This window comes from Pleurodeles waltl, chromosome 6 (genome assembly GCF_031143425.1).
Source record: "Pleurodeles waltl isolate 20211129_DDA chromosome 6, aPleWal1.hap1.20221129, whole genome shotgun sequence".
NCBI lineage: Eukaryota > Metazoa > Chordata > Amphibia > Caudata > Salamandridae > Pleurodeles > Pleurodeles waltl.
The window spans coordinates 489456576-489528664 of NC_090445.1; positions in this window are offsets into that span (position 1 = coordinate 489456576).

Sequence of the window (72089 nt, forward strand, 5' to 3'; positions counted from 1 at the left end):
TGGTTTTCCATTGATGAAAGGGCACTTCATGGAAATTGCAGAACAATAAAGGTTTACAGTACGATATGTCTTACCTGCGTTTGCCTGGGAAGCTAGGAAGTTGGTGATAAAAGGGACATCCATTGAAAAGAGATTAACAGTTTTTCCCATGCACAGCTAGCCCAAAGAGATCAGGCTGATTTGTAAACCTTGGTAGTCCCAGGGGCTTATGATTTATTGATATAGTTTGTAGCTTCTGTGGAAATGCCTGGATAAGATTGTGAGCACCTGAGACCCTCCATGCTGTTAGGAAGAGGGTATTGTCAGAATTAAGGGATGGCTGAGAGGAGGATACAATACCTGAGACTGCCAGAAAAGAGCGATAAGGACTATCGTGGCGTTTTGGCAGTGGATCTGACCCAAGACCCTGTTGCTCATGATGAAGGGAGGAAAGGCATAATTGAAGGCTTGGGACCAGTTCCAGAGAGAAGCGTCTGTAGCTAATGCTAAGGGATCTGGACACCAACTGAAAAATCAGGAGAAAATGGGAGTTCGATCGGGATGCAAAGGGATCTATTTGGAAAGGACCTCATTTGTGAAGCAGCATGTGTGAAGGGTGTAGTCTCTAATCACTAATTGTGGCAATAATGAGAATGCAAATTTGCTACAGAATTCAGGTTGCCTAGTAAGTATTCTGCACAAAAGGAAAGTTTGTGAAGAAGGCAAAATTCCCAGAAGCATTTGCCAGATCCATAAGGGGCTTGGATTTAGTGCCACCCAGAAGATTTATGTAACGGACCTCTGAATGATTGTCCATCCTAGCGGGATGGAACACTGAACTCTATTGTTTGTAAAACTCTTTATTGCAAAGGAGCCAACTAGCATCTTTAAACAATTGATGTGCAAAGATGACTCTTGTGGAGACCGTATACCTCCAGTCGGTATTTTACCACACTGGGCACCCCAACCTGCCAGGCTTCCATCAGATTCTAATACAAGATCTGGGGCCGAAGCAAAGATGGTTCTGCCATTCCAGGCATCTAAATGGTCTAGCCACCAATGAAGTCTACTCTGGACTCCTGATCTAAAGGAAAGGAGTCGGAATAAGCAAGATCTTTGCAGAGATGTCGAATTTATAGTGGCATATTTATACTTTTTGGTGCAAAACTGCACTAATGCAGTTTTGCACCAAAAAGTTTAGCACCAGCTTGCGCCATTCCTGAGCATCAGCCGGGCACCATATTTATGGAATCGCACAAGCTGGTGTAAAGGGTGGGCTAGCGTAAAAAAAAAACAATGACATTAGCCTGGTGGGGCAGGCGGTATGGGAGAAGGGGGCTTTGCACCCAAAAATGACGTTAGGCTGGTTAGAGTAAAAAAAGATGACTCTAACCAGCCTAGCATCATTTTCTGATGCAAAACTATCCATACTACATGACTCCTGTCTTAGAGAAGACAGGAGTCATGCCCACCACCCCAATGGCCAGCACAGGGGATCAGTGTCCCCTGGGCATGGCCTTGCACCCTGTGCCATGCATGGGGCCCCAAGTTGGGACCCGGATGGCACTTTAATTTAAAAAAATTAATTACTTACCTATACTTACCCTACTTACATAGGATGTGGTCCCTCATCCTCCGGTGTACCTCTGGTGTGGGTGGGGGTGGTCCTGGGGCTTGAGGAGGACATCTGTGGACCCATTCCATGGTGTTTCACCATGGAAATGGGTCCACAGGTCCCTTAATCCCTGGCCTGGCCCAGGCGTTAAATAATGGCCCCTCCTTCCACCCGTGTGTCATTTTAGCATGGGGGGATAAATATGGGGCTATGGGGTTAGTACCTTTTTTTAGATGGGAACACCTTCCTTGCATCTCATTGACACAAGGTAGGTTCATGCATCTGAAAAATGGTGCAAACTCCAATATTTTTACGTCAAAATATAAATATGGAGTTTGTTTTGCGCCAAATTTGCGTAAAAAAATGATGCAAATTTGGTGGAAATGGGGTATAAATATGCCCCTTAGTCTCTAGAGAGCTCGATAATGTAACGGTCCGGGAATATGGCCTGAAACTATGAGGAACGCAGACCGACAATCCTTGCATGATACCTGAGGGAAATGAAAGAGAGACTCAGAGTGTGATGAATTTCTGATTTTATTGTATGAACTTTGGTTTGGGGTAAGCGAAGAGTTGCATCAATAGAATTTATGAAGAAACCAAGAAACTCCATGTGTTCGGCCAGATCTAGGTCTGACTTCTGTTTGTTGATAAGGAAACCTAGACCTGAGAGGTGAGAGCATGTGTTTTGAATTTGAGAATGAAGTGTTTGCAGATTTTGACACATAATAAGAATGTTGTCTAGACAGATATTTAATCTCATACCTTGGGACCTGAGAAAGGACACAACAGGTTTCATCAGTTTGGTAAAACACCATGGGGCGGAGGAGAGTCCAGAGGAGAGGGATGAAAACTGATAAGCTTTTCCCTGCCAATGAAATTGAAGAAACCTTCTGTGATCGGGATGAATAGGTAAGGTAAGACAGGCATCTTGAAGGTCCAAATGAACCATCCAATCAAATTTAAGTAAAGCATCTCGGAGATGAAGAATGGCTTCCATTTTAAAGTGCCGATAAACGACAAACTGATTGAAGTGTTTCAGGTTTATGACCGGTCTCATCTTTTTGTCCTTCTTTTGGACCAGAAATAGTGTGCTTATGAAGCCTGATGGGTGCAGATGAGTGAGATGTACAACTGGTTTTTGTAAGAGATTCATAATTTCCTGGGAAATCAACACGGGCATTTCGGTTGATAAGTGGAAAGAAAACGTCAGGGCAGATCAAATTTGGCATTTTGGGATCAAGTTTTTTTTTAAATTGCGCCGTTCGTGGGTAACAGCTGAATTAGCATTTCCCAAAAGAGAGAAAGCTCTTTGTATCCACATGGATAATTCTTCAGGGTCAGTGGCAGCTTTATTAAACCTGGCCGTTTTGGCAATGTCAAAAATACGTACCAAAGGACCAACAATATCCAACAACTTCTCTTGATAAGTGGACCAGGCTTTATCCACACCTTTTTGCGGATCCTTGCCACACTTAGAGAAAAAAGTTAATAGATTCAATAGAAGGTGTAGAGGTGATATGGAAAGATAAAGAAGGTCTCAGGCATTCAGAACATAATTTTGCCCTAGTTTGTTTATCCAAAGATAAATTAAGTTTGGCAGAAATGTATTCAACCACATGATTTGAAGTAAACCATTCAGTAGAATTAGGGTGGTGGATGGGTTTGGTATCAAACATGGGATGGCCCGAAGCATCTAAAATAGATTTGGAATGAAACAGGGCATGAGTAAATGATGTTGTTAACTTTTCTTTTTTTTGTATGAGGGCAAAACCAAAAGTCTCAGTCATCACCCACATCGGGATCATTGTCGGTATCCAGATCCCCCATATCATCATCTGTATCCTGTATATTAGAGACAATCATTTTTTTGTATTGTTGTTCTCTAAATTCGTTTAGTTATTTGCTTAGTGCTAGAAGAATTCCCCCATTAACAGAACACGCAGGAAGAACCTTGTCCTCAAACCCATGTGAGGATGCTCATCATTTGGTAGCGCAGAAATATTTTTTAAATCGTTTTTAAAAGACTGAGTTGAAGTTTGGGCCGCCATGACCTTGCGCTGCTGTCTGCTTTCCCCAGCAGATAGGGCAAAATTGGATTGAGACATCCATTTGAGAACAGTATTTTCACATTTTTTGGTGACTTTAATCATGGGCACTGAAACAGCTTGTGCCACAGAGGATTGAATACAATTCTTTAAATTGAAATCCTCCTCATTATCATTATTTTCTTCAAAATCGAATTAATTGTTACATTTCAGGAGTCTGTGGGGATTGAACGCCCCCGTAGGTGGAAACAACAACAAAAAACCCCAGGGGCAAGCAGAACAGAAAAGCAGTGAGAGGAGGAGCAGGAAAGTAGGCCTCACCCACAGGGTGTGTTTTTGGGAACAAATGCTCAGGATAGTCCGAGGTAGCTGGAAACGAGTTAAAAAGGCTCTGAAAAGGTCAGGGGAAAATGTGGAACCCATCTCAGCAAAATAGGAGGAACATTTGTGGTGCACCACAAACAATGGCGGGCGCTACCATGAGAGCAGGGAGAAAAGAAGAGACGTGCACAAGCGCACAAAGGGAGGCAAACAAGGTTAAAACCACAGGAGGTTCAATTTAATGTGAAGCTGATTTACTAAATCTGTTAAATCTCTAAACAAAGACCAAATAACATATTATTTATACAAGCTAATGAAAATATACATATCGTCACTGTGAGCAGCAAGAAAAAAGGGCTGCTTTCAGTTAAGTTAGGTATAATAGGCTGTTCCTCGTTACTGATTGGTACATTGCACTCTGCTGTTCTGTGTTCTATTGGCCGGCGGTTCATGGGCCTCATCGGGTATGTAGTTATTTAATCTTTTCTTGACTGTTGCTATTTAATAAAGCAAGTTAAAATACAGCATAATGCCAGCCTCCAGTCTTGCCATAAAATTATGAGCTGTGGCCCAGGTCAAGGAGTGGTGGCTCATTGACGACTTGCCCCTCCCAACCCAGATAAGTTTCTTTATGCGTGCTTTCATTTAAACCATTTCAGCTGTGACCTCTAGGTGGCACTCGCAGCATTGCGGATCCAACTTCACACGTTTAAAAAAACATAAATAGGTACCGGTCCAAGCCTTAAGTGGGTAAAGCATCTTTTGTCAGACCTGCTCCTGCTTGCGCTGCAGCACAAGAAGGAGCTCTGCTACCCGCCACGTCCCTGATAGCAGCGTAAGTGAAACTAGTCCAAGATTCTTGTTTGTGAGCAGTAGAGGTCTGGTAGTTTTCAACAATCTCTGGCTAGTGAAGTTCCAAAGTAAGCAGTCTGAAAACATGTTCATCGTTATTAGCCGCATTTAGGTGCATTTTGCTGTTGGACCTGACAACACTAAAAGATTCAACAGACTAGATTATAGTGGTTTTCCTAATAAAAATGGTATTTACAGGACCTGCGTTTTTCAAAAGAGTATAGTTTGCAATATTTGAAATTCTGTTTGAGTGCATGTGTGTTTGTGTTCTCATGCATGGGTGCATGAAGGAAAAGGGACAAGCCTTGACACGATATAGTTACCAAGTCTTCCTCCTTGAATGACTGAAATCCTTAGTATGTTCTTGCTTTCACAGAAGATCACTTTGATTTCTGGTCTGGCTTAAGGCAATTTCTAAAACAGATGTGCAAAGTGAGAGTTTCCCAATATTTATCTTGTTTCATGGATAATGATAGCTTTATTCAATTACCGATCGAATATATGGCCTTAAAATGTCACACATAAGGGAACCCAATCAGTGGAAATGTCACACGTAAGCAGACTGAAAACTTGCCAGCTGTGCCTCAAACACATGAAAGGTCAGATCGAGACAAGGGTAAATAGACTAATTCATCGGTATATTCGGAATTCCATTGTATAAAAAACACATCCAAGTCCTCTTACCAAAGCCCCATTCAGATCTTCTTTGAAAAGCACCATTCTGGCCTGTACTTACAACGTTATAACCTGAAAGCCCTGCAAAGTCACTCCCAAACTCATTAGTTCTCAACCAGACGTACTCTAGAAAGCCCACTATGAACCTCCTCTGCTAAGCCCTACCTCGACATTCTCTAAAAAACACTACACAGATCCCTCCTACAAAGGAGTACCGATGCCCCATTCTACAAAGCACAGTTCAAGCATCCTTTATAAAGCCACATCCAGACCCCACTTTTTTTTCTCAAACTGTTTTTAGGTCTAGTGCAAGCATACGACCTCTTGTATACTTTTAAGTATACTTCTTCTGGGGACTTCCAGCTATTTAATTTGTTAGTTTCAGTGTCATTTAAAAATTCTTGCTTGGTAGTGGTCAGTCATGCCTCTTTGTCCCTCCTACTTCTGTGTGGGATCAGAGACCAACTACTGTATAATTATGCTTCATCCCGTTTATCTGGTCTTAAGGGGATTTGTTTTTACTTTGTTTCCTGCTACTGTCCAGGGAAGCTTCCCTTTTCTTTTGCAGAGCATTCTTTCTCTGAGCTTAACTGTAAACAAGGCTATAAATCAGGCTTTTATCTTGGTCACATTTGGTCTATGTGGACTCTCTGCACGCTCTCTTAGCTGCCTGGCCCCTGCCCTTCCTTGGCTTGGATTTTCTTTACCAAGTGTGCCTGCCTGCGTGCTGAGAGCAAGAGTAGAGAATCGCTTGTAATTGCTTATAACCTAAGCACCCAGCTCTACCAGGGCTCCGCAATCCATAGAGACAGTGCCTACTTCTGCTTCATACTGGGATCTCATTCGCACCACCATCAGCACACCTCAGTTCACACACTCCAAGCCCTAAGCCGTGCCAGGAACCTCACACACACTGTCTGCCAGAGCACCTCAGTTCTCGCAGTCAGTACACTCTGCTGCTCCAGTACTGGAACCTCGGGCACAGCTCCATCAGTGCACTGCAGTTCACACACTCCAAGCCCTCAGCCGTGCCAGGAATCCCACACACGCTGTCTGCTAGACCACCTCAGTTCTTACAGTCAGTACACTCTGCTGCTCCAGTACTGGGACCTTGGGGCGCAGCTTCATCAGCACACCACAGTTCACACACTCGAAGCCCTCAGCCGTGCCAGTGCCAGGAACCCCACACATGCTGTCTGCCAGAGCACCTCAGTTCTTACAGCGAGTACACTTTGCTGCACTAGTACTGGGACCTCAAGCACAGCTCCTTCAGTGCACCGTAGTTCACACACTCCAAGCCCTCAGCTGTACAAGTGCCAGGTACCCCATACAGGCTGTCTGCCAGAGCACCTCAGTTCTTTCAGTCAGTAGACTCTGCTGCTCCAGTACTGGGATCTCGGGCACAGCTCCATCAGTGCACCGCACTTCACACACTCCAAGCCCTAAGCCGTGCCAGGAACCCCACACATGCTGTCTGCCAGAGCACCTCAGTTCTCGCAGTCAGTACGCTCTGCTGCTCCAGTACTGGGACCTCTGGCGCGGCTTCATCAGTGCACCACAGTTCACACACTCCAAGCCTCTTAGCTGTGCCCTTGCCAGAACCCCACACACGCTGCCCACCAGAGCACCTCTGTTCTTACATTCAGTACACTCTGCTGTTACAGAACTAGGACCTTGAGCGCAGATCCATCAGTGCATCTCAGTTCTACCCCGGCGAGGTCACTTCCTTTCCTATACTGGGACCCTGCTCACATACAGTTCCCTCCTTGGTCCACTTTTGTTACCGCCATGGCCATCAATCCTGTTACATGGATAATTGCTCTTTTGCCAATACGTTTGACTGCGAGCGAACATCTTTTTCCTTTTGTGTCTCTCCTTCGCGCTCATGCTCATGGCGGTTGTGGCGCTTTGAATTGGCATGGTTATGTCAACTGTTTTACTTTTCATTTTCAATTTATGTGGCAAGAAAAGTCCAGTTCGGAATTTACAACGCTAAGAGCTCTAACGCAAGCAAATGCCAGACCCATTGCATTGCAAATGCTTGTTATTATTTTGGCACATACATTAAGCAGTGCTGTGCCATTCCAAGCAGGCCCCAGCCAGGGTCTCGCTATTTTACAAATCAGTATCGAACAAGGATTTCACATGTTAATAATGGACTAATTACTCATTAAACACATTGCAATGGCATATCATACAACAAGATAAGCATGAGCTTCAAAATAACCCCCCAATCGCCAACAAGTAAACAAGAAAGAAAAAAGAGAAAAAAATAATCTATACATCCCAATGCATTGATCAACAGAAAAAGGTGCATGTCTAAGGTGTACAGGTATACACTGGTATTCTTTGGTTAGGATTGGGGTTGTGATATGAATATGGTGAGCTAGCTGCAGCTGTGGACTGTAGGGATATCAGTAAGAAGGGGTCTCATATCTGGAACAGATGGAGGGCTCTTGTGTGTGTGGGGCAGGAAAATAGGGGAAGAACAATAGAGATGTAATATACCAGAGGGCCTCATATTTATTCAAAACCTTCATGAGCGTCCGTGAGTTTGTCTGTTAAGTGCTACATGGTAAAAATCTGCCAGAGGCGAGCATGCCATTGAGGGGGCTGTCGGCTTCTTCCAGGCAGAGGCCATAGCCATCTTGGCAGCCCTTAGACAGAGCCACATGATAGATCTATCTTTAACTGTTTTGTGCTTAAGGAATGGATCACACAAACCTAGTAGTGTAAACTTGGGTGTCTGTAATAGGGGATAGCCTAAGATGTCTTTCCTCTGGGCTAGTACTTCAGCCCAGTAAGGTCGGATTGTGGGGCAATCCCACCATATATGGCAAAAGTCGCCTAGTAGGCCACAACCTCTACAGCATCTGTCTGATGTGTCAGGACATATCTTGTGTAGCTTGGTGTAAGTACCAATTGTAAAGCACTTTATAATGGGCTTCTGTTAGGCCTAGCGATTGGTTGAATCTTGGGATCTCCCTCTATAGTTTCTGCCATTGCTGTATGGGGATAGGTTCCCCTAGGATCTGATCCCAGAGGAGTCTGTGTCTCGGAATGGGGAGATAGCCCCCTTAGATCCTTCCTATTTACACACAAATTTCTCTATTGGCAATAACTCCCTTTTGGCTGATTGTCAAATCACGGGAAGTGTTAGCCAATGTTTGAGTTGATTCTAGTGGTACATCTTAGTGGCTGGCAAGTTGAAGTCCCGGTGGCAGTTGTCAAAGATGAGGACGTCCCAGGCATGGAACAAGTCAGAGATGGTGAGGCATCCTCCTTCACTCCATGCATCAAAGGGGCCTGGAGTTAGAGCAGGCGGAAAGTCTCTATTAAAGTGGATAGGGGTGTGTGGAGAAGGGATAGTCAGTCCATGTCAGCGGGTAACCCCACTTCATGTTTTCAGTGTGGTATTACTTGCCGTGCTCAGGTGAGGGTTAGTGGGGCAATTGGCTTTAGACTTCCAGTGGAGGACCCATATTGTTCTCCTCGCAATTGCTCTAACCATATGGAACCAGTGTTTGTCTGACTCTTTCAAAGATCACTCTGTGATTGCTCGGAGTTGTGCTGCTTTGTAATAAAAGGGGAAGTTTTATTGTTTTAATCCCCCTGCCAGCTTAAGTAGAAATAGAAATGTATTTTTGAGATGGGCTCTGCCCTTCTGCCATATCAAGGCTGTGAGCATTGATCGCAGAGATGTAAAGAGCTGTCTGTGGACTTCCACCGGAAGACCTTGAAAGAGGTATAAAGAACATGGCAGGACTGTTATTTTAATAGCATTTATTCAGCCTAGCCAGGTTAAATAAAGGGTAGTCCATTTCCTCAGATCTTGCTGTGGTTGGTGCAAGAGTGGGGGTAGTTGGCCTTATATAGGTCTTCTACCCCAGGTGTGAGCTTAACACCTTAATATGTGATCTCTCTTTTTGCAGTAAGGAAAGGAGCATTGAATCTCTCTAATTCCCTGATTGTACCATCAGGTTGAGTAAGAAGGATTTGATGAGGTTAACTTTAAATCCTGCCACTAGTTCAAACTACTGAAGATCTGTTTGCAGGGCTTTCAATGTGATCTGTGGGGAGGCTAAAGTAAGCAAGACATCGCCCGCAAATAGGGACATTTTATGATTGAACAACTTAAAAGGGATTCCTTGGATGAATTGGGACTCCCGAATTCTAGCTTCCAGGGGCTCAATACTGAGAGAAAACAGTAGGGAAGAAAGAGGGTAGCCCTGTCCTGTACATCAAGTCACACAAGCTTTATTCGGTCTAATTAAACCATCAAAGCAATAACTTACAACAGTAAAACCATGATCTATACACAATAAATATATAATAACAAGATTAAAAAGTAAATAATGAGGATAAGATAAAGATAAAATGAGAGATCTGCGAATGTACAAAGGAGAAAAAATAGATATAAATCTTCACATGTGTCTCCCATCCTATATATGAGGGGGAAACAACAGAATTCCTTTTTGTTGGCTGCCTCGACATCCTCATCAATAATTTTATAAAAAATTAAATGAGTAAAACTGTTGGATTAAATAAATTAGAAACAAGTTTCAATTAATAACAAATCACTATGATCTTTTAAAAAATGTGTACGTATATGCCAAGCGGACGCAAGGAACTTGCTGACCGCACAAGTTAGGAAAGAGGAGCAATCTCTCAACATCAACCTTAGGGCATCTTTGCACGTTCTCAACCCCATATTCCTGTAAGTGGGGCGGAGCCATTTCTGCCGGGCAGTGCCATAGGCAGGACAAATAAACATAAAGTGCACTACGGTTTCCACAGAACCGGTACAACTTGGACATTGATTAGATAGCGGGGTAGGGCACCATGAACTGGAAAAGGACTTCAGAGGGAGGCGTCCATACCTGAACCGAACATACAAGCTTCTACTTAGTTGATCAGTAATTAAATCCAAGAAGGGTTCGAAGTGGGGAAACCACTTATAATCAAGAAATTGAGACGTCAGCCTACCATGTGAAGTACATAACAGATATTTTTCCCTAACATGGGACCAATAAACTGATTTTAAGTGGTCCTTGTGAACCCTCCTTAGATTATTAGGCTGGCTCCAGAAATCACTGAGTCCCAAGGTATGGAACCATTCCGAAATGTACTTGAACCAAGGGATAGAAAGTACGTTTGGCCTATCCAATAAGTCTTGCAAAGACTCCTTGTATATGACTAATTCAGGGGTAGTCCAGATGCGAACCCAGAAAGTTAAAGGCCTTAAAGCTATTACATCAAAAATGTGGGGGAACCCTAGGTCCAAAAACACTGGAACCAAGGGCGTGCTACGAGGACATGCCAAGAGCGATCTTACAAAATTATTTCCCCCCCACAGATAACTTGCTAGTTTTGGAACAACCCCAGACCTCAGCGCCATAGACTGCGGCACTCTGAGCCTTGGCTAGATACATTTTAATAGCTGGGGAAACAACTTTCACGGTATTATACATTTGGAAACGCAAAATTGCCCCTGGCCTGTGTGCTAAGAGAGCTAGGCTTTTTCCTACCTGGGCCTGCCAGTTCATATCATTGCTGATTCTCACCCCTAAATAATCAGTGGAGCATACCTTGCTCAGAGGAACCTCGTTATATAAGATGTTACATCGTTTTGTGCAACCAAGTCCGAAGATCATAAGTTTTGTTTTACTAGAATTAAGTTCCAATCCATGGTCTGCACAAAACACACCGAACCTATCCAGGAGGACCTGGAGGCCCATAGGTGTTTTAGAGATCAGGAGGGAGTCATCAGCAAATAAAAGAATAAGAACTTTTGAATTGTTCAATGAAGGGGCATCGTTTTGACAATCTGTTACAACTTGCACCACTTCATTAATGAACAGCGAAAAAAGAGTAGGTGCCAGGGCACAGCCCTGGCGTACCCCCCGCCTGATATTAATGCGATCAGTAAGTTCCCCCTGACTACCCCATCTTACTCGAGCATAGGTGTTCTTGTGCAATCTTTGAATTAGGTGCACCAAATTCATCTGGACGCCAATTTTCTTTAGGACTTCCCACAATTTCTGTCTTGGAACAAGATCGAAAGCGGACTTTAGGTCAACAAAAGCAACATACAAGTTTTGTTTGGCCAAAGTAATGTATTTCCAGTGTAACAGAAAAAATCTAAAAACTTGGTCCATAGTACTAATTCTTGAACGAAAACCAGCCTGGAGGGGAGATAGGACCTGATTGGCTTGGACCCAGTCCATTAGCCAGTCTAGGACTTGCTTAGAGAAAATCTTTTGAAGATTATCAATGAGGCCAATTGGGCGGTAATTGACAAGCAGTCCCACATCTCCTTTTTTATAAATAGGGATAATTTCGGCCCGAGCCACGAGTCCGGAATGAGGCCACCTGCTTGATAAAGTATTAATATACCACGCCCAAATAACGGGTTCTGACTTAAACAGGTCCCCCGGTATCTTATCAGGACCAGGAGCCTTAGCGGGTTTCAGCAATTGTAAAAACGATGTCCTCCGTAGGACCTTCGATAAGAGGTCTGCGTTCGACACCCCTATGGTCCTCATGGTCCTGTTGCATGGATGAAACATACATTTCGGAAAAATGAGCCACCCATCTTTCAGGCTGATATGAAGATTTGGAGTAGCATTACCCTCTCTATGCCTGTGGGTCAACAACCTCCAAAAAGAGCCCTCGTCTCGATTTTCGACTGCCTCCAGCAGCTTCTGCCAGATCTCGAATCCCCAATTATTCTTCGCTATGTCCAGGGCCTTAGTATAGCTAGATCTAGCGGCCCTGATCTCCTCCTGTGAGTGCTTATGGAGGGCCAATTTAAGATTGAGCCTAGCAAGGTAACAATCTTTATTGAACCATTCTTGGATAGTATCAGGAGTATGCTTAACAGTGGTTTCTTTATAAAATAAATTCTGTAGAATGTTTATCAATTTAGCATGGATTTTCAGGATTGGAAGACTATCGACCTCTTGCTTTTCAAGACCGGAGAACAGCTGTAAAAAGGAAGAATAAATTTGTTTGACCAAGAGTGGATTAGATGTAACCTTTGGCCAACTAACACGAGTTTGCCTGGAGTTCAGAGAAGGGATCGGAACATCGGTGGTCTCTAGGTGTTGTGTTCTCCCAAAAGCTTTGTTTGATAAAGTAAGACATAGGGGGGTGGTGATCGCTATCATGGCGGGGTTCCACCTTCACGTCCAGCGTGTTTGACCAAAGCCTGTTGTCGACAAAAAAATAATCAATAGTGCTGGAAGAACACCCCCGCTTAAAAGTGGGGGCACAATTTAGATCAGATCTAGTCCGACCGTTGCATTCCCTAAGTCCACAGCGTAGGCAAAGGGAGGCCATCTGTGTAGCATCTGTGTAGCAGCACAAGAACCGATGCTAAGAAAATCGTTCTTCACTTGGGGAATACCCCAAGATTCATCTTCTTCAGTTGTTAGATTACCTACAAGGTTCTTGGATACAAAGGAACAATTTATATCACCCCCTATCACCAGATGGTTAGGAGAATGCAAAAGTTCCATATGCTCAGCTAGCTGAGCAAGTACCCTTGATTCCATACTGGGGGGGACGGACCTCGCGTACACATTGACCAGAGTCACTATAAAACCAGGCTGAAATGTGAGTCTAACACCCAATAAATCTAACGAATTAAGGGATAGTGCAGAGTGGTCGCATTGCAGTTTCTTATTCACTAAAATCATGAGCCCACCCATAGGCCTACCAAAGCCTCCAGAGGCAGGCTGAGCTGCAACAAAATAAGTTATGAACCCCTCAACATGTATTATCTCTTCCGCCCAGGTTTCCTGAAAGAGGCATAAATCTTGCTTAGAGATAAGGTCGGCCCATCCAGGATCTCCCATCTTTTTCTTTATTCCAGCCACATTCTAAGACATAATGTTAAGTACAGAGGGCACAAGTGTGGGCCTAACTCTCGGGGGTGCGATGGGATTCAGAGCCCTTGGTCGTTTGCCTCTGTGAGTCGTAGCAACTTTAATGGGGAACACTAAGGGAGGAACATCATTTAGTCAGTCCTGTACATCATTCTAAGGAGAAGTATTCAGAGGCTATCCCATTAGTAAGGACTCTTGAGCGGGATAAGCATAAATGGCCTGGATCTGTGTCACAAATCTGTCCCCAAACCCAAAGTGTTGAAGTGTTTGAAAGAGGAATTACCGTTCAACCCGATCAACGTCTTTTTTGGCGTCTAAGGTCAAAAGCATTGCAGGAATCTTTTTCTTGGTGGATTTTTCACTGAGGTGGATCACTCTCCAGAGATTGTAAAGAGTCTGTCTTCCCTTGATAAAGCCTGATTGATCTGGGTGGATCAAGTCTGGCCTGATGTCTTCAAGCCTATTAGCTAGTATTTTTGTATATAGTTTGCGTCTAGGTTTAACAAAGCAATTGATGTTTATGAGGAACATGTGCTCAGATCTTTTCCCGGATTTGGGTCACTGTTATGAGGGCTTCTCCCATGGACGGGGTGACAGCTCTGCAATAGAATTGAAGAGGGTGGTCATGATGGGGGTCAAGTCAGCTCCGAATGTTTGATAGAACTGGGCTGTAAGCCCTTCCAGGCCTGGAGATTTGTGGAGCTTAAGAGAGCTTAAGAGAGTCAATTGGGTCTTAAACATCGTCTGGCCGAATGGGTTCATCGAGCTGTTCCTGTTGGGCTGTTGAGAGTTTAGGAAGCGTGGTGGTGCCAGTTAATCAAGTTGTGTATGTGTGGCCCCTAGTTCTCTCACGTATAATGCGTTACAAAAGTCTTGAAAGGACCTTGCCTTCCCCTCTTCTATGTAAGTCAATTCCCTGGATGGAGTTCTAATTGGGCCTATATAGTCTTTTTCTTGCTTCGTTCTCAGCTGTCGGGACACATGGGCTCCTAATTTGTTCTCATTCTTGTATGTGATCTTCCTGAGACAGAGAAGAGTAAGTTATGCTTTACTGGTGTATACAGCTGCATTTTCCACTGTAGAGCGAGGGTAGGGGAGTCCTTATGGGCTCTTTCTACTTGAAGGAGTTCTTCCTCCAGTGCCAACGCTCCTTGGTTTTGTCACATAAGAGAAGTCATAATTGAAATGGATTTTCCACGTATTACCGCTTTGAAGGCATTCCAAGTTGTGGCTAAATTAGTATCCTGAGGGTTGATTGTTTAAAAATATTCTCTAATGTTGTTCTAAGTTTATTTCGTAGGAGGCGATCTCATGTCAAGGAAGCTGGAAAGACCCACATGCGAAAGGAGGGCCTTGGACCTGACCAGTCCAGGGTTATCTCATAGCATGATCATAAATCATTATAGAGTGGATTCTAGCCGACCGAATATCCTGTTGTAATGTTTGGTTGTCAAAGATGTGATTAAGCCAGGACTAGGTCCTATGTGAGTGTGTGAAGAAAGTGTATTCTTTGGTAGTAGGGTGTGACAAATGCCAGGCATCCAGGGCCCCTTGTTGTATGAATTTGTGCTTCAGAGGATGAAAGAAGATACCTGTCTACAATGTGTGCTTGTGGGTACAGTCTGGGTACCACACAAGATTAAAGTCTACTAGGAGCATGATCTCTCCTTCAGAAAATCCCACCAATTGGTTGAGAAAGGAGGAAATGAATTCAGTCTGATTGGAGTTTGGGGCATAAATCATGGCTTTTGTGCATTTACGTCCATGTGCGAGGCCCTTTACCATCAGCGCCCTACCCTCCTTATGGGTTTTAACAGAAGATGTTTTAAATTTGAGAGAGGAATGAAATAGCAGGGCCACTCCATTGTGTTTAGAAGCGGCTGATGATCTACAAATCAGGGGGTAGGATTTGTGCTTTAACCTGTGGTCTTCAGTGTGTTTTAAGTGGGTTTCCTGCAGTACCACTATCTCAAACCTATGGTCTAAAATGTATTTCTAGAACTTGGATCGCTTATGCGGGAACTGAGGCCTTTAATATTCCAGGTACCAACAGTAACTGTCATGGACAAGGGACCATGTGATAGTCTACATAATGGGGTACCCTAGAAAAGGAGGTGGTTGAATATCTCTGCACGATTCCCCCTCCATTGCACCCAGTCTAACCCCTCTCCTTTCCTAGACATGCATTCATTAACATAACATAACTCAATAACAATATAAAACGTAGAAGCCAAGGCTCCTCACTATCGAAACAACTTGTCCAATGGATCATGGACTCATAGTGGTCAAGGTCTGTCAATTTGACTGTTTTGGTGGAAGTGGTAATTCAACTAGCCCTTCAGGTCTAGGGGACCACCATTTAGGACCACAGAAGTGGAGGACTGGAGGGATGGCCCAGTCTCCCCATCCCCATCATGGCAAATAGGATTAACACTCCTTGTAGGTTCCCCCCCTACAGACAACTTTGAAGTTTCTAGAGTGATAATCATTGTCCCCTCATTTGCCTGATCGCGTCCCTTGCGTTGCTGCCTGCCCCTTCTTTAGTGGCACGGATGCTACCGGTCCTAGGAGCTTCCAAAATAAGCAGGAGAGTCCTTAAGAGCAATAATGAATTTTACTTTCTGGAAAAGTCACTGCAGAGTGGGAGAGGCTTTGGAGGAGATGTGGTATTCCTAGTGGGTAAATATATATTAAGGGCTGAGCAGTCTGGGGTTGGGAATGCACAGTTCAATGACTTGACATGGCAGGAGGGCCAGCAACAAGGGGGGGTCCTCTCAGCATCTTCCCCATTCAAAACTCTCAATGATGACCCTTATAAGGGAGAGCACATTCATGAGGCCTGCCATAGGTGAGTGTGGTGAAGGGCTGAGGTGTCGAGCCTCTGGGGTGAGAGCTGTGGGCTCTGGCTGTGCAGGAGATCTCTTAGGGGCCCCTCAAGAGAGGACCACAGAGGTCCAAGCCTTCAGAATTTACAGGACTTACTTTGTCGGGTCACTCTGTCCTAAGTGCCTGGCCCAGGCGAGTCTCAAGGTTAAGGGTGCAGCTCCAAGTAGAGGCCTGGGCAGGGTGTGTCCCCTCCTTCTGCAGCATAGTGGTACAGCCACTGATGGGGCTGCTTAGTTGAAGGAACACACGTAAGGATTCTCCCGGAGCTCTGCTAACCTCTTATTAATGCTGCATAGGTGCACCGTTCGGGTCAGGAGACCTTGCCCGTCTCCTCAAACACCTCAGGGCAGGCACCATGTTGAAGTCAGGCAGGAGTGCGGCGAGTTGTTTTCTCTGGAGTGCTTCGGGCTCAACAACCTGGAGGTGCTTTTCCTGTGTGGTCCCGAGCCTTGGAGAGGTACACCTCTCCAGCGGCCATCATCTCCTCGCGTCGCTCCAGCTTAGAAATTACAGTGTGGCGTCTGCCATGTTGCTGCTGCTTCTTCTGGCTGCAATGGTAAATTCTTTCGGATGGCTTTTTGATGGTGACTAAGGTCAGTCAGGACCTCCCCAGTTCCTCTGCTCACATTTTTCATTCAATGGCGTCCAGTATGGGGTGCAAAAAGGGAGCATTTATCTACCTAAATAGCAGTGAAATGCAGAGCTGCTGTGGGTTATGTCTATGTTGCTATGACGATTACCACGCCTCCCTGCTCCAGACCCCACTCTTCAAGACATCATGTAGGACCCTCTGTAGAAACCCAATCTAAAACTCCTCTTCAAATGCCCATCCAAAACATTTCTGCAAACTACCACTGTGGGGTCTTTTTAAAAACCTCAACTAGCACCGATCTTCAAACTCCCATCAAGACTCCTGTACAAAGCCACTTTAGAAAGCTATATTGTCCCAACTCCACAAATATCTCACCATCTGGGTTACTGGACTCATGCAATTTTGTGCCTTCCACATTTTCTACATAATTATAAATTTGCTGCATTTGCCACACAATCCATCATCTGCTGCATAATATGTAGATTTGAACAAAAATGGATCAAAAGTTATTAAAAACACAAGACATGTTGCTATGCAGTGGATGGCTCCTTGAAATGGCTGACCGGTTACCTTTCAGTTGTTTATTACTGGATTTGGGTGTTAAACTGGTACTAATGTGGTGAAACCTTTGCCCATACAATTTGAGCATGGGTATTAATAGCAAAAAAATCATATAATACTATCACAAACTGTGCCACATTAAGCTGCATAACTTGTCTTTTATTTCTGCATAATTTAGTGGACCCTGCTGCTGTTGCAGAGGAGAAGGTGTCATGTCTTTACCAAATCTGGTAAGTCGCACTTCCACGTCGAATTTTACTTATGTGGCTTGTGTTGAGGAAGTTTCGCGCATGATAGCAATGCTTTGAGATGGAAATTACTTTGTCTCACTTTAGCCTTTCTGAGAAAGGAACTTTACTATTACTGTTTTATTTCTGTTTTATGTTTATTATTAGTATTATTATTATTTTTGTAGTATGGTAGAAAGCACACTTATAGATGAGGACGTGTGTCTTCTTCTTATCAGGTGTATGACACATGATAATCCAGTTGTTGATGCGAAGTCACACAGATGAGCACTTGAATATATGCATATGATTGCATGATTAAAAAAGGAATTCTTGCGCATGCACGTAAACTGTCCGGTTATTCTGTGCATTTTCAGATTATATGCACATTCTTCTTGTAATAAAATAGATGTTCTTTTAGAGTCTGGTTACTTTGTGGTGGAGCGCTGAGCCGAATTGACATTATGTGGATTCATGCCAAGTAAATTATCACTACATTAAGGTTCTCTCTTGTAGTTCTTCTTGCCCCATAGAAAAATCGCTAAGGGCCTGTTGAACTATTCTCAGATGATTTTGAAACCAGTATTGTGAATTGTTGGAAACCTTAGTGTTAAATCTCCTCTAAATGTAAATTCGGATGTGTTAGCGCACCTGACCTTAATAAGTATACTTACAAGGAGACGCAAATAGGTCGATGAACCTTTTGACTTGCAATTATGATGTTCTCACCATAGATCCAATACGTAATCAATAATCAATACACAATAATCAATAATCAGTAATCAGTAATCAATAAATCAATAATCAATTGGAGTCAGTAATTATCACGCACCATGGCCTTTCAGTCATGAATAACCACACCTTTAGTAAAATTTAGAATGTTTATTTCCCTATATTAACAATGCTAAGGTCATGTAGATTAATCTCAAAATCCAATTAAACATATACAGAAACAACACTGGTTGTCCAAAGTGGTGGAATAAACACAATCTAATCAAAGCTTGAACTACAACACATTCTAAGGTTATGGTGCAAATCAATAGCAAAGTCAACTGTGTCAATGTTATAACATATATGGAATTCAGCATAGAAATTCATCAAGCATTAGTCCCTGTTATCGTAATCATTAGTGAGAAACCTTAACTAATGTCAGATTAGCATCAGCATGTTGCGCTTCATGCAAAACAATTTAGTAAAACAAATTTGGAAAAACATCTAACTATGGTTCTATCAAAACAGCGCAGTTGGTACCTAGAAAGAAAAGCAAATATGCTTTTCTTTCTAGGTACCTATGCATGATAATCACAATTCGGAATATACCTATCCTCAGGGTGGATCAGCAAAGCAGAACCAGTCTTTGTCCTAAGGACATCAGTCGATCAGCAAAGTTTCAGGCTTCAGCATCAGAATTATAAAAGGGCAAAGTCATTAAGCATTAAAGATAAGCACGTCTCTAGTAAAGACGCATAAGAAAGTAATAACCTTTCGGTCAGGTAAAAATATGGGCCGTAAGCTGTCTTCTCTCAGAATGAGTGTATGAAGGCAAGGGCAGAATGTCTATCTTCTCACTGTGCAGTGTCATTAAGACAAAATTGTTAAAACTATCCCCTAATTCCCTAATCGTATGTTCACACTCTGTCCAATAAACTAAAATCCCAAATCTATGAATTCTAATATTTCTAATATTTCTCCGTTCCCATATTGTTGATTTGTTCGTCTCGTGATGTCTTCATCATACGGCTTGTCAAGTAACAATATTGTTGCAGCTTCTACTCTAGTCAGTATCTTCATTGTTCTTGTCCTGGGAAAGTCAGTCTCACACACATTACACATAAAATGTTGCATTAGCAGAAACATCACCTCCTAGCAGTCGGTTCACACGAAAAGCTTTTGTTTTGAGCACAGTTAAACAATACAATAGACATTTCACCGTTTAATTCACTTGATCAGCATTTTTATTAAACGTTAAGAAATACAGCCCTTACATGAGGCCTGGCAAGTAGGCCAAGACACTTGCTAAGTTAAGGCCTACAATTAATAAATCGGAAGCTTAATTCATAACCCTCAATATGATATATTACTGCATTAGTCTAACATATATTCAATAATTCATAAGTATTAATCATTGATTAGTACATTTTGTTAACATTGGTAGCCATTCTTTGTAATCACATTTTCAAATGTGTGTATTATTTTTCTACGTTATTTTATTTTATACATAAACTTATTATTCAAAATACATAAAAACTCATTATTAATCTTTATTGAAACACCTGCACCATCAGTTGCAATATGACATCACATCTTCTGGGCCTGTTTCAAGGGAAGAGTAGATAGAAATTCCGACGTGATATAGTTAAAAGGCATTATTGCCAGAGAGTGTAAGCACAGTATGTCGTAATATGGAATCTCCTCCAGAGGAATTGCCTTCCACCTCATCAGAGCCTCTGAGACCATTTCAGAGTACCCTTTCTCCCCAGTTACTCATTCATCAACATGTCTAAGATGTAATTATGCAAGAAAAGGAGCCTGATAAAATGAGGACCTTGCTAAAATCACTGTGCCGAGATTTATGGTCTGTGGCTGTGGACCCTTTGGTTGCTAGCCTGGTGGTCAACAATCTATAAAGGACGTAAGCATTCTCTAGAATCGGACTGGCAAAAGGATTGCCTCTGCATTAAAGAAAGGTTAGGCTGGTGCATACTTGTCAATGAGTGCTGTGTCTATACCATTCAATCTTCAATTTCTGACTTCAAGGCTTTATTATCTATCACAATAGGCAAATAGTATCTTAACTATTTATCTAAAAGCATTTCACTATTGAAATATTGAGGAACGGTGAAATAATGTTTTAAAAGTACACAAATACATTAAATTCAAAGACAGTAACTCTTGAAAGCCTGTGTTTATACAATACAACTTTAAATCTAAATATATTATTCCTTATACATCTATTCCCTTGATTATATAATCATGTATCTGTACATTTACTATTCGAATCCTACTGTTCAAGTGAAAAAAAATGTTACTCTCTCAAAAGCTCTACTCTGTCTGGCCATCACCCTATATCTTTATCAATCTATCCTCTATCTCCACTCTGACTCATCCCACACCCATTCTGCTACCATGATCTCCAAAATAACCCTTCCTCGGTCCTTCCTGGCTCACCCCAAACCTCAGTTTACGACTATGATCTCCCAAACAACCCTTCTAAGTTCTCCCTCATTTATCTCTCCTTTGTCCCGAACCCAATTTAACTACTGTGATCTCCTTAATCCCTTTCTACAGAAACTTCCACCCTCCACCTCTCCTTTACTAACACCAAACCTCATCTTCCTACTATGATCTCCCAATTAACACTTCTGGATTTTTCCATCTATCCCTTCATTAATCTGTTCAAACCAACTAACAGACTCACATGTCCTCCGCTCAACTTAACTCATACCTCCCCATACAAATATTGTACTCATATTTCCCTATACTAATCCACCACCAATCCTTTTGGGTTCCGGATAGTGTGCTACTTACCAAAAAGTTCTTCAATGCCTTGTCAGTGGTTGTAAGTGATATATAAATAAAATTACAGGACAATACAATTCAATACAATAATTTGGTTCTTCTCTCCTGCTTAGTTCCAGTGGTCCTGCTCACAATACATCATATCCAAAGTCCAATTGAAACATTCTATATAAATGCTCTTCCATATTCTTTCTGCAAACCCCCAGTCTGACAAGGAGGTTGTGCCCCTAGCCAGATGCATGAGTGCTTTACCTCACCAAAAGGGTCAATAGTACCAAATGTGTCCTTAAATATAGCGATGCTCCTGAGATGGGTTTACCAAGAGCTACCTGAACCAATGTGAGAACGAGTAGGCAGGAGCAGCAGGGAGTAGCACATATGAAAATGGGCACTATTGACACAAAATTATTAAAAAGTGCAATATAAATCCATTAATTTACAAAATGTAAGACAACACTGTACTTTTTTCCAAGAGTGATATTTGAGCTTAGCAAGCATTAGAGCAGTTTTACTAAGGGGAATACATAGTCCTCAAAAGACTTCAAAAAGAAATACCAATGTTTAATTTGTTTCAACAGTGTGCACATATTTTGCCTATATTGTCATAATCAACATTAGGGGGCTTCTGCAGTATTAATGCAGGATTTCAAAACCAATGCATCCATAAACCTGGAAAATATTAGTAAATTTGGAATACTGGTATAAAATGCCAACTTGCAATGTGAGTTTACTGCCAAACAAACTGAAAAGACTGCAGACAGTTGAGAAACGAATTGTAAAGTGCACAATGCTCAGCCTCCTTGTCCACCCTTTCCTATCTTACAGTTTTCCAAGTTATTCAATACCAAGCCTTTTTCAGTACAAGCCCATCTGCCTTTAAAAAAAAACTCAAAATCGCACAATGACTGGAACAGGCTACAAAATGCACTTATGAAAACCACAAGTGAATGCGTTCTGGGGCTTGCCCGTGCCCCTTCAGTTAACTCCACTCCCCCCCACCTCCAGGAAGGGCACAACACCACAATTTGAAGACTACTACTCCAAGATATTGTGGCATGAATAAAGGTGGTTGGAGCGCACTATTGCGTTGTTTCTGAATTCTTTATGACACTCTTGTTACATCTTGAGTGTTACTTAGGAACTTGATAAATATACACTAGGGGAGTCATTACAACCCTGGCGGACGGTGTTAAAGGTGCGGTAATACCGCAAACAGGCCGAAGGCCAAAAAAAGGGAATCATGACCCTGGCGGAAACCGCCAACAAAGACAGCCACTTTAACACACCGCCCGCCACGGCGGTACAGACAAGAGCGCGTCGGTCACTGCCAACAGACAGACGGAAGACAATGTACCGCCCATAGTATCACAACCCGCCAATCCGACAACTTTTCCGGGGCGGATTCACCGTGGATAAAAACACGGCGGAAACAGCCATTTCAATGGGAAAACGCTCACCTGAACACATCCCACGAGGAAGGAGGACACCATGGAGCCGGAATTACAAATCCTACCGGCCCTTGTATTCCTACTCATCTACGAAGACCAACGCCGGTGCCGGCGAAGACAACGGTGAGTACTGCACCTACGACATAGGGGAGGGGGGAGGCAAAAGTCAGGGGGACACACACGCAACACCCCCACCCCCACCCTTGCATATAACAACACACACACCAATGCATTTAGAAACGTCACAGTAACAACCCACAACCCCCCCGGAAGAATGCAAAGACAAAACGAAATCAGTTCAAACATTGTAATGTATCAATATACATGTCTCAAATATATACAGATATATTATAAAATCATTCAAAAGTATATACATATCGAGAAGTAGTGCAGATATGCACATATCAATGTCCGTGCACCATCTCTGGACTATTCAGCTGTGCTTTGCCATGGTGGTTCTGGACTGTTCAGCGGTGCTTTGCCATGGCAGTTCTGGACTGTTCAGCGGTGCTTTGCCATGGCGGTCTCTGGACTGTTCAGCGGTGCTTTGCCATGGCGGTTCTGGACTGTTCAGCGGTGCTTTGCCATGGCGGTCTCTGGACTGTTCAGCGGTGCTTTGCCATGGCGGTTCTGGACTCTTCAGCAGTGCTTTGCCATGGCGGTCTCTGGACTGTTCAGCAGTGCTTTGCCATGGCAGTCTCTGGACTGTTCAGCGGTGCTTTGCCATGGCGGTTCTGGACTTTTCAGCGGTGCTTTGCCATGGCGGTCTCTGGACTGTTCAGCAGTGCTTTGCCATGGCGGTCTCTGGACTGTTCAGCTGTGCTTTGCCATGGCGGTCTCTGGACTATTCAGCTGTGCTTTGCTATGGCGGTCTCTGGACTGTTCAGCGGTGCTTTGCCATGGCGGTTCTGGACTGTTCAGAGGTGCTTTGCCATGGCGGTCTCTGGACTGTTCAGCGGTGCTTTGCCATGGCGGTTCTGGACTGTTCAGCGGTGCTTTGCCATGGCGGTCTCTGGACTGTTCAGCGGTGCTTTGCCATGGCGGTCTCTGGACTGGGCATTGGTGTGTGGCATGACGTTCTCTGGACTGGGCATTGGTGTGTGGCATGACGTTCTCTGGCCTGGGCATTGGTGTGTGGCATGACGGTCCCTCATTGCCCAGCGGGGCTGTGGCTGCCGGGGCCCTCCTGGGCAATGACTCTGGCGGTGGTCTCCTGACCAGTGACGATACTTGGGCCCTCCTGGGCAATGACTCCGGCGGTGGTCTCCTGACCAGTGACGATGCTTGGGCCCTCCTGGGCAATGACTCCGGCGGTGGCGGTGGTCTCCTGACCAGTGACAATACATGGGCCCTCCTGGGCAATGACTCCACGGTGGTTGTGGTCTCCTAACCAGTGACGATACTTGGGCCCTCCTGGGCAATGACTCTGGCGGTGGTCTCCTGACTAGTGACGATACTTGGGCCCTCCTGGGCAATGACTCTGGCGCTGGTCTCCTGACCAGTGATGATACTTCGGCCGTCCTGGGCACTGACTCTGGCGGTGGTCTCCTGACCAGTGACGACAATGCTGGCGGTGGCGTCCCGGCCGCCGGGAAGGATGCCGCCCTTCTCCGCCGTGATGCTCACACCAGGCTGTGCAGACTTCTTCTGGCCCTTCCCCACCTTTGGAGGAGTCACAGCTGACTCTGCAATCCCCCTGGGACCCCTGTGAGTTGTTTTGCCTCCAGGAGTCTTCACACCGTCCCGTCGTCCACTTTCCAACTTCAGAGCCTTTACAGGGGGTGGACTGGCAGTGCCTTAGCTACGTGTCACACTACCTGCCCTGGTGGCCGGTGCACTCCACACACCTTGAACACGCACCACTGGTACTGGAGGCTTTTTGGCTGAGGCGCTACGACGGGACTGATGAATTGGAGGGGTGGGGGTTAGTGGCAAAAAGGTCAACTTTGCAGAGGGACAGTTTCTGACAAACACTGGGATGGGTAGTTGGAGGGGGTCTGGGAGTGGAGGAAGAGGAGGTGGTTGTAGGAGGTGTCACTTTAGGTGTTTTGGGTGCAGGTGCAGGTACTGGAGGCTGTCGTGAGGTGGATGAATGTTGGGTGTGTGGGTGCCCGCGTTTGTGTACTTTGGGAGGGGGCATCACAGACACACTGGGAGAGGACACAGGGGACGTGTAAATGGGAGTGGAGGTGGTGATTGCAGGTGAGTGGGGCGTGGTGCTGGGTGTTCTGGTGTGAGTCCTGGTGCCTGTAGATGTAGTGCATGCAGGTGAGAGTGTAGACGACACTGGGAGGGAGGAGGGAGACGATGAGGAGGGGGACACAGTGGAGGCAGTGGATGTTGCTGTGTCTGTATGTGTGTGATGCTTGTGTGAGTTCCTGTGGGATGTGTGGTGTCTATGTTTGCCTAAGCTACTTTTGTGTGTTGATGTGTGTGCATGCTGGTCTGATGGTGTGCTTGGGATGGGCTGGGGTACAGGGGATTGGGTCTGGGTGGAGGAGGTTGGAGGGGGGAGGCTAGACACAGGGACAATGGCTGCCATCAGTGGTGAGGCCAGAGATTGCAGGGTTTTCTGAAGGGCAGCCTGACCAGAATGAATGCCCTCCAGGAATGCATTACCGTGTTGCAACTCCCTTTCTACACCCTGGATGGTATTCACAATGGTAGACTGCCCAACAGTAAGTGACCTGAGGAGGTCAATGGCCTCCTCACTCAGGGCAGCAGGGGTGACTGGGGCAGGGCCTGAGGTGCCTGGGGCAAAGGTGATGCCCACCCTCCTGGGTGAGCGGGCACGGGGCGAACGCTGAGGGACTGCTGGGAGGGCGGTGCTGGTAGGGGAGGTGGCGGCTGTACCTGTAGAAGTGGGGGGTACAGATGGTGCCGCCACCACAAGGGAGCTCCCATTGGCGGACCAGTCCGTGTCGCTGGTTGGTGATCCGGTGGCCGACGTGAATCTCCCCTCGCCCTCCGTCCCACTGGTGCATTCAGAGTCCGTGGTGTGGCCCTCCATGGCCATGTGGGTTGCAGCTCCCTCCTGCTCCGGTGCCACTGTACCTCCGCCTGATGATGCTGATGCACAAAAGAACAGGGAGAGCACAAAAAGGGGGGGGCGACAGTAGAAAGACAGGTTGAGTGCATGGCATACCGCTACCGTTGGCGGACAATACAGACACAGCAGCCCCCTGCACTACGCCGTGCTCCTGGCCTCTACAGATGCAATTTCACGGATCTGGCCTACCTGGCTATGGTGGACATGTGCACACATGGATGCCACAGGGGCATGTATACCTGTACTTGGCACTCTACTGCGGTGGGGTGGAGTGCCACATGGCCTGCATTACGGAGGGGCCTAGCCTACGTATTTCTGCCTGGCCTAGGTACACCCACAGCCCTCCTCCCTCAGCCAGCCCCTCAACTGCGCGCCAAGTACCCAGAATGAGGTTGTACTCACCCCCTTGTGTCTGCTGTGATGCCCTCAAGCGCCCATCCAACTCAGGGTAGGCCAACGCCAGGATCCGGAACATCAAGGGGGTCATGGTGCGACGGGCACCCCTACCACATTGGGAGACCATCCCCAGCTGAGCTTCCGCCGTCTTCTTGCTCCAGCGGTGAATGTCCTCCCATCTTTTACGGCAGTGGGTGCCCCGTCTCTGGTGGACCCCCAGGGTCCGGACGTCCTTGGCGATGGCACGCCAAATGTCCTTCTTCTGGTGGCCGCTGACCTACATGACATGCACAAGGGAAGAAGAGAAGTCATTACCAAATGCACCGTTGATGTGAGTGTCCCCCCTCCCTACCCTAGCCATGTGGCACATTCATACACATGCATTAATGTTCCCTGTACTCTGCCCCCTTCCCTCTTACAACCAGCCCTCTCCACCCGGGCCTAGCCCATACAATGTGCTCTCTGTGTACTTACCTGTTGGTCTGGAGGACCGTAGAGTAGCGTGTACTGGGGGAGGACCCCGTCCACGAGCTTCTCCAACTCCTGAGCAGTGAAGGCAGGGGCCCTTTCCCCAGACGCAGCAGCCATCGTCGCTTCCAGACCGAGGTCACAGCAGCACTTGCAGTGTAGGTCCTCTCCTGTCGAAGATCAGGTATCTAGTGATTGAACAGATAGAAAATGGCGGTCACGTCCGCGGCGGTGACGTCCGCGGCGGTGCGTATCATCACCGGCGGTGCACTTGTTCATTGGCTCCTGGGACCCATAGGGTCCAATGTTAACCAATGCAGCATTGCGCCGCAGTCTACGACCGCCTACCGCGACGGTGTGCAACAGCAGCGCAGTTACCCCACAATCCCATTGTCCCAGTTTAGAGGTCAGGCAGCTGCCATTTCAGGGGCCCACATGGCTTCATTTACTTCTGCGTCACACATAGCTAGGCCTACACTCAACACACATACAGGAAGGGTTTTGTGTTTGGTGTCGTGTTCTGTATAACTGTGGGTACATACCTGAAAAAAAGTTGACTCTGTGGTCGCTGTTGTCCTTCCTAGGCACCGTCATTTGGGACAATTGAGAAGATGGCGGAATCCTCCGGTGTACCGACCGCTGGTGGACCTGTTGACAATGGAGGAGCGACATTTAATCGTCACCTACAGGTTTGACCGTGCCACTATCCAGGAACTATGTACCCAGTTGGAGCCAGACCTGATGTCACTAATCCGCCATCCCACTGGAATCCCGCCTGACGTGCAGGTGCTGTCAGTGCTCCATTTCCTTGCAAGTGGGTCTTTTCAGACAACAGCGGCCATGGCATCAGGGATGTCCCAGCCTATGTTTTCCAACATGCTGTCCAGAGTGTTGTCTGCCCTGCTGAAACACGTAAGGAGATACATAATTTTCCCTGAGGTGGAAGATTTGGCTACAGTGAAAGGTGACTTCTATGCCCTTGGACATATCCCCAACATCATAGGTGCTATTGATTGGACCCATGTAGCTCTGGTCCCCCCCACAGGAGTGAACAGGTGTACAGGAACCGGAAGAGTTATCATTCCATGAATGTACAGATGGTATGTTTGCTAGACCAGTGCATCTCTCATGGAAATGCTATGTTTCCTGGCTCAGTGCATGACGTCTACATCCTGCGGAATAGCAGCATCCCTGATATGATGGGTCAACTCCAGAGGCACGTGTGTGGCTATTAGGAGACTCTGGTTACCCCAACCTGTCCTGGCTATTGACCCCAGTGAGGAATCCCAGGACCAGGGCAGAGGAACGCTAGAATGAGGCCCATGGGTGGACTAGGAGGGTGATCGAACGCACCTTCGGCCTCCTGAGGGCCAGGTTCAGGTGCCTCCATATGACAGGTGGTTCCCTATTCTACTCACCGAAGGTGTGCCAGATCATCATCTCCTGCTCCATGCTTCACAATCTTGCTTTGCGACGCCAGGTGCCTTTTCTGCAGGAGGATGGTCCAGATGACGGTGTTGTGGCAGCTGTGGAGCCTGTGGACAGTGATGAGGAGGAAGCTGAGGAAGAAGACAACGACAACAGGGAGTCAGTCATACAGCAATATTTCCAGTGACACACAGGTGAGAACATTTTCATTTTTACCATTACATTCACTGTCACACGTCTTCCACTATCCTGTGTGTAATTTCATAGCATTATTTGGTAACTGAGTTGTACCTTTCCATTACGGCTTCACAGGTGTGCTTACCAACGTGTGTCATCTGCATGCATCCTTCAAGGACTTGTGATGTGTGACATAGGTATGTTGCCTTTACAACTAGAAATGCATTTTGACACTGTCATTGATAATACATTTTACCAAATCATAGACTGACTCAACATTGTTTTGTGGTTCAACGGTGTTTATTTAAGTGCTCAAAAATGGAGGGGGGTTGTAAAATGGTGAGGGGTGATGGTGGAGGAATGTCCATGGCAGAGTCCAGTCCATTAGTCTCACAGGTGCACTGCCCATATGGGCATAGGAAGTGGAGCTGGGGCAGTTAAAGTATGGACAGGGTAACAAAGTGGGACAGTGGGAGGACAATCAGGGTGGTCTCATTTCCTGGTGACGGTCTTGCCTTCTTGCTCTGTCCTGTTCCTGGATCTCAGGGACCGCTTGCGTGGTGGTTCTCCATCTGCAGGGGGTGGGGTGCTGGTGTGGTGGTCCTGTGGCGTGGCGTTCTGTCCACTAGCGTCGGCGGAGGTGGTGGGCAGTTCATCGTCCATGCTAGTGTCAGGGGCCCCTTGGAGTGCCACGGTGTCCCTCAAGGTCAGCTGTATGTCCTTCAGCACCCCTACGATGGTGCCCAAGGTGGAGCTGATGGTCCTGAGCTCCTCCCTGAACCCCAAATACTGGTCCTCCTGCAGGCGCTGGGTCTCCTGAAACTTGACCAGGACCGTCACCATCGTCTCCTGGGAGTGGTGGTATGCTCCCATGATGGAGGAGAGGGCCTTGTGGAGAGTGGGTTCCCTTGGCCTGTCCGACCCCTGTCGCACAGCAGCCCTCCCAGTTCCCCTGTGTTCCTGTGCCTCCGTCCCCTGGACCGTGTGCCCACTACCACTGCCCCCAGGTCCCTGTTGTTGTTGGGGTGGTGGGTTATCCTGGGTTTCCTGTAGTGGTGGACACACAGCTGATTGACCTGTCCTGGGTACAGAGGTTTGGGGCCGCTGGGTGGGTGCTGTGCTGGTGTTACCAGAGGGTGGAAGGTCAGTGTTGGGCTGTGCCTGTGCAAGGGGAACCGACTGTCCCGAGGCCCACGATGGTCCGGGCTGGTCATCAGGATCCAGTAGGGCAGAGCTGCTATCGTCACTGTGGGCCTCTTCTGTGGGTGGAGTGGAGTTGTCTGGACCCTCGGGTGTGGTGACGGTCCTTCGTGATCCTGCAGGGGCATAAGAGCATGATTATTGCATGAGTGTGTGTCATGGTGTGCAATGGGTGGGTGTGCGTGTACCCCAGTGCAAGCATTCTTGTGTGGGGGCTTGTGTGATGATGGTTGGGGGGTGTTCTGGGTATGTGCAGTGAGCATGCTTTAGTGATGGGTGTACATGCTTAGTTGTGTCATGCAGGGCTTGGTGTTGGGATGTGTGGTTTGTGTTCTTAGTACATTAGTGAGGAGTTGGAGTGCTAGGGGAGGGGGTGAGAGTGGGGGTGTGTGATAGCATGCAGGTAGGGTGGGGGATATGATAGTTAGGATTTGACTTACCAGTTGCCATTCCTCCTCCGACTCCTCCGAGGCCCTCTGGATGCATGATGGTCAAGACTTGCTCCTCCCATGTTGTTAGTTGTGAGGGAAGAGGTGGGGGTCTGCCGCCAGTCCGCTGAACCGCAATGTTGTGCCTGGAGACCGCTGAATGCACCTTCCCCCGTAGGTCGTTCCACCTCTTCCTGATGTCCTCCCGATTTCTTGGATGCTGTCCCACAGCGTTGACCCTGTCGACTATTCTGCGCCATAGCTCCATCTTCCTGGCTATGGATGTGTGCTGCACCTGTGAGCCAAATAGCTGTGGCTCTACCCGCAGGATTTCCTCCACCATGACCCGGAGCTCCTCCTTGGAAAACCGGGGGTGTCTTTGCCGTGACATGGGGTTGTGTGTGTGATGTGTGGGGCGGTGTAAGTGTTGATGTGTGTGGTGATGTGTAGTGGTGTGTGTTGTTTTGTGCGTGGATGTTGTGTGGGTGATGGTGTTGTGTGCCTCTGTGTGGTGGGATTGTCTATTCTGTGCTGTCTCTCTGGCCTTCGTGACTAATTTTTGGTTGTAGGTGTTTGTGGGTGATGTGGGTGTGTGTTTTATATTGTGTTGGGTGTGTGGGGGTGGTGTGTGTATGTGTATCAGGTGTGTGTATTTGGAATTGTCCAATGTGGCGGTGTTTTGGAGATGTGTGTGTATTTTGAGCGTGGCGGTGTGTACCGCCAATGGAATACCGCGGTTGAAAGACCGCCGCGTGGATTCGTGTGTCGTAATAGCATGGGCGTGTTTCTGTTGGCGTGGAGGTGGAGGTTTTGTTTTCGCCAGTTTAACACTGACCTTTGGTGTGGCGGACTTGTGTGGGTGTCTGAATTTCGGCAGTTTCCGAGATGTGTGTCATAATAGCTGTGGTGGAATTCCACGGCGGTGTATTGGCGGTCTTCTGCACGGCGGTAAGCGGCTTTTACCGCCAATGTTGTAATGACCCCCTATGTATTTTTTGTTATTACCTTTGTAAAGCTTGCTGCTTTTGTGCACACATGGGTATTTATATAGAAGTATTTTCTCCAGCTAATATAACCTTACAAAGTGTCATCTGCATATGTGTATGTATAAATTAATCTCAGATTTTGTATATATAAAAAAAACCTCCTCTCAACCTTTTTCCATCCCTCCTCTCTCTGACTCATCCCAAAATCTTTGGACTACTATGAATCCTCAAACATCCTTCTCAAAATTTCTCTTCCTCTTTAGGTCTTGGCTAGACAGCTCAGTTGCTGTCTCCAAGAGACATGTTGTTTTCATTCTGTGGGCTTCAGCCCGCCCATAGGCTTACTATTTGTTTGCTCCATCATCACTCTCATATTCTTTGTCGCCATTTATCCATGGCAAGCATACTTCATGCCTACTTTTGTGTTTAGCCCTCCCCCACATCATGGACCAAATACTTGTGCCCTTTCAAAGAGTCCATTTTAGGTGCTGCTTTTTTATGTCTGTTTGAACACTTCACAGGAGTGCTTGTGTTTTTACAAGCTCCTTCCCACCCGTCACAGGGTTCTCTCCCTGTAGCTTCCAGCCTGTTGCGCCCTCCATGCCCGTCCTCCTCCCATTCCCATTTCCTCTGCCAGCTACTTGCAGCTTGTTTCAACCTACGATAGTGCTCCTGCTCCTCCATGACATCTACTGCTCCTGGTCTCGGGCAGTCCGTCATCTCAGCCCTCATGTCAAGACAAATCAAAATAATGCTTCTATTATTTCAATCAATAGTGCATCTCTTTGCAGAGCACCTGATCTTCTTTCAGTGCCACGTGTGTAAGGGAAGGTGCACCTGTGGGTGGGCAGAGCAATAGTGCACTCTTTTGTCTTTATATCACAGCCAATGGTAAAGGATGCCCTCTGGGGCGTGCACACAAACTATGCTCCGTGAAGTGTGCTTGAGTCACACCTTTTGGTGCAGGAGGCCAGTGGTGCGTAACACACTCCGGGCATACTTTTTGTATTCACGTCATATCCAGTGGTACAGACGCCCTGTGGTGCGTGAACACAGTACATGAGCCATGGACTATGTTCCTGTCACAGCCACTGCTACACATAAAAAGGTTCACAGGGAGAGAGAGACATGCCATGATAACGTGTAACCGATGGGCATTTTTCATCCAGCTGCTCAAGTCTCATTGCTTAAATTAAACAGATGCCTGCTTCACCCAGTCACAGAGACTTGGCTTACAAGAACATCTGTGATTGCTTGCACAAGTCAAACTTCACTGGCTAACAGTTTGTGAAGAATCACGTTCGAAACACTTATTTTAGCATAATGAGCTCCGCATAATTCTTACCCTATCTACCTAAATAAAAGAATTAAAGAGTACCAGCCAAGAAGAAATCTACGGTCTATTAAGGCCCACTTCATATCCACCCCGTTAAAAAAAACTATACATGGCGGTACCTATTTCTAGTATGCATAGCTAAAATTTGGAACTCACAAAAGACCTATCTCTTTAGTCTGTGCTAGCGCGTCACTCCTTTAAAAGTAAACTTAAAAGGAGGGACGCGTATAGGTCGATGAACCTTTTGACTCGCTTAGAATAATCCTGCCAGAGTTGTAGCATAATACACAATAATCAGTACTAAAAAAAATCAATAATCATCAGTCAAATCAATAATCAACAATCAATTTAGTCAGTAATCTTCACTCACCACAACTTCTCTGCCATGAATAACCACACCTTTAGTAAAGTTTAGTAATTTTATTTCCCTTTGGTTACAATACTAAGTCATATGGATTAATACTCAAACTTAATTTCATATGCATATAAGAACAATGTTAATTAGCCAGAAGACCCCAAAAACACAATCCAATTAGGGCTCATAACACAATACATTGTAGAGCATTAGCAAAAAACAATAATAGAATCAGCATCAAGGTATCAGCTTTATCCATAAAGTTCAGCAAAACAGCTCGTCATAATAATTGTCTCTGTATCTGTCAATCGTCAGGTGGAACACCCTCATCTAACCCAAATTAGCATCACCATGTGGGGCTTCATACAAAATGATTTAGAGCAAGAATTTAGAAAACATCTAGCTAAAGAAACTCGCTAAGATAGTGCAGTTGGTACCTAAAAAAAAAGGCACAAAAATACATTTAGTCATATTGTCACATCTACCTATCCTCTTTATGGGTCAGCAAATAGAATCAGTCTTCATCTCCAAGTCATCAGTCGATCAACAGCACATCAGGCTCTCAGTCAGAGAGTATGAGCCCAATGACAGAATCTCGTGTCTCTTCAATATCGCATCTCATAATGGGGTAAGATCTAATCTCTTCTCTTGCAATCTGTTTTAGTTCCCTCTGTTGCGCTGTTATATCAAAGTTACCCAAACTATCCCCCAATTTCCAATTGGTCAATCAATCGTATGTTATTACTCTATCCAATAGTGTCCATGTACCAAATCTATGAATTTTAATATTTCACACTTCACATGTTGTTGATTGGTTCACTTTACGATGTTCTCATCATCCAGTACGTCAGGTCTCAAAATTGTTGCATCTTCTTCTCCAGTCAGTGTCTTCATTGTTGGCGTCTTGGGAAAATACATCTAGAGCATATTACACACAAATCGCTACTTTGCGAGAAACCTCATTTCCTGTCCGTTGGTTCTCATGGACAGCCTCTGCTAAGCATTTTAGTAAAACAATGAGCACTTCACAGTTAGTTCACTCTGTCAGCATTTTCCATTAAACATTAAGAAATACAGCTTTTGCATGAGGCCTGGCAAACTAGGCCAAGACACTTGCAAAGTTAAGACCTACAATTTATAAGCAGGAACATAGATTATAACTCTCAATATAACATATTACTACATTAATCTAATACATTTTCAATATTTCTTATGTGTTAATCATTCATTTAGTACATTTCATGAACACTGATGCCCATTCTCCAAGGTCACAATTTCAAACGTGCACATTATTTTCTACGTTATATTATTTTCTACAAATTCATAATTCAAAAATACATTGACATTCATTAATATTTTCAAATTAAGACATTTGCTTTAGCAATCCCTCCTCTGATGACTAAATATGTCATCACATAACTTTCTTCCACCACAATTTTATAATTCTATCTCTTCTACATTTTGTGTCCTCCTTGAGTTTTCCCTATAGATTCCTTCCCTATTTCTTTCTTCCCTTCTCTGATTATTTTTAGACCTTCTCAATTTAAATATTTTGCACAATTTACATAAGCCCTATATTCCTAATAGACAACAGATTACAATTAGTATTCCCTGTATAATTTCCAATAATACCCCATTCCAAATATTACTGAGCCAATTTCCCATTGAAGCAAACCCTTTGCCAACCTTTTTCCAAACACCTGGTTCTTTCAATTCCTTCAAACCACTACTTGCGTTAGTCAGGTTAGTAGGTTAGGGCCAGATGTAGGTAAGTTGGGTTTTGCGACTCGCAAATTGCGAGTCAGAGTGACTTGCAATTTGCGACTTGCAAAACCTTATGCACAACAGTGTCCCTGACACTGTTTACGACTCGCAAGGGGGGTCACAAATGCCCACCTCTTGAATATTCATGAGGTGGGTCGCAATTTGCGACCCCATTGAGGCTCGCCGCACTCACAGGGATGGTGGCCTGCTGGAGACAGCAGACCACCATGTCTGTGACTGCTTTTAAATAAAGCAGTTTTTTTTCTTTTGTAATGCAGCCCGTTTTCCTTAAAGGAAAATGAGAGGCATTACAAAACTAAAAAATGAAACGTTTTCGTTTAAAAAATGAAACGTTTTTGTTTCATTTTTTCAGAGCAGGCAGTGTTCCATAGGACCACTGCCTGCTCTGGAAAAATGTTTTTAATGCCATTCACAAAGGGGAAGGAGTCCCACGGGGACCCCTTCCCTTTTGGGAATGAGTTAGCACCCATTTGATGCTTGCTAACTGCAATTGGTTTGTGACCGTGTTCGCGGTCACAAAGCAATCCTGCATTGTACTGCGATTCGCAATTAGGAAGGGGACACCCCTTCCTAATTGCGACTCGTAAACCCATTTTGCGGTTCGGTAACCAGGTTATCAAATCGCAAAACGGGTTTTGTGCATTGCAAAGTGCAGTTTGCATGTCGCAAACAGCGAAATTTGCTGTTTGCAACGTGCAAACTGCTTCCTACATCTGGCCCATAGCCTCTTATTTCTTTACTGTTGTTAGGAATGTACAAGCAACAATGCCTAGAGCTAATCATTTTACAGACTCCGCCATCCTTTGCTAAAAGAATGTCTAAAGCACGACGATTTTGAGGAGTCATAGCTCTATCCGCAGCCAATTCAGTATCTATCAGGAGTATTGGCCCTGTAAAATTTGTCAGCATGTTATCCACAATAGTAGAAAACTTTCGAATTTTGATTGATTTATGGATGACTCCCACTGAAGGAATCACCGCACCAAGTATATCTCTCACTACTGCAGAAGAGGACTCCCTCCTCTGTCTCTTGTGATGTAATTCAGTCAATTTAGGAAACTTTTTCAAATCCTCTATCTGATAAATCTTTGGGAACACTATTCCCAAATAACATGTCCCATACCATCCTCTTGGAAGATGATAAGAAGCATTTAGTCCACAAATGGAATAAATTCCCCTGAATTGCAGGGTCGTGACCACTCAACATAAAAGTCATTTACTCTGAAACAAAAACACATGCCTACATTCACTCGTACCCACAAATAAAGTGTCAGTGCGTGACTTTGGCCTATATATATATAAAACTTCCCTATGTGTAGTGCATCTAAAGCTAATTTCCCTTGCGTCTTAATGGCAGTGTAAGCATAATCATTCTTGTAAGTCCATTTCTCTGAGCCTTTTTCTAATTTCTCCTTCAGCGCCTTCCTCCTGTCATCAGTATGATCTAAGAAGCTTTTCTCTAATGATGTAAGCAAGCATGTAGGATTATTTTTATGAGCATAAGCTGTACCAAACATTAGAGTACGCTCGAAGAATCCTCTAACCAATTCTATGTTATTATACTTAGCTACTCTACTCAGATACCTAATAATAGGAACAAACGAAAACACGTCATTATTAGAGTAAAAATATTGAATGTATTCCTGGTTATAAAACCTTGTTAGTAACAGACTACAACTTATGCCGTACGTTAGTGGAAGACTGTGGTATGTGACTCCTTCCTTGACTGATGAAGGAATCTGTGTACACACAAGACAATCCCTTGCATCCATCGTTTCAACATACTTACTCTATAAGCAATAGAAAACATTAGAAGAAAGTTGTCCTTGAGCATTATTATAATCATACAAATACTTCTCATCTAACTTAAACTTCTCTAAAGCAGTTAGTGTAGTAGTCTCAGAAGCAGAAGTATGGTTGGTTCCTCTTGCATCAAGAACAGACATACCCACACTCAATATTATAAACAAAATCCCACACATAATTGCCAAACCAATGCTCATGTATTTACAGCGCCTAGCATCTCTAACCTGTTTGTCAAAATCAGCCATGACCTGTAAAGAATCAGAAAGCAGACTTAACTTAGAAAATGTGCAGCAAAAAATCAAAAATAGACAACTCTTCTTTCAGCAGTTCAATTTCACTTCCAGTAACCCTTCTCCATGTCAAAGTCAGTTAGCAGCTTGTCACATCAGGTTTCAAAAAGTCAAATCAGGTTATCAATGTCTTTTCCAGTCTCTTTCTCAAACTTTTTATCAGATTGTTTCAACAGTTCAGCTTCCGAATTTTTTTAGGTCACCTCAAAATATTGACTCGGAACTTCCCTATCAAAACAAAAAGACATAAACTCTTGCTGCCATTCGTTTGTAGTTGCATACGCCCATTCAGGACCTGCATATCTTTGACTTGCTATTCTCTTTCTTTCCAACTTTTGATCCCCACTCAGCTCTCCTTCACTTAGTTCTTCTCTTCTCGTTGTATCTACTTCTTCCTTGCTCTTGCTTTATTGTTTGATCGACAACCACTTCTTTTCTTTTCTCTACTTACGATTTAGGCCACTTGTCTCCCTTTCTTGAACCTTCTGTCAGTATTCTTTTCAAGATCGAATTTGAATCCTTTTCTTTCTCTACGGTGTTTTCTCTTGAAGGACCTGCAACAGGATGAGGAGAGTCAGATCACTCTGACTTTGATCCAACTCAACTCCTTCCCCTTCTTGGTCTGGCACTTGCTCTGTTTGCCTCTCAGAATCGTCTACTTCTGGGAGAACCCTCCCTGAACTAGGTTCTCCTGCTGCGTCAGTCGAGATAGGTTCCCCAGCACCCTCCTGGAGGTCTTCACCCTCGTCTCTCATAGGAGTGATGGAACCGTCCTCAACGAGTTCGGGTTCAGCTTCAGTTCCTCCTTGCTCCTTTTCCGGTGCTGTAATTTGTCTCACAGTTGTTGGTGCTCTCAACAACGCTTCTTCATGATCCAGTGGACAGGCCACTTTCTTCGTGTGACTTGCGTGAATCCAGTTTGGAATTCCTGCACACTTCACAGCTGTCGTAATCATTAGGATCACCTGGTATGGTCCCTGCCAACGAGGCTCCAAACACATCTTGCGCACGTGCTTGCGGACAACAACCCAATCACCGGCTCTCAGGTTGTGTCCTAGATTGTGGATTGGCGGCAGTGTGGTGGCCTCCACATGCTGAGAGAAAGAGCGAACCACATCAGCCAGACCCTTGCAGTAATCCAACACCATATCATCTGTTATGTTGACAAGTGCATTGGCTAGAACTGCTGGCAACATCATTGCTCTGCCCATGAGGAACTCATGGGGTGACAATCCTGTTTACCTGTCAGGTGTATTTCTCATTGACATCAACACCAAAGGCAATGCATCAGGCCATTTCAAATTTGTGGCTGCACACATTTTTGCAATTCTTGACTTCAAGGTACCATTCATTTGCTCCACTAGTTTTGAGGCTTCAGGGCGGTAACTACAATGCAACTTTTGCTCGATGTTCAATGCTGCACACAACAGTTTAATCACCTCATTATTGAAGTGTGTTCTCCTATCTGATTCTAAAGAGATAGGAAATCCAAAACGTGGTATCAATTCCCTAAGCAACAGTTTTTCTACAGTGAGGCTATCATTTCTCCTGGTAGGGTACGCTTCAATCCAATGACTAAAGATGCACACAATCACCAACACATATCTCAAACCTCCACACACAGGCATCTCAATGAAATCCAATTGCATTCTGCTGAGTGGACCTCCTGCTCTTCCAATGTGGCACGGTCCCTTTCCCCACATTTGATTGCTGACAAATGACACAGCGATGGCAAACTGCTTCAGCTGCTTGTCTAAACTTAGGGTTTAAACCAATCAATTTTGAACAAACAAACCATGGCATCCCTCCCAAAATGTGCCTGACCATGATAGTATTTTGCCATCTGGGACAGCAAGCTATTTGGCAAAACCATTTGACCCTCCTCAGATACCCACAACTCATCTTGTATTTGAACACATTTCCTTTTGCTCCATGATCGTTTCTCCTCTTTATCCACATTGTTCTGCAAAGTTTTTAACTCTTCTAATGTGTCGATCACTTTTAATGCAAAACTTGTACATGTAGTATCTTCTTCAGATAACAATTCCCACTTATCTTTGAACGATATACAGTTCAATGCGCAAAACCTTGTGATTTGATCCGCAAATCCATTCCCCAGTGACACGTAGTCATGTGTCTTCCGATGTGCACTACGTTCCACCACGGCAATTTCTTAAAGCAATTGTATTGCATACAACAACTCTTTTATCCTCTCCCCATTTCTCACTGGTGAGCCAGTAGAGGTTAGGAAACCTGTCTGTGACCACAATTGACCAAAATCATTAACTATTCCGAATCCGTACTGGCTATCCATGTAGATAGTAACTCTCAGTCGAGCAGAAACATGGCACGCCCTAGTAAGAGCAACCAACTCCGCTACTTGGGCAGAATATACTCCTCGAAGCCAGGAAGCTTCTTAGGTACCTGTAATCGTGCACACTGCATATCCTGCTCTCAGTGTCCCTGTGCTGTCTCTCAGCCAAGAACCATCAACAAAAACAATTTAGTCATTTTCTTCCAATCGGGTATCTCTAATGTCAGGTCTCGGTTTTGTGCACAACTCAGTTACTTTGAGACAATCATATTCCACATCCTCCTCTTGTTCAATTTCAGTAGTATCACTTTGAAAGAAACTTGCCAGGTTCAGCACTGTACATCTTTTCAGTGTTACTTTAGGAGCACCTAGGATACTCGTCTCATATCTTGTCAATCTAGCACCAGTCAAGTATTGTGTTTTCGTCCTTGTCAGTAAAATCTCAATCGAGTGAGGGACCATTATAGTCAGGGGATTTCCCATCACTACTCCTTTACACTGTGAAAGGCTCTGATCAACTGCGGCAACTGCTCACAAACAACCCGGTAAGGCTGCTGCAACTGGGTCCAAGATAGCTGAAAAATATGCTACTGGGCGATGAGCTCCTCCATGGACCTGAGTCAAGACAGACAATGAACATGCATCACGCTCATGACAAAACAATGTGAATGGTTTTGTGTAATCAGGCATACCCAACGCTGGAGCCCTGCACAAACTCTCTCTCAACTCAGTGAACGCTTTCATCTGTTCCTGATCCAGGACTATGGGATCAGTGACATCCTTTATGAGTCAGCTTCTGCAAAGGCTTTAAAATCTCTGCAAAATTCAGGATCTATTGGCGACAATAACCCACCAGCAATGTTCCCTCTAATTTTTTTCCAGTGTGCGGCAATGTGCGGTCTCTGTGCGCTGCAGCCAAGGATACGTGCGCCAAGAAATTGATCATTCACGCGCGCGCAGCGCATAACTAGCCAAGATCTTTGGCATTAGCCTCTCCATACCACTAAAGCAAAAAAGGGATATCATTGCTCCATGCAATAGGGCATCAAGGCAGTTTTGTGACCTGGTTGCACACCCCAAGGACATGACCTGTTAGGGGAGCATGTATATTGCTCAAAAAGGCTTATTTAGGCTTAGAAAGTGATAACGCATATAAACTACCACAAAGTATAGGAATGGTGGAACATTTGATAACAGCACATTTTCTACTATTCTGAAGCATTTCCTAGCTCATGAACCATTGATTTTCAAGACAAATATCACTTGCTCGCTTGTATGCTAAAGTACGCCAAATGATGTTTAAAACACTCCCGCAGCATTTAAACGCTGTTTTCATTGACTTCAATCCAGATTCAAATATGAGCATTATCTGCCTTAGGGGAGCACGTATATCGCTCTAAAAGGCTTATTTAAACTCAGAAAGTGATAACGCATATAAACTACCACAAAGTATAGGAATGGTGGAACATTCGGTAACAGCACATTTTCTACTGTTCTGAAGCATTTCCTAGCTCATTAACCATTAATTTCCAAGACAAATATCACTTGCTCGCTTGTATGCTAAAGTACGCCAAATGATGTTTAAAACACTCCACGCGGCATTTAAATGCTGTTTTCACAACGTGCGCGCTTGCCAAAGGGGCCTGCACGATGGGGGAAGGAAAGGTGCGTGCGCGCTCACGCGCGCGCCTTACAGGGAACATTGCCTACCATACCCAGAAACATCCTGAGATCTCTCTGTGAAGTCGGGGGGCTCATCTGCAATATCACTGTGATCCTTTCTCTGGATATTTTCCTCGACCCTTTCTCAATTTGGTGACCCAAATATTTCACTACCATCTGACAGTACTGCAACTTTAGTGGTGACATTTTATGACCACACTTTCCCAAATGATTCAGCAAGGCAATTGAGTCATACTTACACTCGTCCCTTGTCCTGGATGCAATCAACAAATCATCATCAATGTACTGCACCAGAGTCAATCGAAAACGTAACTCTAATGACTCCAAACTCTTTTTCAAGATTTGATTGAACAAGGATGGGGACTTAGTGTACCCTTGAGGAAGTCTAGACCAGCAGTAGACATGATCTAGGAATTTGAAACTAAAGAGAAACTGACAATCCTCATGAAGAGGCACAGAAAAGAACGCTTGTGAACCACTGTGAACCATTCTGCATCGCATGGAATCTGGAACATTATTACCACTGGGTTAGGCACTATGGGACAACACTTGACCACAATATCATTTATTTTTCTGAAATCCTGGACAATTCGAACTTTTCCACATGGCTTCTTCAAACCCATTATCAGTGAATTACATGGGCTGCTCAACACTTCTTTCAACACTCCCTGCTTCACAAAATCTGCAATTATCTGAGCCACTTTCATCAGAACATCTTGTGCCATGTTATACTGTGGAAGCTGCAGAAACACTGCATTCGGCTTCAAGGAAACCTTAATCAGCTCAACTCCTTTGACCTACTTCTTTCCATGTCAAATCCCAAACATTCTCTTGAACTGTTCCCTGCAAATCAGAATGAAGCTCTCTCACTGTGAACATTGGGAAAAACTCAATCAAAGGATACTCCTCATTTGTAGTTTCACACTCAGTGTCTGGAGCTGGATCTTCCTCATCATCGCTATTTGTCTGGATCTCAATTCCATTGGTTGAACAAGTAATCGAACACCTGGTTTTACAGAAGTCCATTCCCAGTAGAGATACTGGACTCGAACCACAGACTACGAACTTATGCAAATATTGGTTTGCTACACCCACAACTTGAACTGTTTTTCCTGAAAGGGCAAATTCAGGACCTCTGCACTTCTTACTGTGGAGTGAGTAGCTCCCGTGTCCACCAAAAATGAGACTTTGTGACCCATCACCTTCCCTCTCACATAGGGTCCTCTCTGATCCATTTCTAAGGAAGCAGTAAGCACACATGGCTCCTCATCCGAAATATCATTCATCCAGTCACCAATTATTTCATTCTCACTTTGTAATGGGAACTGGGCCACTGCGTTACTACTTCTGTCTTATCTCTGACCTGTGATCTGTTGAGTAAGCTTAGGATTAACAGCTGCTCCATCGGGGTTTGAGGTATCTGCATTTGCAGTTTAGGTACCATGGGGACCTGCTGCTGCATTGGTTGCAACTGTGGCATTTGTGCACGGGGCATTTGCACCTGCTGTACGGGTTGAAAATTTTGCATCTGACTCATATTATTAGGAAAATTTGGATTAGGACCCCTCACCCTCGGTCCCCTCATATTTTGGAATGTCTTTATATCAATGTTTTCTACTTAAATTATGATACTTAATGCAAGAATATCTTTTATACTATTTGTTGAAGTGATTATCTTATACTACTTGGCACTCACCTGTTGACCGCCTATTCTTAATCTGTCCTTATGCAAATTTGTTTGTTCAGTTCCTTCTGGCACCTGCGTGTACTATACTGCATGATATATGTTGTTCTATCTCTTACCAAATACAAATAGTTTTGGACATGTACACAGTAATACATTATTTATTGTAAACGTATCTCTCTTGATAATTGTCACAGACCCCTTCGGCCTTCTGCATTTTCTGGTTAAATTTCCGCACTTACTGGGCCTACCTCTGCATTTGACTTTACTTCTGCATAACCTATCTTACTAAATATGGCCGCCATTTTGCACACTTACATTCGGGCACTCCAGTGTTCTAGCATCCATGGCCCTGTCCGCTTAAGTCCTTTCTTTATGTTTAACCACCGCACCCACTACTTAATCACCACCAGTAGGTAAACTACCGGCGTCAACTTAGAGCGCACACGCTCTTAAAGCGGAGAGGTAAGCACTTTTTCTCCTTCGCTACAAGGGGGGCATCCTTGGAGGCTTCGACACCTCTTTCCTTACTATAATTTCACATATTTACTGTGCTGCGATATTTTGTTTTCAAGAGCCACTACCGGGACCGGTACTGCTCTTTTGTAAAGGGGCACGAACACAAGGCTTTGTCGCCTTCCTTGACAACTTGGCTCACTTGTTACGCGCTCTTTTTTCGACTATTTGGTTAATACTACAGTCGTTAACGTATATTTTTTTTTTGCACAATAAGTCCTTCCCCTTATTCGGTAAATACAGAGGTGTGCCAACGAGGATCTCAGCCACCGGTTTTGGCGAGACCCATTTGGCTCAGTTTCTCGGTCTACTGACCGAGCATCCCTACCCCTAGAAATGCATAACTTTCCATGCCTGACTAGGCGCTTTTTGTCTTACGACCCAGTATCCATTTGTCCACAATTCGTGGTGACATACTGCTCGCCTGGGCAATAGAAGGCCACTTCAAGCTCTTTCCCTATCTTTCACAGGACTTACCAAGGTCCTCCGGATTTCTACCCTCACACATTGGGCACTAATGAACTTCTGGATGCCCATTACCTGGCCACATCCGGACTAGTAACTATCTCTACGAAGGTCTTGGAAATACAGGTACCTTATGTATTTTAACTACTCCACACTGCGCCTTACGTGCCTTATTTTTCTATTACTTCTTATTTTATGACATTTCCCAACCCTTGTTGCTCATTGACCAAAAATACCCTTTTGTCTTTTCCCTCTTTTTCCTCTTATTTCTCTCCTATGTCCCCTCTACAGCTCAAAATTACTTTTGCTCTCATTTGGATCTTAACGACCTTCTGGTTTACAAGCTTAGGTAGGTTGCGTCACATATAGTAGACTTTACTTATTAACTCACGCGTGTTGTTCACCTCAAACACACGGAGCCATGCATATAGGTTAACTTTCACATATGGACCGGCTTAACTTTTTGGCACAACACTTGTTTTGGTGTCTTCTTTTTAACCGTGACTGGTTGCCTTGGTAATCTATCCTAATCTAGGTTGCACTGGATGCTTACCAACACCTCCACCACAATTACAATATTAATTACTTATTCGATTCATGTCTGTATTTTTCCATTAGATATGTTTAACTTTTATTCCTTTATGATACTTTCTCACTTCTATGCCGATTACTTGTATATATTCCTCGCGGTATAAACAAACCTCCTCACTATTTGTTGTTTGTATGTTTAATGAATTAGGAACAAACCTGTGTACCTCATGTTCCTTACAGCCTTGAAAAAGTCACTGTGTGATGAAACACGTGTTGGATGTCTTACTTCACTGTGCCTGTTGACACACGAACGTTTCACACAAATAAACATCCCTCTGAAAAACGAAGAGGATTACTGTACCATCAACCGATTGTGCTCTTTACCCAATAAAGTCGTTTACGTGTATTCCATCACTGTTTATGCTTTTTGTGTGCTGTGGTCACATCTTTCTACATATTTTGGATTGTACTGACATTGTTATTTTTCTGAACAACACCCTCCTGCACCATCATTGAACACTCCCACTTCCAGTGTCCCACCGCTCCGCAAATGTGACATGGCAACATCGTTTCCATCCCTTGCATATCATTCTGAACCACAACAGTATTTAAATCCTAACCATGATTCAAATTGATTCCACAACCCCTACCTCTCATCTGAGGTTAGAACATGACAGTTCCCTGTTGCTGCGGTATCTGTTGCACAAAAGTTCCCTGTACTCCTGATTGAGCTGCCTTAATCTGCATCACCATCGCCTTCTCCTTCAACTTTCTGTGCTTCAATTCGACCTCATCACTAGAGTACTGTGTATACTGCAACACCTCATCAATTGTCTTCGCTTGCTAGCAAATTAAATGACTCTTAATCACCTGACCTATATCAGGTATCAGTCCTTCCACGAACCATAACACAAAATGCAACATATCCTTCGGCTCGATCGCTTCCTTGCCACTGTACTCCTCGAACGCTTTCAACAACCTCTCATAGTATGCATGTATCAACTCCTTTACCTCTTGCACTGTCCTGTCAATCCTTTGCCAATCAATATTCTTGGGTGAAATCCTCATCTCCAAGACCTTCACCGTATAGTAATGTTTCATTACTTCGTGAGATGGTGCACCTGTACTCTTATCTCTCTCTGGCTCACTTGTCGGCCAGTCTACTGCTCTCTTACATTTTTCTCTGTCAATTTTTCTCTGTCAATTTTTCTCTGTCAATTTGCACCATTGCTTTAACCAAAGGTGTTGCGCCATCACCTCGCTCCTCCATTACAATGTAAGCTGTTGTATTCTCCGGCGGTGTAGGCTCTCCTACACTCGCTTTAATGTATGTATCTCCCTTTAGGGCACTCTTTAATGCCTTGAAAAACCCCTAACTCTCATCTGAGGTTGGAACATGACAGTTCCCTGCTGCTGCGGTATCTGTTGCACAAAAGTTCCCTGCACTCCTGATTGAGCTGCCTTAATCTGCATCTCCATCGCCTTCTCCTTCAACTTTTTCTGCTTCAGTTCGATCTCATCACTACAGTACTTTGCATACTGCAACACCTCATCAATTGGCTTCGCTTGCTAGCAAATCAAAGGACTCTGGAAATGACTTTTACTCCCAAGATACCTTTCACCCACGTTCTCAACCAATTGCCTCTCACGGACGGCTGCCAATTTGTGCGCGACCCTTCTCACCAACCAACCTATCCCAGCGCGGTTCCAATGACATCACACTCACACGTACTGCGGCTGACAAAGTCTTGCGGCTCGTCCTCCTAAACTTGAATCCACTCAAAACTAATGCAAATTATTGCGAGCACTAACCATAAGCCGAAAAAACAAAACAAATCTGTTGGTTTACTACAGGAAAGGGAAACACAATCCCACTTCAGAAACCTTACGGATTTTCACTGATGGCCTTTTCGCTCATACAGCTATTCCTCTTCCTTGGTTTCCCAGATTCGCAAGCAACATTCGAGCTGCAAATTTTACTCTCAACTGATCAATGGGTCTGTCTTGGTGCACATAGAACTCGCAAATCTCATTCAAAATTTCCTCTCGCCCATTTTACTCACACACTGACTCGTTGACCATGCCCGATCAACCTACTAAACCAGACAGATTACAAGATATGACCAAGTGTCTCATACACTTTTTCAATATAATCCGGAGTCTTAGACCATGCAGGGTCCACACATCAACAACCACGTGGACAATTTTTTAGCACAAAGCATCACACACATGTGAAGTTCGATGACTTCCCTACTCTCATACTGCCGAGTACACACACTCTTACTGAAACTTCATCTGGAGTATACAGACTCCCTAAATTCCCTCACATACGTCACAACTCACCTGCGATTTGCATAAGCTGTGCAAGCGCAACCTATCTCTCTCACTCTATCACTAGAACGCCGAGAAAATCACCATAACTATTAATCACACTATACCAATCACTTCTGGCAAACCTTCTAAGGAGACAAACTATCAGTCTGCTACCAAAAACTGCTATCTCTTTAGTCTGTGCTAGCGCGTCAGCCCTTTTTAAGTAAACTTACAAGGAGGGACGCGTATAGGTCGATGAACCTTTTGACTCGCTTAGAAAAATCCTGCCGGAGTTGTAGCATAATACACAATAATCATTACTCAAAAATCAATAATCATTAGTCAAATCAATAATCAACAATCAATTTAGTCAGCAATCTTCACTCACCACGACTTCCCTGCCATGAATAACCACACCTTTAGTACAGTTTATTAATTTTATTTCCCTTTGGTTACAATACTAAGTCATATGGATTAATACTCAAACTTAATTTCAAATGCATCTTAGAACAATGTTAATTAGCCAGAAGACCCCAAAAACACAATCTAATTAGGGCTCGTAACACAATACATTCTAGAGCATTAGCACAAAACAATAATAGAATCAGCATCAAGGAATCGGCTTTATCCATAAAGTTCAGCAAAACATCTTGTCAAAACAATTGTCTCTGTATCTGTCAATCATCAGGTAGAAAACCATCATCTAACCCAAATTAGCATCAGCACGTGGGCTTCAGAAAAAATGATTTAGAGCAAGAATTTAGAAAAAATCTAGCTAAAGAAACTCACTAAGACAGCGCAGTTGGTTCTCTCACAATCTGTTTTAGTTCCCTCTGTCGCGTTGTTATATCAAAGTTACCCAAACTATCCCCCAATTTCCAATTGGTCAATTAATCATATGTTATTTTTCTATCCAATAGTGTCCATGTACCAAATCTATGAATTTGAATGTTTCACACTTCACACGTTGTTGATTGGTCCGCTTTACGATGTTCTTATCATCCGGCTCGTCAGGTATCAAAATTGTTGCATCTTCTTCTCCAGTCAATGTCTTCATTGTTCCCATCGTGGGAAAGTACATCTAGAGCATTTTACACACAAATCGCTACTTTGCGAGAAACCTCATCTCCTGTCGGTTCTCATGGAAAGCTTCTGCTAAGCATTTTATTAAAACAATGAGCATTTCACAGTTAGTTCATTTTGTCAGCATTTTTCATTAAACATTAAGAAATACAGCTTCTGCATGAGGCCTGGCAAAACTAGGCCAAGACACTCGCTAAGTTAAGGCCTAGAATTTATAAGCAGGAATATAGATTATAACTCTCAATATAACATATCACTACATTAATCTAATACATTTTCAATATTTATTATGTGTTAATCATCATTAGTACATTACATGAACACTGGTGGCCATTCTCCGAGGTCACAATTTCAAACGTGCACATTATTCTTTACCTTATATTATCTTCTACAAATTCATAATTCAAAAATACATAGACATTCATTAATATTTTCTAATTAAGACATTTGCGTTAGTATCTGTAATGCCCTTCTCCCTCACCCATCGTAAATCCTGTTGCAATGCCGGGATACTCTAATTGAGTAGCTGACATTTTATGCAAATAACGTTATTCATTCATTCAAGTCTCTGGAGGCTGCTTTGCTGTCAGAGAAGCAGCCTTGCATACCTGAGGCCTTCTGTAATCCGGGCCGTGGCTATCATACATGTTAATATTTACACTCTGCTACTGCTGTTCTTTTGCTCAAGTGTACAGGCCCAGGCTCCATGTCTCAGGGTCTCCTGGCTGCAGTAAACAACACGCCTAGCACCTCATGCCTTGGTTGCTGCAGGGAAGGGGCAGGAAACAGGAGACCTGAAAATTAAATCAACATTTCAAGAAAAAGGCACAGACTTCTCTTCATCTAATCCTCTAGCGTGTCTGCATGATTATCCTCAATAATTGGAGGTTTATTTAGCCTTTGGTGTTGTGTTTTACAGCTTCAATTGTTTGTTGCTGCTGAGGTGAAGTCAAACACCTCTTCTCATGTGTAATTAATAACACTTCTAGTGCGCTCACAGTCGAGTTGCTCCACATTTGTTTTTGTCCCGTATTCCTTTTTTGTTCTTGATATTATTTTATTTTTGTTTTCTTTTATTATTTTGCAGCTTTATATAGTGCAAACTTGACCCAAGGATATTGGATTGCTTTACTGAGCACCAGTTACATATTTTAGGCATGTGGAGATTAAAGGTCTCATTACGAGTGTGGCGGTCCGAGGACATCCCCACTCGCAGTGGCGGTCAGACCTCTACACTCTAGGCGGTCCTACCGCCACATTACAACCCTGGCGGGCAGACCCACCAGGGGACCCCCATCCCCACCAGGAACATGGTTCCCGATGGGCTGATGCTGGTCTGAGGTCTACTCAGCCAGGGTGGTGCTGAACTTAACGCCTACTGGCAGATTATAACTCCGCTTTCCGCCAGCCTTTCCATGGCAGGGACCCCACCATGGAAAGGCTGGAGGAAAGCCAGTGCTGGAGGAGATAGGAGGGCCCCTACATTGACCAAGCCCATGTCATGAGCAGTGCAGGCCCTCCCCATGCCCAGCACCGTCGGAATGCGCAGTATCTGCTTTGCAGACAGTGCGCATTCTGAGGGTGCTGTGTGCTGCGGTATTGGCCTAAGAACAATATCGTAGCACTGATGTTCTTTACATTTAATTACTAATACTGAAAGTCTGTTCGTGAGATCTTGTTTGATGCTGGGTATGAGGTTGAATGTACTTACCAGATTTTTGCCTCTGTATCTACACTGGGTCTGGTCACTACATAGTGGTGACAATATGGCCAACGACCAACACTTCTGCTGGTATTTGCCACGTGCCATATGTGTGGAGTTCAAGGCCTGTTGTTCCTTCATGCATCAGTGGGTGAATGATGGAATGCTTTGATCACTTGAGGGATGCAACATTGTCTGGTGTCATTCCTTTTCCTTTGCAGTTTAAAGCAGAATGTGTGCCATCTTGGGTCTGCGTGTCGCGCTGACGCACAAGTCAGACAGCAAGGTATCCTGCAACAACCAGCATACATGTGTTATGTCATTACAGTACGTACGTGATATATGTGTGGCCATTTCGTTTCGGTATTTATTGAAAATCATCAAGGGAAAACATTGCCATTCAAAATTATTGATGCAATATTTGTTGCTGTAAGGTATTTTCTTTAGCAATGCTTACTAATTGGATTGCAAGTGGGTAAGATTAGCTACTATTTGTACAATTGACAGGTGCTGTCATTGTGCTTCTGATCTCGAGCAGCAGTCTTTAACAACTTTGGGCCAGGGTCACCGGCCACGGGAGCACCGCCGACAGGCTGGCGGTGCTCCGAAGGGCATTCTGACCGCGGCGGTTCAGCCGCGGTCAGAAAGGGTAAACCGGCGGTCACCCGCCGGTTTACCGCTGCCCTTCTGAATCCTCCATGGCGGCGGAGCAAATATTGGTATCACGTTTTCCAGAACTGTCTTGTGGCTTTTGATAGTCCTAACTATTGAACGGGATGGTTAGGAAGTTAGCTTTCTATTTAACTCTTTAGGTAGCGAGGCACTAACAAATGTTGATAATGTATCAGAGATTTAATAACCTCCTCGAGAGGATTCAGGAGATTCCGGAAACTGGAATGTATACATCAAAGTTTCCTTGGACTTTTCTGAAGAACCAAGTATAGTTCTAGAATGATTTAATTTTTATTCAAGGGAACAATCCTCTACAGAGAGTGTTGATCAAAGGTCACCACTATGTGGCTGCATTAAGAATTTTAGCCAGCACTTGTGGTTTTGATAAAGCTCTGAAACAATGCTTCAGACATCAGATAGTATTGAATTGTGCATCCAAAAAGGTTAAAGAGCTTTTGTTGTGTTGTACTTATTGAAATTTGGAAGAAACCATTAGGGTTGTGACGGAGCAGGTTTTTCTGTATCCTAAATAACCCCCGCTAAGTAATTTTCCTAAACTAAATTTAATCAGGTTGGAATAGAATTAAGGTGTCAGTTCAGATACCCAATAAAGAGTTCGGATGAGAGAATAAATGTATAACCTGAAGCCTTTGCAGAGCATTTAAAAGGGAATATCAAGCTAGAAAGTATTCTCAGCCATAAATCAGCAGACATTTAATAAAGCAGAGGATATGCTATGTAATTTTCCTTGAAGAGAGGTATAAGCTAAAAAAACTCAGAGATGAGTCGCCAGCCACTGAGAGAAGCCCCCGTCTACTCTATGAACACACAGTAATATAAACACACAATATTCTAGAGGATAACATGGTTCTCTTTCTTTGTTCATATCTAATAGGATTTCAGTGGGAATAGGTAAACTCCCCAGTTTCTCACGTCTGCACAGTAGGCCATAGTCACAAGTCCTTGAAAAGATACTTTGTCCACATTTCATGGTTCAGACAATTCTTCCCATGAATCATCCTTCCTTTTGTCTCCTCTCGTCTGGGTGAGAACCTCTCTGTCAGTTGTCTAATACAAAACAAATGCCTATCCACTAAGTAACAGTAGGCTTTTGGGAAGTTACAGCAGCTGCAGCAAAAAAGCAAAACATCATCTGCAAAACAACAGCTTAACATGGAAAACATGCCTTGCCTTTCAAAGCTAGTATATTATTCTGTAGTTAGTATGGCATAATCAATTAAGCTAACTTAAATCAGCACATTATTATTTCTTATATATTATTCATATTGTCTAAAAATGATTACCTACTACAAAGTGCATTCAAATATATATGTTACTTTGTATATGATTTCACACTTTTCAGTTAAATGCATTTTTGTTTGCAATATGAAGAAATTTGCTGGTTGTATTGGGAAGGAGGTGGACATTCAGTGGAGTCTACACATGTGATTTTGGGTGATAATGTGGATGTTGAAAATGTGGGTGTTAGTGTTTTGAACAAAGTTCCTGAGAGTAGCAACATTAATAAACAATTGACTCAAGAGGGTTATGCACTGCAGATATGGATCACTTTCACACATTTCCAATAATCTAAATTATCGAGCACACAGTGCAACAAATGTAAAAAGATGGATCATTCTATGCAGGTTTATAAGAGCAGTAATACTGTGTAGGTTAATTACAACAAACTCAACAGGCAGGTGCTGTTGAATTATGCGATCAATTTTTAAAGTAGTTTTGTCAGGTGATGTGGATAATGAAAAGTGTTTGACTGCATGTGGTCTGTACTGTTGGGTCAGTATTGGGAAAATTGAACTACAAAGTATGACGGATTCAGCTTCATTAGTAACTATCATTACTGAAACCTCTTTTAAATGTCTTTGGTCTGAACTGAACCTCACAGGGATCACTGACAGAATATCGGAAACAGAAATTTTGTGTGGACACAATAGTGTGTCAAAAATACCGAGGACCAAATAGGCAAGTATATATTTACTATTCTAAGATATATATGGTCAAGGTGCATATATGTGGAGTTATAAGTAGCAAACATTTGCTTACCAATATAAACTTATCTTCTCTATATTTGTGTCCTAGATATTCTTGATATGATATTTTGGTCCAGGATATTTCTGTTTCTATATTCTGTCTAAATATTACCTCAAAGTGTCCGATATCAAAGATGTAGCTTATGGTGATTGAGAAAGGATCACTGATTTAATATTGATCCAACAAATATTGAAACACACAAATATTGGAAATTAAATATCGAGTACAAAAATATTGACTCAGTATACATAACTATAAAAATCACAAATTTCAAGCACACAAATAATGTCAAAAACATAGATTTTTACATATATTAATAACAAAAATATTGGCAACACAAATATCATCACCCATATATAAACATATAACATGTCAAAAACATTGATTACCACTATATCGACTACAAAATTATTACCAACATAATTAATACATTGGTACATAATGCACAAAAAACTATTTTAACATAAATCAATTACTTCACATGGACCCGAAATTAATAATAAACATCTATAATTAAATACAAATATATTAAACCATCCAAACATTAAACCTTTACCCCCCAAAAAATCATACACCTAAAATACATACAATAAAAACACCAAAACATTAATATTAACTAGAAACCTTTTAAACAGAAATATAAATTATTGTAAATAAACAAATACATATGTAAATAAAACAAACTATGTACTATAATACAAAAAGAAAATGTAAGCTATGATTTACCAAACAAGGTCTCAACTGATAAAAGAATTCAAACTATACTAAGCCAACCAATAACATTGTATAAACACTATAACAAACTTTAACCAATAAAATCACACAACAATTAAATAAACAGTATCAAGGGCACACTAATTAAAATAATTCAATACTCCAAAAGCGACAAATGCTGCAAGAGGAGGAAACTCTACCTGATTGATGACTGATGAACTAACAATCAACAAAGAAAATATACATCTCTACAGCTACATAATTAAGTAGTACAAATTTAACTATTACTAACCTAAAAAATATAAATGAATAAATAGTAACACACAGTCGAACTTCTATCTTTATATATAGACTACCTAAAACAAAAAACAACTTCCAAACCAACAAACTGCCAAAAAAGTAAACTATAACAAAGCACCAAGAACATAAAATAAATTGAGTATACATAAATAATAAGGTAGAAACTCCCCCAACAGCAACCAAAAACAAACCTACCTCCCTAAACCTCTGCAAACTAACAACAAATTACCATTTTAAAATAATCTAACTTTTTTCTACTTTCAACAGAAAAGCAAACACCTGCTCCATGTTAAAACAAACTTGAAAACAAAGCTGCAAAACTGTGCAAAACATCTCAACCAAATATATAAGTAAATAAACAAAATAACAGTAACTGCATTTTTAAACATATTAATAACAAACACACAAAGTAACACTCTAATATAAATTTATACTAATTAACTACTTACAGATACAATGACAGAAGTTGCCAAATGTATCACTTCACAGAAAGGAAAGCAAATATTTAATCACATGGGCTACACCTACAACAGAAACTATAAACTGGAAATGTACTAACTATTATTCTAATGCATGCTATAGAAAGGCAACTACAAATGACAATGCTGTAATTAATGTAAAAGAGCACAACCACACCCCAAACGTGACAGAAATAGAAGTTAGAGAAATCTTACAAGATATACGAGAGGTAAGCACTAGCTCCAAGGAAGCCACAAGCAAAATTCTTAAAGACATTCAACCCAAAGTCCACAAACACATAACAGGGCAACTACCACCTACCTTCACTCTAAAAAGTCAAATTGCATGTACTAAAGAAAATGCAAGCGATACCCTACCTACCTTTAAAAGAATACCAAGACATTCACATACCTGACCATTTACACATAATGAGGAACTCTTCCTTTTATATGACAATCTAAATAATGAAAAACGAATCCTAATCGTATATACTGCAAACAGCTTAATGAAACTTGGCCAATGTCAAACCTGGATTGTAGATGGTACCTTCAAAATGTGTCCCAAACCTGTCATTCAGATATACATAATACATGGTGAATATCAACACACTGATATCCCTTTCATATATGCCTTGATCACAAATAAACAAAGCAGCACATATTATGAATGCCTGAACTATATAAAACATAGATAAATAACAACTACCCCAATAAATAATCAGAGACCTTAAACAAGCCTTTGTTCAAACAATTCTAAAAATATACCCCCACAAGAGCCATACAAGGCCATTAATATCACTTTAATCAAGGTATATCGCGACACCTCCAAAAATCTACACTAATGGCCTGATTACGAGTTTGGCGGTCCATGCTCTGCCATGGCGGCGGTCTGACCGCCTTCGACTTGGTAGTCGGACCACTATATTACGATGTTGGCAGTCCCAGAGAGGAAAGACCGCCTCGGTCCCACCGGCAGTGCCAGGCAGCGCAGACCACCGCGGTGACGAGGCAGGCCAAACAGGCCGACACAGCCAGTGTTTCTGCCAGACACATTATGATGCTGCTTACCAGCAGTTTGACTGTGGTGATCCAATCACCATGTTCCAGCTGGTGGAAACAGATCCATACCACAGTGGATACAACGGATGTTAAGTACGCACACCTACCTGTGTCATTAAGCTCAACAACAGATTGTCCACATGGTATGGGGGTCACGCTACAGGCACCAAGTACACGTGACATTGTGTCCACAGCCAGAGTCACTCACAAAGAATGACACATTTACAACCACAAAACTCTACCTTTGGGCAGGTCACTGACACTGCACAGCAACACTCCCCAAAAACATATTCCTGACTCTTTCAGGCAGAAGGACAGTGAATTGTACACAGCATTGTGTCACACAACAGCAACAGCACATCAACATCACATCTACCAATTCAACTGAAACCCTCACATTGCACACATGCCATGGGCTGTCATCAGATTGAACACACATATGTATGGATGTGCTATAGAACACAAACACCCCTCCCATGAAACAGCCCTGAAATAGACCCACACATCACCCACATTGCAACACAATAAAAGGACAATGGGATGCACAATAGTTTGAGAGACAAATATCCTAAGCTCACTATGCAAACAATACCTCCACAATAGGCATGGGGAAATCAAGAGCACTCATAGAAGAATGCTGACCTAGGACCCATTTCACTTTGCACATGCCCCTAAAACAACATTTGCACAGGAACAGGCCCTTCATGTATCTCAGGAACAAACAATATTAGAGCCAAGTAACATGCCTATCTGTATATTGTGGAAGTGCAAGTTAAGAAAGCAAATACAACAGCATGGTCCATACATCTAGATGAAGTAGCTGCATGGCACACACATCAAAATGAACACATGGGAAATCAAATTCGAAGGAAGCTAGCATAATTGAACACCTACCATGTGTAGACAAACAAAACTCCAGCTTCCACACATGTACAGTTCATATCAGGGGGACAAGTCTAACATCATACATGATGACATTGGACAACACAAGATGAAATACCTACCATACCAAACAAAACACAGTGCAATTACACCCCATTTGGATTAACACCCGCGTATTCATACAGTCAATATCTACCTTTGTCTTGGGTGACACCAGCACTGTCCACAAAGTCAGATATTACAAACAACAGCAAATGGATCAGCAAGCAGGTTGAAACACAGACAACTGTAGGCATACAGCACATGTTACCCAGGAACAACATACAGGTAGAAAATGAATTGCAGGACAAATGTGTACCCAAAAAACAACAACTTAGGTTTATTAACTTCAGATTATTCAGAACAAAGGCCAGTTAGATGTCCATGCACATCACTGTTCCCATACCTGACTCCAATCACTGCCAGGGAACCTCCACAAGAAGAGGCATCAAGTGGGTCAGCCGGCACCTCAGGGATCATCCTTGGGTGACATGGGGTCAGAATTAGGATGGGCGGGTTTGGGAGGGGGTGTTTTTGTTTCGAGGGGTGGGCTTCTTCTTGGAGGGAGGGGTATGAGTGCTTGTAGGGAGGGCAGGTGTGGCAGGGGAGGACTTGGATTAAGAAGGGATGGGTTGGGATGTGGTGGGGGCCTCTTGGGTATGGGGGAGTGGAGGGAACAGGGAAAGGGCAAGCTCAAAAAGGAAAGTCTCCTTTGGAAAACAGGGAGGTCTGCAGAAGGAGTTGGGGATTTGGAGGTTGAGGAAGTGGTTCTCTTGTGTGTGGGCGTAGATGCCTTGGGTGCGTGTGTGAGGTATGCTTCTGTTTGGGTGGTGTCTGTTGTAAGTGTGAGTGTGTGCATTTGCATGTCCTGGGAGGTGGAGGTGATGGCTGATGTAGGAGTGGTGCATGTGTGTGTGTCTGTTGCAGTGGTGTCTGTGGGTATGGTAGATGTTGTTGATGTTTGTGTTTCTGTTAGGGTGGTGTCTGAGGCTATGCTGGATGTTTGTGTGTCTGTTGGGGTGGTGTCTGCAGGTATGCTGGATGTGTCTATGCATGTTGTGGTGGTGCCTGTGTGTGTGGTGGATGTGTCTGTGTGGGTTGTGCTGGTGTCAGGTTGATGGTGCATGTGGTGGATGTGTCACTGGCTGTTGTGGTGGTGTCTGTGGGTATGCTGGATGTGGTGTGTGGGTCAGTTGGAGTGGTAGGGGTATCTGGTGAAGTGGTGGCTGATGTTGTGTTTGTGGGTGTATGTTGAGTGCCTGCATGCCGGTGTACCTTGTGGTGTTTGTGTCAATGTGTGCTGCTTGAGTGTATTGAGGTGGGTGCGTGCGGATGTGTCTGTGTGCTTGGGACAGGTAGCAGAAGAGGGGATTTGAATTGTGAAGAGGAAGGTGGAGGGGAGTGGGAGTGACTGGCTGCCGTGAGTGAAGAGGCTGGAGCCTGAAAAGATCTCTTTCTGCTGAAGTTGGCTGGCCAACCCCTGGGTGGCATTCACAATGGCAGTCTGCCTCACAGAGATACTCCTCAGTAGGTCAATAGCCTCCTCAGTCAGGGCAGCAGGGGTAACAGAGGCTGGGGCTGAGGTGCCTGCGGCAAAGGAGACACCCAACCTCTTGGGTGAGCTGGCATAGGCAACTGAGTGGGGAACAACAGGGAGGGTGGCAATAGAACGGGGGTAGTGGTCAAAGATGGTACAGGAGCAGGTCCTAATGGGGCCACCACCACTAGGGAGTGGCCACTGGAGGAAGAATCCAATGATGATGACATTGATTCTGTCTCCTTCGTGGCACTCCCCTCACCCTCCAGGCCACTGGGTCCCTCTGTGTTTGTGGTGTCATGACTGGAGGCACCATGGCCAGATGCTTCCACACTTGGTTGTGCCCTGTCTCCGCCACTTCCCTGGGCTGATGCTGCAGATACAAAGAGGAAAAGGGTCAGCACATGTTCCTGATCACACTTGAAAAACAGCTGTGATTAGCAGACATGAAGATGATGTCAAGTAGGCCCCAGCAATAAACTACATCAACGTGCCTCCTACATTTACCATACCATATGCATGCATGCCATCTGAACTGTCAAAAGAGCCCACAGGAAAATCAGGATCTCAGACAACTACAGTTGATGGCTGAAGTTGTGCAATAACAGTAACCATTGAACAAGTAGGAGACCACATCACCTTTAATCCTTCGCCTCATGGAGCGTACCTTAGATACCTGTTGTCATTCAATAGTAGGCCAAAGCTAAGTTCCTTCCCACAGATCCCACACAAGGTCATGCAGACATCTATTTGTCACATACACAATAACACAACAATAAGAAATGATGCTCGTAAAACCTGCTTGTTGCTGACAGCAGTACAGGAGCCTGGAGAAGTTGACATGGAAATACTCATGTCACACTGGACACATATCAACTTTGCATACTTCACCATGTGTAATTTATCCTAATGGAGTCATGGAGGTAATACTAATGTTACTCAGATATGCTACACATTTGGCATGGAAATGTATACTGTAGGCAAAATGTGCAAATTGTCAGGGATGTATGTCCCTAAAATTCACAACAAAATGAATTAGCAAGCCCCAGGGAAATCACCACTAATGTCTGGCACCCCATACAATGACATACTCTGATTGTACCAGTAGACGCCATTAGTCCTTTGTATGTTGAAGAGGCCTAGAGATTTGCAAGTACTTGTAGAAGGCCCTCAATAAGTTGCCCAATGGAAAGCTACATCACTGTCTCCATTTTGGTCCTGCAAACCTAGATGTCTGTGGATGAATGGTTGTACCCAACCACATATGATTCCAACATAACTGAACATCACTCCATGGTCCATGCCAACAGTCAGGTAAAAAACCGTACCCACTACACATGTGCAGTGCACTTTTCCACATGTTGCCACATCAATGGCATGGAAAAGCACATTGTGTGTAAAAACTCTAATCCTGCCCATCATTTCCCTCACTGCTAGTGCAGTTGTACATGCCAAATGACATACTATGAGGGGTAAGGGTATGTGTGAGCCAACAATCAATGGGGACACACTCCCCTCTGTGGCACCACATGAAATTTAGCCCCATTGCAAATGTCCTATTCCAAACACGGGTAGTCATGCACATATATGTGAGGGTATACGGAAATCAGTTTATGAACACAGGTAGACCATGCATGAAAAAGGAGTGTACCCTTTTTGTCAAAAGAGAAAGGGACACATGCTAACATTTTGGCACAATGAATGTTCGCAACAATGATGGCACATAAATCGAGTCAATGGACATTCACAACTTACCAAGGGAAAGTATTGATCTGTAGTTGACGCAAAGAACAATGTATGCTCTGATACATATATGATGGCCATCTTCACATTACAGACCAGGACCCAGTAGGATGGGGCACACTGCCTTCAGGGCACAGTGTAGTAGGGGTCATGAGAGGGAATCTGTGGGCCAGCAAAGTGAGGCCCTGGTCTCTTCGTCAGCCAGACCACCATTGACCTTGACCGAGTTTTGGGAGCCGTACACGAGTCTCAGGACATGATGTGCCAGGTTGTAACTGAGCTCCAGAAGATCAAGGAGTTGTAGAGGGAGCTCATGTTGGAAAAATGCAACCTCAATGACAAAATGAGCTCCCTGACTGGGGTGCTTTTCGACATCTATCACCACATATGCAGGGCTTTCTCAATACCATCTGCCCCTGCCTGTGGTCCTTCTACATCTGGAACAAGTACACCACTGCCAGCCACAGACAGAGAGGCCCAGCCACATGAAGAGCCTGCTCCTCTCACCCCAGTCCCTTCACCTGTACGCCACCACCTCCCTGGAGGAGACGGTCATCCGGACCACCAGGAGAAGATGGCAGGACCCCCACCTCCAAAAGACGGAGTTCCTAATTTCCTCCAGTGTGTGTCTACCATTTACTCTGTGTACTATTTCAGGGACATTTTTACCTTTTTTGCGGACAGTTGTATTTTGTACATTGTACTCCAAACCTTTTTGCCTCTGCTACTATACTTTCATTCACCATGATAGACTTTTAGACCTTTTTAGTTCATTTTCACATTGTCTGAAACGCTTTTCCATTCCTTTTTATCATGCAAATAAATGTTATGGACACAAACTACAAGACTGTTATTACATTTAATGTGGCATTTCATTTTTCATGCCTGTCTACCACCATTAGTTTGTCAAATCTATTGAACAATTAGTTGCAAATGAAAATTAGAATTGACAAACAGGTAATGTGTTACCTATTTCATTCAAACAAACAAATCAAAATCCCAATATATTGGTGTCATACAGATGAAGGTAACACGCCTTAGGTGAAGTCTTAGTTGAGTTTCACAAACCAGACATAACCCCAATAGTCTGTGCCATTTAGAGGTGGACACTTCACATGTCTTGACACCATGGAAGAAAGGGAAAATTACATGGAATCAAAATAAATAGGCAAACTATCATTGATGCATGACCTAAGCTGGAGCCATACATCCTGCCCTCACAATAAGAGTCCTACATGAATACCACCAATAGTCTACATCATGGCGAGTATAAGAATTGGAGCCACATAACCATTACAGGACACTGTGGCAGTATCTGGTGCAATGTCACAATCACCATTCAGTGGTGTACTAAAAAAAAGTTCTATCAACTATGAGGAGACACATCAACTGCACACAAAAATTGAAGATTGAGCCAATGTGATGGAAGAACAATATGCTATGGCTTAACACACACATGTGGTTTGAGCAAGTTAAGTGGCACATATTGCCTTGATGGGACCACCCCACAGAAAACAATACAATCTCAAGAACTTCCATTCAATCACAGTGTAAGTTGTCTCTATACAGGATCTATCAATCCCAAGTGGGTGTCTGTCCCAGGACCAGTGCAAGTTAACTTTGTACTTTCTAACAACAACATATCGTTGCAAGTGTCACAACTTTGAAATGTCCAAATGAAGATGCCATGGTGAAGGACCCTGAAACAGAATAACAAGGGAAAATGTACACATTTCACATATACAATCTTTCTCAAATGACAAGTTAGGAGGACACATATACTAGCACAAGTAAAGTTAATCTATGTCAATAACCACAGCAGTCAATGTAGGGAAACTCTGATCCACCAACATCATTGCCTTGGACCATTCCTACCAAATTACCATTGCAGATATGCTCACTATGTCACAAGTTGTTCTGACATTGGAGGTTACAATATGTAAAGGTCCACTTACACTCAGGTGAAGAAGTGGTCAATGACATCTCGATGCAGGTCAAGTCCTTCTTCTTCACTGTCATCTTCATTGAGCATTTAAACATCCTCACCTGGTTACTCTTCACAGTCTCCATCCTCTGCGATTATTTGGATGTTCCATCACAGGACAATGGTGTGGAGCTTGCAGCAGACAACAGTGATTTGGCACACCTTATCAGGTGAGTATAGGAAGACTCACCGGTCTTGTCCAGGCACCTAACCAAGACCTTGAAGAGCCCAAAAGCCTGCTCCACTTGCCTCTGTGTTCTTCCATGGGCCTCATTGAAGAAGACTTCCCCTGGCATTTTTGAATTCGTCAGCGGTGCTAACAACTATGGTCTGTTAGGATAACCTAAGTCTGCTATATGGAAGCAATATATCAATTATTATTATACCAGGTCATTGGACCTTCCTAAACTAGGATTCAAGCAAATGATCCTCAAGTCATATTGGGCCTCATTATGACCCTGGCGGGCGGCGGAGGCCGCCCGCCAGGATGCCGCCCTCCATAATACCGCTCCGCGGTCAGAAGACCGCAGAGGGTATTATGAGTTTTTCCCTGGGCTGGCGGGCGGTCTCCAAAAGACCGCCCGCCAGCCCAGGGAAAAACTCCCTTCCCACGAGGATGCCGGCTCGTAATCGAGCCGGCGGAGTGGGAAGGTGCGACGGGTGCTACTGCACCCGTCGCGTATTTCACTGTCTGCTATGCAGACAGTGAAATACTAGCGGGGCCCTCTTACGGGGGCCCCTGCAGTGCCCATGCCATTGGCATGGGCACTGCAGGGGCCCCCAGGGGCCCCACGACAATCCCTACTGCCATCCTGTTCCTGGCGGGCGAGCCGCCAGGAACAGGATGGCGGTAGGGATTGTCAGAATCCCCTCGGCGGCGCAGCGGGCTGCGCCGCCTTGGAGGATTCTTACGGGCAGTGGAAAACCGGCGGGAGACCGCCGGTTTTCCCGTTCTGACCGCGGCCAAAGCGCCGCGGTCAGAATGCCCAAGGGAGCACCGCCGGCCTGTCGGCGGTGCTCCCACCCCCGTTGGCCCTGGCGGTTCTCTACCGCCAGGGTCATAATGAGGCCCATTGTATTTACCAACAAGCCAGGCCCTCTCAGGTCCAAGCAGTGGGACTTGCAGGAGTATGGTGCTGCTCCGTAGTACAAATGAATAATGTGTTGACCCAGGAAAGCAAGCACACACACTTGAGATGTGTAAATCGGGTAAGCAAACAACTTGCACATTGATGGAATGGAAGGTCTTCTAATTGTGGTAGACCAGTTCCCTTGCGTGTGGTGGCACCAAGGTAATATGCGTGCCATCTATTGTTCCAACCACATGGTAGCACACTCAAAGCATAAAATTCTCCCTTCACAGTGGCCAAATGCTGTTGTCATGGGAACTGGATGTAGCTGTTAATGTGTCTCAGCATTGAAGGATGGACCTCTTGTAGCACACCACTGAAAGTTGGAGGACAACTCTCCAGCTACTGCCGCAGTATATTGAAAAGAGCCAGTAGCCAAAAAATGAAGTACTGCCATGAGTTTCACTATTGGTGTTATTGCTGTTGTATAATTATTGTGAGGTAGGCGATCAGGCTCCAGCTGGTGACACAAATCCAAGACAGTTTGCCTATTTAAATGAAACTTCTTAATAACATCCCTTTCCTCCAGGGTGGCAAGGTCTTGAAATGGGCTGAAGACCTGAGGCCATCATTTCCTACTCATGTCTGGGTCAAATGTCTGCATGTATGGAAAGAAAATATCATCTTAAATGGTCACACCATAATTTGATAATCAACACAAGTCTTGGTATCATTAGGAATCTCAATCTCATTGTGTCATATATGTACATACAATGTTGTCAAATTATTTTTTAATTCTGAAAATATTTGATGTATGTAATTCTTTATTTTTGTGTGCAAAAATACATTTGAGATGTATTATTTGCACTTATTTTTTTTTTTTTATTTCTAAATAGAGTCAGCTGACGTATTACTTCCCCTACTGCACTATTGGTGTCTAACACAGTAACGGTTCACTTTTTAATGTGTTATATCTTGACAAAAACAGTGTCATTTGTATCTTACATCTGTATAGACACTAGCCTCCATTTTGAGTGCTGGTGATACACTAACAATTTAAAAATACACAGCTTCACACCCTAAAATGGCGGCTGCCTGACCTTCCATCAGGACATTTTGCTACTCAATGGCTGTTAGTGGAACTTGACAGTTAGTAGGTGGAACAGACCACAACGGACCCTGCCATAGGCTAACATGTGTGATGGCTACACATCAAAGCCAACGGCTGTGTCTGTAACCATCACAAATTGTGTCCACTGTGTACTTGAAAGCAGCATATTGAAAAAAAGCGTACTTGCCTGCTAACTCTGAAGCCGAAGGGCATTCTGGTTTTTTACAACTGTTACTGACCTCTGGGAGCCAGGATGCCGGGCAAAGTTGGCGAAAGGGCCCCTGTCTTCCCCCTGATGAGTTGGGGATCCTAACCAGGAAGTTCCTACATGTTTGAGTGGGAAATGTTTGCCAAAGTAACTTGTTCCCTCTTTGTCCACAGGCTATTTGGTCCCTTTTTGTTCATGACTGATGTGATGTGATTGAAGGTAGGGAACTGAAAGATTTAGCTAGATAAAGGGTGTTATTTGAGGATGTTAGAAATGTCTGTGCATTGAAATGAAAGGTCACTTGTGAGAATTAGCTGAGTTTTCAGTTGCTAGTAGGCACTGTACCACTAATTTAAGTGGAAACACACAACCCATGTCAAAATGGTAAAAATCTAAAATTCAAGTAGATTTTTAAAGAGTTATGGAGTTGTCCAGTCAATGTGCAGGCAATCATTGGGAACTGGAGTAATGTTTAGTTTTAAACATGTCATTGTGCCACATATCGGGAAAGGTAATGCACGTACTGCCAGTCTAAATAACAGTGTAGGCCCTATTAATGGTGCAGTTTCAGACTTCACATTGGTAAGATGGTACAATGAAAATATGATCATGAGCATTTGCCCCAAAAGGACTGGAAATGTGCACAATGACATCTTTCCTCATCTGAAATATGTCTGAGAAATGATCCAATACCAAAAATCAATTAATTTCATATAGACAGTAGCAGGTTGTCATGAAGCCTTAATCCTTTCAAAATGTGCATGTGAGCCAGTCTGGGTCAACCAGCATGACATTTCACGCCAAAATGTATTTATTAAAACAGACAGGAACTTGTACATATTGGTGACAGAGTTACACCTAGCCCAAATTACATATACGTGTCCTTAGTTATGTCCAAATGGGAAAGCAATAATGATGAGCAAAGTGATACTTGAAATGACAATTGCAGATGGAAGGTTCCATCACATAGATGTTGGAGTATCCCATGTTGATGAGCCAATATCCAGCCTAAAACATGTCTTTTTTTAAATATGTTAAAAGGTTTTTGCTCTGTCCTGCAGCTGTGTAGGAATGTATCCAGGCCAATGTATTCACTAATGCTGTCAAAGCCATTTGTCATGCAGAAAAATAAAAGTGAATAAGGGACAAAAGACATACATGGTATGGGAGCTAGCATGGGGATTTCTAGACTGTGAGCAGATGGTTTGTGGAATTCTTCCCACATACATGCGATACTGATGATGAAGAAGCCACAATTTAGTGCCTTGAAGTTTGTGTAATGTGTAAACTTGGCAAATGGTTTGTGAGCAAAGTTAATGTTAAACTCCATTTACACAGATACCCCCAAACTGTTGTAACTCTTTTTATGGCATCTTCTTGGCAAGACAAAGGTGACAGCAATCATGTTGGCAGAGAAGGAGCTGGGTACTGAGGCCCTGGTAGTGACACCACCAACACTGAGGGACACAGTACCACAGAGGGTGAGGGGACTGGTGTGGCAGCCATGAATGACTCATCATCTCCACCCTTCTTCTTGTTCCCCTCAGTTGGCCATAGCTGCTCCCCTAAAAGGGGTGGTGTCACCTTTGCTGCAAACACCCCATCCCCTGCCCCGGTCTCCCAGGCTACACTCAATCAGGAAGCTGATGATCTTTTGAGGACTATCCCTGTAGGCCAGGCCCCACTATTGAATGCTGTCCAGGGGTGTGCTGGTCAGAATACCCAGATGCTGTTTTACCTGGATGGCATTCACAGTGCACTGTCTGGCCTACAGCTGTCATTACAGGGTCTGGTCTCCTCATTGATCGCCATTTCCCACCCACCCCAACCTCGTGCCGCAACTCCCACCCCTTTCCCTTCCCCATCCCAGATCCCTCTTCTCAGCTTTATCCAAAGCACACGCACACCTTTAGACGCACCCACTCTAACACACACAAGCAGCACATCCTCACACCGACACAAGAAACACAGATACACATATGCAGACCCCACACACCCCACTACAACCACAAGGACACCCACAGACACCACACCCACCACTACACAAACACCCACACATCACCAAAACACTCACAGACACTACACCCATCACTACACAAGCACCCAAACACATGACCTGCACACCCACAGCTACTATACCCACATGCACCAGCACACCTACAGACACCACAACGACACACACCACCTCCACTACATACACATGCACACACCCACATACAAAACACAAATGCCCACACTCTCCCACACAATAGACACCCAGTAAAAACACAAAGCAAAACATACACCATATCCTCAGACACCCACACCATCAACAGCCACTGACACTCTACCTCCCAACCCTAACACCCTCCCAGTCAACCTACCTTTTTCCCCAAGAAGGTCCTTATGTTTGCCCTGTCACTGATTCCTTCCTCATTCTAGATGACACCTCCCAAACCTCAGGCCACACCACCCAAACATCTTCATACCCCTTCCACACCCCAACCGCCCCTTCCAAATCCCAACCCACCCCTCCCAAATCCCAAATCACCCTCTCCAAAGTCCAACGCAGCCCTTCCAAATCCATACCCACCCTTTACAAATGCAAACCCACCCCTCTGAAACACAAAACCACCCCTCCCAAAGCCAAGGACCCCCCCCCCTCCAAGTGAGATCATTGAGGTGCCTTTCCTCTGCCCCATAGATACCCCTTCCAGAGGAGGTTTATTCTCGCAGCGCAATTAGGCGGCAGGTTATGGGCATGCAACCCATACTATAGACTTTTGGACTACAGCCTTTTTTTCATTATTCATACCAATATGTGTCAAATGTTAAGAAAGAGTTATCTCATTTATAGAAAGTATTCTTGGGCCAGATGTAGCATACATTTGCGAGTCGCAAATGGCCCGAATCGCTATTTGCGACCTCGCAAAATCCGAAATGGGATGCAAAAATCCAATTTCCGAAGTGCAAATAGCGATGCGAGCCATTACCGACTCGCAAAATTTGTGACCTGATTTTGCGACCCGCATATAGGAAGTCGCAATTTGCGAGTCGCAAACCATATGCAAAAGCCAGTCGCAAATTGCGACTAGTTGCAAAAAGCCCATTTTGCACATCCAGATTACCACTGATTCAGAGCAGGTGGTAACCAGAACCTAAGTATAAAAGGAGACCCAGAAGGCATCTGGGTTACTCAAAATGGCTGAACTGTATGTGATAGCATGGAGGAGGAGAGTCCACGCCACCCAGCAGAGGAGGAGGAGGAGGCAGAGACGACAGGAGAGGATTTACCGAACCAGGCAGACACTATTCCAACAAACTGAGGAGGAGATTTATGACAAATATAGACTGAGCAGTGCAGCAATTTTAGAATTAATTGAACTACTTAATCCTCAGCTTGAACGACATACAATGCGCGGCAGCACCATCCCTACACATGTGCAAGTGCTATGCTCACTGCACCTCTTGGCCTCGGGTAGCTATCAGGGGGTGATTGCTGTGGCAGGTGGGGTATCCCAGAGTCCACTTTCACGATTCTTCAGATCATTCCTAGATGCCATACTCACACACATGTCCAGATATATATACCTACCCAGAAATGAGGCATAACAGCACCAAGTTGGACTTCTACAGAATTGCCAACTTCCCACATGTCATAGGGTGTGTGGACGGGACACATATACAAATCTGGAATATGTGTTCCGCAATAGGAAATGTACCCACTCACTAAACATCCAGGTGGTATGTGACACCCATAATTGACATTGTAGCTAAATTTCCAGGGAGTACACATGACTCATACATATTCAGGCACAGTGGGATACACCAACGACTAGAACGTGGGGAGTTTGGAGACGGATATCTATTAGGTATTGCTGACTACACCCTGAAGCCTTACAAACAGGTCACTGTGGAAACCATTCATGTCCTGCTAACACTGCTTATTTTCGGCAACCAGGTGACAGTGCATATGCTCTAAGACCATGGATACTTATCCCGCACCTAACACCTGGCAATGAGAACAAGAGGCGTTATAACAGTGTCCATCGGCGGACCAAAACTGTCATCGAGAGGACATTTGGCATGTTAAAGGCAAGATTCAGGTGCCTCCACAAAAGTGGAGGTGCACTCCAGTATGCCCCAGAAACAGCATTCAAGATTGTCGCCGCCTGTGCAATCCTACACAACATTGCCACCAGACGTGGGCTACATCTCACCCCTGAAGACACAGATTCGGAGGATGAGGAGCAAGAGCTACCACACCGACAGCCTGGAGATAGAAGCAGTGCAAATCAAGGCAGACAGAGACAGAACCACATTGCAACCCAATACTTTGGCCGGTACGTGGCAACTGTCACCACACTCACTAATGTCACCCACATAGCCCAGTTGTGTAGTAAAACAAACCAAACATTTTTATTTCTAAACTATATGGGGAAAGAAAAGTGCTGTCTGTCACAGTCTGTAATTGTCCAAATGTGATGAGGACACATTATACTGTAGGTTATGTGCCTCATGAACCGTGCTGTATGGTGGCTCACACCCACCTCCTTGAGCGGCCAGCATGGCTCATCCCTGGTGGGTCCCCTGCCCCCTGCCGTGCACTACCACTCCATAGCACACGGGATTCACTGGCAGACACGTTACTGATTGTAGACCCCTCCTCACTGTCCTGAGGGTTCTCCCCTGTGCCCCTTGCAACCTGCCTACTTTCCATCAGGTCCACAGCGTGGCTGATGCTGCCAAAGCCACGTGCCACATCGCCAGCAAAGTGCCCAAGTTCCACTTGTAGGCTTACTGTCCATCTAGAGATGCCAACTGTATTGGTTGCAAGACACCCAGTGGATGCAGCCATGCGGTCAAATCGTGCCACTGTGTGGCGCTCCCTGCGCCTTGCATATTGTCGGTCTGCCACTAGTTCAGTCACCAGTTTGCGGATGCCCTATGTGAGATCCCCCAAATGATCATTCATCCTTGTGAACTGACTGTTCACATCAGCCAGGCCATTGGTCATGCTGCTCTGAATCCTGTTTAGGGTTCTTGATATTGTCCTTAATTGTCTATTTTGCAGGCGCTGACCATTGATGAGGGATGCCTCCAATCCTGCGAAGCCTGCTTCCCCTACCTCCTCCTGGGGCACCGCCAGAACTCTGAGCCGGCGTCTGCGCATTCGTCCTGCTGCTGGCTCTGATTGACTCGCTGTGGGGCTGGGCCCTGGGGTTGTGTCAGCTGCCCCCATTTCCTGTGCATGTTCCTCAATGGACCCTGGTGGTGTCCTGCTGGGCCCAGCAATTTCAGAAGTATCTCTGGCCCATGTTCTCCTCCCTGCCTGGTGTCGCTGCTGGGGTGTCTTGTGGGAGACCTGTGGGGCATAGGGGATACACTGTCAGTCTCTCACATCTGTTTTATGCCTCATAATAAACATTTGCCTATATTCTGACTACTGTACTACATTTCCCATAATGCACTATTCGAGAGGTTGCAAGACTGGAATGGAGCTACTCTGGTGGTGCCTGCTGCTGTGTACTGGGAGAGTGTGTATACTGCATTTGTGGGTGTCAAAGCATATCTCATGGTACTCACTTTTGGATGTCCCTGGCGCTGAATTGTCCACTCCTCCCATTCCAATGACGGCCTCTGGCTCCAGGGTCTGCTCGACCATTGCTTCCATGGCTGTGGGTAGTGGGACGGTGGATGGGCCTCCTCCGGTGCCCCTCATATCTCTCAGCCGCTCTGCAACCCTCTCCTTCATCCTAGAGCGCAGGTCATACCACCGTTTCCTGATTTCCTCAAGGGTGCGTGGCTCACCCCTATGGCATCCTTTCCTGGATCTGCTGCCATATCATTTTCTTTTGAGTGTCTGGGACACTCATGGCTGTCTTCCCAAATAGTTGGTCGTGGTGCAAGCAGCATTCTTCCGTCAGCACCTCCAGCTCTTTATCTGAGAATTTCACCTTCCTTCTCCTGCCAGCACTGCCTGTCTCCTCCATTGTAGCAGAAGCTCCTCTCTCCTGGGTGTGGCACAGCAGTTTGGAAAGGGTGTGGTCCTCCCTCCTCCCAGGTGTATTTGATGACTTACTGGTTCTGATGTCATTACCAAGAGCCAGGAAGTGGTTTTTCAAACTCTTGTGCAGCACCTGCAGGCAATTTGCGAGTCAGTCGCAATTTGCGACACCCGTCTCACAATTTGCGACCTCGCTTCTAGCGAGGTCGCTAATTGCGACCTCGCTAAAAGCGAAGGTCGCAAATTGCGGTGCGACACCTATGCGACTCGCAAATAGGTATCGCAATTATTTCATGATTTTGATTTTGCGAATCGGAAATAGCAATTCGCATTGAGTCGCTATTTCCGATTCGCATTTTTTAACTTACCTACATCTGGCCCCTTATTTTGAGAACAGCTTTGTCTTGGCCTTATTTTTGGATTGTTGCTAATTGTTTGCTGATGATGTTAGTTCTGCTAATGTGTGTGCCATGTACATACTCTCATTTGTGACAGTGACAAGCACAGAATGTATATTTTAGTTATTTTTTTAAATGCACACATAAGTGTTGTTCATTTGTGATGGGCAAATTAATTTTGAAGCAAGCATTCATCATGTTACTGGACTATTGGACACTTACACAAAATTTATATGTGTTTCTGTTATTGTGACTGGAGAATGCATGTGTGTTTATTTTGCCATGATGTGTCAATAATACACTTATGCATCACAGGGAAAATAACACTTTACAGTTAAATGGCATCCCAAGTTTGTCATAAATTGCACTAACTGGGGGACACGTGACCTTCATACATCTCTGACATGTTTGCAGTTTAGCGTTAAGATTGGTTGTACATTCTGTGTACAACCAGTTGTAGCATTTTGTAGTGCAATTGCTACAGTACCATGATTTTGAGTATTTCATATTAGGTATACTTTTAATGTATATGATATGGTAATTTAGGGGACTTTATAGCACACACCTGCATGGACACATTTTTATTTGCGATTACTGTGACTTTTGGTATAGGTGTCCATTGCCATGAAAGCAGTTAGTACCAGATTGGTGGGAGTCATTAATTTCTCAGGGTGTTTTTGTAGACATTTTTCTGAGTATGGCATTACAGACATATGCATTGCACATAATTGTAGTGTTGTTTGCAAACCTTTATTAACCAAGCTTGCGTCCAGTCCTCTGTACAATTCTGAGGATGACAGGTAAAACACTTATTAACCTTTTGTTTGGGCGACAACAGGATTGATTTTCCAAGAGTAGCAGCAACAGCAGGTCTTGTATGACCGGGTTCAAGACGTCAGTAAATGAAAAAAGTGGGAAAAAGTGAATTTATGTGCTTTTATCCCTTCCAATCCGCCAACTCAGGGGTGGAGGTTTAGATGCCACACTTATATGGGCGGGAATGCACATTGTGATTGGTTCAGCAGCTAAAGGGGCTGGAGTCCAACCTCCAGACGCTTTTGCCCATGGCGCAGTCTATGCGGGTGGAAATTCTTGGCGGTGACTGCAGGCAGTCAGCGGTCTTTCGCCTATGCTCCTGCTAACATCTAAATAGGGCGGGCTGACCGTCATGGCGGCTGATGAGTTTTCAGACAGACAACCAATAGCGGGACCATCACTGCCAAGATCTAAATCAGGCCCATAGTGTCTAATGGATACAGAAGGGACCTCATACCCAAAGAACTGGTACATATCTTTGAGATAGGGTATTGATTTGATAGGTGGTTCGCAGCCTATCAGGTAGATGTGAGAATGCATAGGGGCCTAGAGAAGTTTTCAGGGAATTAGTCTGTGGAGGCACATTACAACTATTGGGAGGGATACCCTGTTGGTTGTCCAGATGTCCTATACCCCTATGAAAGAAGCCTTTATCACAAAGTTTGGTCCCACTCTAGAGTGATGTCGCTTAAGGTTTAGGTACAGTCATAAACTGTCTGGCCAGACGTGGGTAGGTTTTATGGACTTCTCCACTAAGGAACTGAATGGTTGGGTGGAAGGAAGCAAAGTAAGTCTTTATGAGGAGATGTTCAATCTGATTTTGAGAGGGCACATACCTAGTAATTGCTTTCCAGAATTGCCCTAATACCTGATAGACATCAAGCCCTATGTTCCTACGGAGTTTGCAAAGGAAGTTGACCTCTGGCTCAGCACTGAGGTCCATAAGAGGGTATCCAGGAGTGACCATAAGAAGGATGGTTCAGGTTTCCCCAGCAAAGTGAGGACGGCAGGGGGTCTAAGGTGACACAGACAGGTCCCAGAATAAAGTGGGGGAAATGTTTCCCACGGCCCTTTTAATAAACAGGGGACACGTTCTGGTGGGCAATGGCCAAGGGATCCCCATTTCCAGCTCCATGTGCTTTGTTCTTGGTCAAGACACAAGAAGGGGGACTCTCTGTCCTGAGAAACCACCCACTGGTGGAAACTGAAAAGGTGTGGCCAATGTGGGCTTAGGGTAAAATAGCCCTCAGGAACAAAGGGTAGAAATGCCCTACTCTCCCTTAAATGGATGATAGACTCAGAGGGTAGGCTTGTGCTCCCTGAGGATGTGAGGCATCCCTTTCACTGAATCATCAGAAATGGGATTCCTGTCACTGCTCTGCGGGAAACCGGTTACAGCCAGACCATGGTGGTGGAAAGGCTGGTTTCCCCAGATCAGTATACTGGATATGTGTATAGGGTAACCCAGTCCTAGGGCTTAGACTTTGACCACCCTATGGCTGTGTGTCCTGGAGTGCTGTGAGGAGGTGACCCAGAGGAGGGGCACAGTCAGTCCCCAGATGCCCACTGGCTGCATTCTGGGAAATAAGTTACCACGGATGTAGGAAGAGCTGGGATGGCTGCCCTGAAAGCTCAGGTTTCTGGGGGTACTACTCCCAAAGGGAGAGTACAGAGGCCCAGCATGAGAGGCATGAGGTGGAGGCAGTCCACATTGGGAGGGCCAATAGATAAGGGGTTACCAGCTCTGAAGCAGAGCACCCCAAGACTGACCCTGGTGAGGCCACTTATTACCAGAAAGTGCTGCCTGAGCTGTCATGGAGTCAGAGGGCAGGAGACATGTGCCAGGCAGATCATTGCATGACCAACAGAGTGTGTCACCCTGGAGAGGGGTGGTGGTTCCCCCCTGGAAATCCTGGCTGCATCTGTTCAGCCTCAGGCTACATACCCTAGGCTGAGAGCCCAGTCCCAGGTTCCTAGCCCTGAGCTAGTAAGAAGAAAACTGGAAATAGGGTATTTAACAGCTGGGGCTGTTGCTGCCCCTCATCTCTGAGAAACCTCGGAGGTCAGGGAAACCCCAGGAGCATGTAGGGAACTCCTTGCTAGCCCCCAGGAAGTGCAGCCTTCCCAAGGCCCCCACTTGGAGCCTCCTGCTAGCAGAGGATGGTCCGGGCCCAGCTCTTGACACTGACAGCCATCAGTGGCCTTTGTTGGTTGTTGTCCTTATGGACCGAGTTTTCCTTGGGTGGTGACAGATGTCTGATCCAGGGGCCGGAACAGGCCACATCACCTTGTTGGTCATGGTGGTACTTGCTGCCTACTGGTGAGCAAATTAAGGTTATCAGTCTCACAAGTGGAGTCCACAGTTGAGGAGAATGGTTCCCCATGGGCCAGCCCAGTGGCTCAAGAGAGTGTTGGCAGAGTGATCCAACCAGGTTCAGAAGGACATAGAACTGACC